The sequence below is a fragment of the Pinus tabuliformis genome, chromosome Q (assembly GCF_031772625.1).
Source record: "Pinus tabuliformis cultivar Carrire ecotype Pingquan chromosome Q, CPIR1, whole genome shotgun sequence".
NCBI lineage: Eukaryota > Viridiplantae > Streptophyta > Pinopsida > Pinales > Pinaceae > Pinus > Pinus tabuliformis.
This window is the reverse complement of record NC_142296.1, coordinates 1,245,577,948-1,245,650,036: the sequence shown is the minus strand read 5'-3', so window position 1 is coordinate 1,245,650,036 and position 72,089 is coordinate 1,245,577,948. Positions and strand designations below refer to the sequence as shown.

The following is a 72,089-nucleotide window of genomic DNA, read 5'->3' as shown; positions in this document are numbered from 1 at the left end:
AGCTCTTCCTTGGTTTGATGTGGAGGTATACATGATCTCCTACTTGGAATTCCTTGTGCAATCTCTACGGATCTGCATAAATCTTTTTCCTATCCTAGGCTACCTTAAATTTATACTTGATATTGAGCACTTCTTGGTCCATTTATTTTTGAATATTAGGTTCAATAACCACCCTATTCACTGGATCATCCTAGTTAATGGGAGTGTTAAATTTTCTTCCATAAAAAGCCTTAAAAGGGCTCATCTTCAGTGACTCTTGGTAAACATTTTTTATGCAAACTCAACTAATGAAAAAAACTCTTACCACCTCTTTGGATGTTGCATGACATACATCCTCAACATGTCCTCTATTCATTATTTTAGTTTTTCAATTAGGCTAAGGATGGTATTATATACTAAAATCTAGATGGATTCAAAACTAACAAATAATTCCTTCCAAAATTTGGAAGTGAACTTCTTATCCTGATTCAAAATTAGCTTCTTTGGTATTCCATGCAACATAAACATTTCTTTCATAACAATATGAGCTATATCGATGGCCTTGTGGATGGAATTTAGAGCTATAAAGGGAGTTGTGTTTCTTAACTTCTCCACTACCACCATTATAGCATCAATATTCTTATGGGTTCTTAGTAACATTGTGATGGCGTACATAGATATGAATTCCCACTTCCACTTAGAAATTGGGATTGGTTTCAGTAATCTCATTGGGTGTATGCATTCCAATTTAACTTGTTGGCATTCCAGTCACTTGGAAAATTCAACAACTTCATTCTTCACGCCCAGTAAATAATACATTTTCTTCATGGATGTTATGATTTCTGATAACCAGGATGACTTGAATAATTTATTTTATGAAACTCATCCATTATGAGGTTTTACAAGTTGTCTATAAAAAGCACATATCATCTATCCTTAAACTTCGACAAACCATCATTAGCGAGTGTGTAATTTTTGTTTCAATGATCCTTCTGGCTCTTGTTGCAAGAATTCCTTCACTTGATAGTAATGCTGTCATGTAGCAATTCCTCTTTGATCCTTTCTTTGATGTCAAATTTGTGATGGCTCACGGTTTCCAAGTGAGTTACTTGTAGAATTATATAAAGTGCATCTTCTACCTTTTTCTCCTTTCCCTTAATGTGATTTATCTCAAAATAAAACTCATTGATCAAAACCAACCATTTGGTTTGTATTTAATTTAACTTGGGATGATCAAACAAATAGATCATCCCTCCATAGTCTGAAATCAACAAAAACTTCCACCCAAGTAAGTAGTGCCTCCACTTTTTCAATGCGTGCACTATTACTGTAAGCTCTAAGTCATGAGTGGAATAATTCTTCTCATGTTCATTTCATTTCCTTGATTCATAAAAAAAAAATATGTCTCTCTTGCACCAAGACCCCACCTAGTCTTTCCTTGCAAGCATCTGTACAAACTAAGAAATCCTTCTCCAAATCAACTATTCTCAATATATGTGCACAAGTGAGTAATTACTTGCACTACTAAAAAATAACTCCTCACTTCTATGTGTTGGCATTATGATACAAGTGTTGTCCTTGATGGCAACTCACTCAGAGGTTGGTACAGGTGATGGCAACTTAATCAGAGGACAGATCTTAGTACAGCAGGCCAAGAAAGTTCATACACGTAGGTTCATTAAGCCCAAGTCGCGTATACAAGCAGGTTCACTATATACCAAGTCACGTATACGCAGGTTCGCTATGTACCAAGTCGCGTGTACACGCAGGTTGGCTTCAGTAAAAGAGCGTGTATGTGGAAAACTTATCTTTGGTCCGTGGCGGTTATTCCTTGGAAGTTGTGCCTATAGTTTTGGACCATGGTGTCTCGACGGACGTGTTGATCCCTAGTTTTGAAGCTGATGGTATTGTGTTACTATGGTTTTGGACCGTGGTATTGTAAAGGGCCTAAGGCTATATAAGGAGAAGATCATTAGGCAAGTGGAGGCATGCATTGTGTGTCTGACGAAGTGAGAAGATCCGGTATTGCTGTTTATCTATTCGGGATGCTTGGCAAGGGTCAGATCTAACAGTGAAGGCATAAGTAATTATTTCTAGATCTGCACGCGGGTTTCCTTAGGAGAAAGCACGTATACACGCGGTTTTGGTACAGTGAAGTAGCGTATGCATAATAAGATTTGATATTTCAGGTTGCTGTTGATTCTGGTGGTTGTTGCAGAGTTCTGGGCTCTAGTTTGGGTTCTGTGTTCTTGATGACAGGGTTTCAGTGATTCAGTATTGGGTTGTTTAATGAATTATGATGCAAGTATAAGTTGATGATTGTATTGCAGTAATGTTTGTTTTGTACTCTTGGATCCAGTCTAAAAATTGATGAAACGTGGTCCTTGAAGGAAAGAAGGTTGTAGGGTCAGCACCTACGTACTAATAAATGGATCGGCTAGTACAAGAGCTGAGGGGGTTGTAGCTCCCTTCCAGAAGTAGTTGGAAAATGAGAGAGGGTTGTAGCCCTCTGCAGGTTGTAGCCTGCGTACTGGTAAAGGACTGCACCAGTACATTGTAAAAGAAGTTTCTTATTAAAGAAGAAAGAGACGAATTGCAGCAGGTGGTTTTCACCCACATTGGGTTTCCACCTTATATCATGGTGTTCATGTGTGTGGCTCTTGTGTGATGTTCTGTTCTGTTATACGGCACCTATTTATTGTTAATATGCTTAATAATGTTCTGATGCATTTACTGAAGATTAAGCTAACTGAATTATAAGATCTCTGGATATACGCTAGTTGCATTAGACACAGTAGCGTGTACACGCGGGTTCACTTAATTGAAGTAGCGTATATGTTTATGAGTATGAAATTGGAAAGGTTTTACTGATCTGATAATACTGATTCACCCCCCCCCTCTCAGTATTATTTCCAACAATTGGTATCAGAGCAGGTCCTTCAGAGGAAGCTTGATCGCTTGAAGGAAAAGATCCATCAGAATGGCTAATCCAGAAAGAGAGGCACACATCAGGCCACCAGTCTTTGACGGGAACAATTTTACTCACTGGAAGATAAGAACCACTGCATATCTACAATCACCTGGAGCAGAAATTTGGGGAATCGTAGAAGGATGATACAAATTCCCATCAGCAACTCCTACAGATCCAGCAGAGAAAAAGCAAAATGAGCTCAATGCCAAAGATGTTACTGTCCTATTGAGTAGTTTGACACAATCAGAATTTATGAAGATCATGCATTTCAAATCAGCTAAGGAAATATGGGACAAAATCGTCACAAGCTACGAAGGAGATGATCAGGTAAAAAGAGCAAAGCTTCAAACTCTCAGAATCCGGTATGAAACTCTTAAGATGCATAGTAATGAAAGCATAGCTAATTATTTCCTGCATATGGATGAGATTGTGAATTGTATGAGGGATCTGGGTGAAGAATTTGAGGAATTTGTCTTAGTTGAAAAGGTTTTGAGATCTCTGTCTGCTAAATTTGATTCTAAAGTATCTGCCATAGAAGAAAAGGAGAATGTGCAGAAAATCACCATGTCACAGCTTCACGGGATCTTAACTGCTTTTGAAATGTGACAAGAGGTACCACCAGAAGCCGCATTCGAAGTGTCAGAGGAAGAAGATGAGGTAAATTTTGTCAAGAATCTTGAACGGGGAACTGGACGGTTCAAAGGTAAGCTACCTTTCAAATGTTTTCTATGTGGTAGAGTTGGTCACTATGCTGCTAGATGCCCTCATAACAAAGGAAAGATATCTGAAGAAGATGGTAGAAGCTATTATACCCATATTACAAGTTCATTCAATGATAGTGAAGATATTAGAAGTCTCATGGCACATGAAAAGAAGAATGCTTCATCCAATAATAGCAAAGATATTAGAAGTCTCATGGCACATGAAAAGAAGAATGCTTCATTCAATAATAGCAAAGATATTAAAAGTCTCATGGCACATGAAAAGAAGAATGCAGAAACTGAAGAAATTACCAAATTAAATGAACAATTGGAGACAGTAACTAGGGTAAGGGAGCAATTGCAGGATGTAGTAAAGGATTAGAGCATAACTATTCAAAGGCTTGAATCAAAGATCCTCTCTCTAAAAGAAGATCTTAAAAAATCAAGAGAACAGAACAGAGAAGCTCTTGAAGATCAAGAACATGAAGTGATCAAACTAAAGCGACAAGTGGAAGAAGGAAGAAAAGCTGAAGAAGACCTAAGGAATCAGTATCTGAAAAAGGAAGAACAACATCAAGTTGAGGTAAATATCTTGAAAGGTAAACTAGAAGAAAAGGATAAGCTTTTACGATTTCAAGATAGTACTAAAGTCTTGAATGATATTCTTAATAGCCAAAGGTCTCCTGCTATCAAAACTGATCTTGGTTTTAATAAATATGTTGAAGGTGAATCTAGTTCACAAGGTGAGGCAAGAAATTCTAAGGAGAAATCTAAAATGCTCAACAAGGAACAACCAAGGAAAGAAATTCCTCAAGGAAGATCCTTTAATCCTAACTATGGACGTGATAGACGATTATCTCCTCCACTGAATAATGTTGAATGTCATGTATGTCATAATCTTGGACATGTTGCAGCCAGATGTAGAAGTAGAATGGTTCAAGACCATTACAAAAGATCATTGCATCCCAGGTATTTCAGAGGATATTGCTTTGCCTGCAATGCATATGGACACAAAGCAATTGATTGTGATAGAAGGAACATGAAATATGTAAGATGTTATACATGCAACAAATATGGACATAAAGCAAGGGAATTCAGGAGCAGATTTCAAAATTCAAAACAAGAGGACCATACATCATCACAGTTCCAGAAGACAGAGACAGAAAAGTGTGGCATAACTCAGTCAGCTGACATAACAGACACAGGGGAATCTGAAAGTGATGAATTTCAGTATTCCTTGCATACGCTGATATAATGAAGACAAGTCGCGTATATATGCGAGTTACAGGCTGCAAAGTCGCGTATATGAAGAAAGGGCAGCAGAACAGACCCAGGTTCAGTCATGGTTGGCTCAGGCTCAGGGGGAGCAGAACAGACTCAGGAAATGGTTGGCTCACACTCAGGGGGAGCATATACCTCAAATAATTCATTGTTGGCATTATGGTTAGAAGTTGCTGATGAAACTAAATGATACATCTTGTTGTTTGATCAAAGGAATAGTATTGCAGACTGATGCTTATGGTACAGATCTGAATGGCTGGTCTTAGAACCTGCATCTGCTCAGGGGGAGCATGGATAGATTGGTACACTTTGGCATAAACAAAGGGGGAGCCAAATCAGAAACTTCAGCATATACTCAGGGGAAGTATGGACAACAGTATGGACAGCAGAAGGTATACCAAAGAAGAGAATATCTTGGTCCGCCCTTTGCCCTTGATGTCAAAGGGGGAGAATGACTTGGTGTGGTGGTTGCCATCAAGTCCAAAGGGGGATATTGTTGGCATTATGATACAAGTGTTGTCCTTGATGGCAACTCACTCAGAGGTTGGTACAGGTGATGGCAACTTAATCAGAGGACAGATCTTAGTACAGCAGGCCAAGAAAGTTCATACACGCAGGTTCATTAAGCCCAAGTCGCGTATACAAGCAGGTTCACTATATACCAAGTCGCGTATACGCAGGTTCGCTATATACCAAGTCGCGTGTACACGCAGGTTGGCTTCAGTAAAAGAGCGTGTATGTGGAAAACTTATCTTTGGTTCGTGGCGGTTATTCCTTGGAAGTTGTGCCTATAGTTTTGGACCATGGTGTCTCGACGGACGTGTTGATCCCTAGTTTTGAAGCTGATGGTATTGTGTTACTATGGTTTTGGACCGTGGTATTGTAAAGGGCCTAAGGCTATATAAGGAGAAGATCATTAGGCAAGTGGAGGCATGCATTGTGTGTCTGACGAAGTGAGAAGATCTGGTATTGCTGTTTATCTGTTCGGGACACTTGGCAAGGGTCGGATCTGACAGCGAAGGCATAAGTAATTATTTCTAGATCTGCATGCGGGTTTCCTTTGGAGAAAGCGCGTATACACGCGGTTTTGGTACAGTGAAGTAGCGTATGCATAATAAGATTTGATATTTCAGGTTGCTGTTGATTCTGGTGGTTGTTGCAGAGTTCTGGGCTCTGGTTTGGGTTCTGTGTTCTTGATGACAGGGTTTCAGTGATTCAGTATTGGGTTGTTTACTGAATTATGATGCAAGTATAAGTTGATGATTTTATTGCAGTAATGTTTGTTTTGTACTCTTGGATCCAGTTTGAAAATTGATGAAACGTGGTCCCTGAAGGAAAGAAGGTTGTAGGGTCAGCACCTACGTACTAATAAATGGATCGGCTAGTACAAGAGCTGAGGGGGTTGTAGCTCCCTTCCAGAAGTAGTTGGAAAACGAGAGAGGGTTGTAGCCCTCTGCAGGTTGTAGCCTGCGTACTGGTAAAGGACTGCACCAGTACATTGTAAAAGAAGTTTCTTATTAAAGAAGAAAGAGACGAATTGCAGCAGGTGGTTTTCACCCACATTGGGTTTCCACCTTATATCATGGTGTTCATGTGTGTGGCTCTTGTGTGATGTTCTGTTCTGTTATACTGCACCTGTTTACTGTTAATATGCTTAATAATGTTCTGATGCATTTACTGAAGATTAAGCTAACTGAATTATAAGATCTCTGGATATACGCTAGTTGCATTAGACACAGTAGCGTGTACACGCGGGTTCACTTAATTGAAGTAGCGTATATGTTTCTGAGTATGAAATTGGAAAGGTTTTACTGATCTGATAATACTGATTCACCCCCCCCCCCCCCTCTCAGTATTATTTCCAACACTATGTCCATTGGAGTTTTATTTCATTCCTCTACAAGGCTGTGATTTGATGCCTCATGTTTGAAAAATCTTGAATAGATTGTCGATAATATTTGACCAATCCCATGACACATCTAACTTTTGTGATATTTCAGGGAGTGGGACACTCCATGAAAACCTTCATATTTTCGGAATCCAGAGTCACTCCTTCCCTTGAAATGACATGTTAGAAGTATTGAACTTGTGATTGGAAGAAATCACATTTGTTGAGCTTGGCATAGAACTTGTGCTCTTTCAACAATTGTAATACTACTTTCAAATGATCTTCATGCTCTTCTCTTGTTTTCAAGTGGACCAAGATGTCATCCATGAAAACCAACAAAAACTTATCGAAACATGGGCTGAGGACATTTTTCATTTGACATATAAATGTGGTGAGTGAGCCCAAATGGCACCACCGCAAACTTGTAGTGTCCATATCTTGTCTTGAAGGCTATCTTTTCAATGTTTTCATCCTCAATATGAACCTGATGATAACCAAATCTCAAATATATTTTTAAGAACACTGCATCCACTTTTAGCTAATCAAACATGACATCAATTCTAGGAAGTGGGTACTTTTTCTTCACTATAGCTTTATTTATTGCTGGTAATCAATGCACAACCACAATGTGCCATCCTTCTTCTCTACAAACAACATTGGAGTTCCCCAAGTTGGCACACTAGGTTTGACATACCCTTGGTCCAACAATTTTTTCAACTATAATTTTAACTCCACTAGCTCTAGCATAGTCATGCGATATGGGGATTTTGAGATTGACATTGATATAGGAAGCAACTCAATGGATAAATCAATTTCTCTTATGGGTGGTAGTATCAATATTTCCTTCAGAAACACATGACTAAACTATTTGATCATCATGTGAACTTCCATTCTATCCTTGTTACTTTTTGGCTCGCTGGTCACTTAGATCACATATAGACACCCTTTTCTACTACACCTTTTTACTTGCAACAATAATATTTTCCTGATGGTAATGGGCTTCCTTATTCCCTAAAGCATCATTTCCTCACCTTCATTGATGGGTTATTCTAATATAATTTGGTTGTATGGGCCACTAGTCAATCCATGCTGATTAGAACATCATACAAGCCCAACGAAAAGTGATTGAGGCAATTGTAATGGACATGGAACTTATCTCTATGGGGCACAATTCCACTAAGTCCATCACCTGCCTTTTGGTTCCCAAGGCTAGTTGGACTAGCCATGATTTCTCATGAGTTTTCCTTTGTAGAGGAAATTTATCTATGACCTTTGGGTTTATATAACTGAAACTCGAACCCGGGTCAGTTAGAATTAAAATGGGTTGGTTAATTACCATATCTTCCATTTTGATTACTAAAGTTTGGTGGTATACTTTTCTATTGTCGATTACAACACAAATTCGAGGTACATTTTAAGCCACATTTTTCATCATTGCTACCTCTTGCACATTACACAACCCTTTATTATCATGTTGTGGTGAGGGAACTACTTCCACAAGTGATTTTCTCTAGATGTCTAACATTACAACGATCGTCTCTTGGACCCCTCAACCTCTTCTCTTGTTGGTTTAGTGGGCTGATATCTATTGGTAGTAGTGAATTTTTGTGGAAAATCACACTTGGAAGGAGCGGAGTGTAGAAATTACGATGTGGAATTGCAACTTCTCATGAAATTTTAGTCTAAATCATAAGACACAATCTTACTCTACTCCTCTCTAGAATTCAATTCACAATTTAGAACAAAATTTTTAGACATGCAATAAGAAATCACACATATTTAAATGATATTTTTTTGGGGGACAGAAAACTACCAAAAACCCCAATGCTTGCTTGTGTTAATATGATGAATAGAGATGTATTACAGTTTATTTTTCAATTGAGCACAACCTGCAAGTGCATAACCTATCTCTCTGCTCAGTGAGAATATCTGACCCAGACTTAGTCAAATTTTGCCTCTACTTGAGCCCCTATTACCTTGCACTATTCCTTTAGAAATTAGGCCTATTTAGGTATTTCTCCAAAATTATAGCACAATTCTAAGGATTGGTCACCTGACCATTACAATAAACTATACACTCCATCTAGTATATAATTAATTGTACATTGCCTTGTAATCTCCATCACAACTGGGGAACTCGAATTATCTGCATGCATGAGCTAATTTAGTTGCATGCATAAGTTAAATAAATGATCTATGAGTTAGACTATTTTCCCACTACTCAACTGACCATGCACTAGTTCTATTGGTTGTTGGAACTAGTTTAATTAAGTACAATTGAAACTAACTAAAATGGATTGCTATAAATTAGAAATCAACAAAGGCAAACTAAAATCCAACTCATTAACTCGAATTCCATTGAGCTAACTGAATTACAAGAGCCATGTCACCTCAATTAACTGCATCCAAGTTGTCTGCTAATGTGGAAATTCTAATTTTCCTTATTTGATCAAAGGAAAAATCAAATTGAGACTTTCTTGTTGCATTTTTCAACACTCCCTCTCGGAAAGAAATGGATTATCAACCATGCCTATGCTACACCTATGGAATATACTGCATGCAATGCTTCTCATTTTTGTTGCTGCTACTGTAACATCTGCAACTGAGAAACATCTAGAAACAACATTGAATCAAGTTTGTCTACAACTGTCTATTGGGAAAATTGTGTTGTCGTTGAATCTGCTACTGAGTCTCCTTCTCTGTTGTCAAAATTCCTCTGGACTCCTTAGTATTTGACTGACACTGATACTCCTTCTACTAAATATTTTGGGCCCCCATAGCAAGGTAATGATCCATGAGGAGAACACCTCAATGGACCCTAGGGAAAATTTTGAGAACCCCCCCAAATTTATATGTATAATAATTGGGTGAATCCTCATGATACATAGGAAAAATGGAAGGCGATTTTATCAATAATATAATATGTATATATAATGTTTTTGGTGAATCTCTCACCAGATTATATTATCTTATAAAATCATGGCAAATCTTTCACTAAATTATAAAATCTTGTAAGATCTTGGCAAATCTTTCATTGAATAATAAAACTTTGTAAAGTCTTGGTGAATCTTTTACTAAGTTATAAAACATTGTGAAGTCTTGGAGAATTTTTTGATAGAGCAAAAAACCATATATGGCAAGAGCCACATGGTGGCAAGGTCACTGCTTTCATTTTTTTTGCACATTGCCACCACATGGAACTTGTTTATAAAATTTTGAATTTATAAAAAATTTATTGACCATAGTTTTGAATTAATGATTGTTATTATAATTTTTTTAAGTTTTAAAAATTCAAACTGTTTATTCAAAACTAAAAATAGGAGGAGGAAAACTTTGATTCTATTGATTACGAATGCAAAAAAGGGAAAAAAAATGACTTTTGTGTTTCATGTAATATAATGTAATAGAATTGAGCACACAATCACATAATACTATTACATTTTCCTAAGTATAATATTAGTATAGACACCTTTATTTAAATTAGACAAATATATCTCTTCAGAGGAGAAGGCAAGTACTATCCATGCTGCTGGTAGGCCATTTTGTCTTTGCACCTCTAAAATAAACAAACTCTGTTTTACTGTTTTATCTTATATTCAAATCATACAAATTAAATTCTCAGAGAAGAAAAGTGCCATCCATCTTGTTGACAAGCCATTTTGTCTTTACAACTCTAAGATAAACAAGCTTTCTTTCACAGTTTTATCCTTAGCAAAAGAAATTGATCTAAATGCATCAAATGTTAATAAAAGATGAAACAACAAAAATAATTTTTCATGAAGTGAACTAGAACTATTTTAATTTTCTTGCACATTCTGGAGTTCTAAGTTAAAAAATCAATTATTTTGTCTTTATATCTCTTCGTGTACTCCATTCAACTTTAGTGTTAAAACTCCTTGTACTTTTAAAGTGAAAAATTTATTCATTAATGTAAATAAGGTAGTGTATGAATTAATACATTAACTATCACACAAGTTTAAGAAAAGGCTGCCTATGATCATGGAAGCAACTCAAACTACTTAAAGGAGGGCACTAACTATCAAACCAAAAATATGTGATCACTTGTAAACATGAATCCTAATCTTGCTCCATATGCTACACTCACTATAAATATTGTGATGAGAGATTCTCCATGGAGAATGATGCAATTCAAGAAAGGAAATCAAATAGCTCAACCAATTGCCTATTTGGCCAATTTTGAATTTGAAATGTTAAGAGAAAGAATTTGAACACCCCATGAAAACTCAACTAATTAGCATTCAAAGGGTCCCATGAGGAGTTCACAATGCACATATTCATTGTCATAAATTTCTCATCGATGGTCAAAATGGAGAGCTTTATTGTTGTTCTTTTGAAGTTTATATGAAAGTGAAGCAATAATATGTTCAAAACTAAAGTTTACCATCGATGTACATAAAATGTTTCAAATGAGTTATTTCAAATACTGATAGAAATTCAATCAACACAACAAGGGGAATAAAATAACTCAAACTTCAATAGCTCATTTCTATTCTGAATAAATATTGCATGTTAAGAGGGAGGAACCAAACATTGTCCCAAACTCTAATATCCATGTCTAGCTTGGGAATTTTGTTTCTTAGAATTACTCATTTAGTATTCTCAAGATGTTTAAGTCTGTTGGGAAATTTAAGATTGCAGATAAAGTGTTGTGACACTCATTAAACTCAGACTTGCCCCGACCAAGACTGATGTCCTGTATGATATTCACATATCAGAGAACAACATCATATCTATTACAATTCATAGAGTGCCAACAAAGTCAACATAAAGGGAAACAATTGAACCTCAACTTCCTGATTGAACAGGGGCCCAATACGCTATAGTTCACTTAAATGTTCATCAAAAAAATTAAAATCATGTCAACGTGGAAAAAAATAGTTGGGTTTAATGTCTTAAAAAGAAATGTAAAAATATTTTTAGAAATATGAATAGGATAACCTTGAGCCATGAAATAAATGAGAAATAAGTAGTCTACAATAGTTACAAAACAATGGGAAAAACCATAACCAAGACAAAAATCTTGTCATTCATTAGGAAAAACAATAACTATTGCAGGGAAGAAACCTAAAAAAGCATGTCCACCTCTAAATCACAATGCAACATTATCCCTCTAATGGCCCCACATTTTTCTCATTGACAATTTATGAGCTTAGTAACAGGACTATTTATTTTCCTACAGGATCAAGGCAAATGGAAGAAGAGGATGTTGATATGTTTGCTACCATAAATGCAGTAGCTAACAAATTAGACAAAAAAGCCCAAGCAACAAGATAATGAGGGAAATTATGTTCACTGCTAAGGGAAATGGAGAGATAAATTGGGAAAAGACACTAGTTCATGTTAGCCCTGGGAAAAATGGCTCTGAATATGAAGTTACTAGGAAATGGCCTATGAGAATGAAAGGCCACAAAAAAAAAATATCAGTTTTAGGAAACAAAGAAAAGGGAAATTTTGAACATAAAGAGCTAAACACATCAAATTGTTGTGGACTAGAGAGAATAATTCCTTATTCAATTGGCATGTATACAAACCATACATCGATCACATGGCTTGATAATGGATAAATTGGATTTTGAACCAAAAGGAGTAAAGAAACATGCACTTTTATGTAATGAGCATGCATCAATAGTTTGTTGTGGGAAGCTAGCTATCAATAGTTCATGCATCATTTGAAGTCACTTTCACATCAGACTTGGATGCATTGGCATAATATTTTGCTGTTGCAACAGAGGAATGATGATGGTGATTCTCTGTTTTCCCTGTGAGTCCAAAATGTACATCAATAACTTCTACTTCTTGTTTTGAGATGAAAGTGGAAGCCCGCAAACAATTTCACAATAAAAATAAGTTAGAACTAACATAACTCGAGGTAAAAAGAGATAGAAAGATGCATTTTCTCCTAAAACATATGGAAACTTCTTCAAACAACATACATTTGTTATTTTTGATGGTCGATTCTTCATTCCAATTGGTTTCTGCAAGAAATTCCAAGAATGTTATTAGATTCACAAAACCACCATCTCTGGGAGAAGAAAGTAAGGATCCTCTCATGAAACAATTACAAACATACTATTGAGCACATCTAGATGAGCAAGCTGCAGAGGAAGTCAGCAAACATGATGTCCAACCCATAAAAATGCCCCACCAGGCTAAAAGAGTTACAAGAATATATTTAATATTCATCAATAACACCCACATCGCTAGAAAACATGTAAAGGCAAATCGTATAAAAAAAATTAGCACCACTGATAGAATCCCTAATGATGGTCCGCTATAATTTGAATTTTGAAGCTTTATAGTTGTTACAAGTACTATATAACGGAGTTAACTTAAATAAATGATATCCTAAATATTAGTCGATGATGCTAATACGCTTCTTCAATGAGCATTGAAAAAACTTCTGGAGGTGAATTGTGCGCTATGTTTCCTGGTATACAAATGTATCATAACCTGCAACATAAGAAAATTCCAATCAGTTCTTGCCAATGAAAATGATAGATATAATTATTTACAAAGGAAATGAAGCTTGAATTAAAAATGAAATATTTGAATGATTTAATGTTAATGAAGTGTTTTTTTTTTTAGCTTTACAAATTGGAATGTTCCCTGAATAATTGTCAGAGAATCAAACCTCCAGTAGGAAGCACCTTTACGAAGTTAAAATGAAATATCTTAATGTAAATGAATTGTTTTTTTTTTTTTTAGCTTACAAATTGGAACGTTCCCAATTGTCAAAGAATCAAACCTTGGCTAGGAGGTTCCCTTACCAAGTGATAAGTTTACTAGGATTAAAAGGAAAGGTTCTGAGAGTTGCTAAGGTAATGGGTCCTGAAAGGTTTTAAATTCACCAAGGGATGTTCTTGAAAGATTAGCAAAAACTAGACTTGCATTTGGTTTTAGAAGTAAAAATAGGGAGACCTAAAATATGACATGTTGCAAGTAAAAATATGAAGGAATGGAGTTAAAATATACTATGATATTGGATTTGACAGATCTATATGACCTTTGATATTTTTAGGGGACGGGTGATGGAAAAACTGATATCTTGAGGACAGGGAATGTACATACAGTCAGTGAAAAATAAATAAAATCCTATAAGGCCTAATACTAGACACTAAACCAGATATCACAAACAAACCCATGATATATTTCCCTTTGGAACATTGAAGATGAACCAAAACTTGCAAACTTAATGGCTGAATTTTTTTGTCCTTTGGAGCATTGAAGATGAACCTTTTGTATGTGTAATTTTTGTACTTGGTCATTACTCTCAAGATGCCAAAAGTTGATAGATTGAGAATGAGATTCAAATACATGAGAACACACACTATCTATAGATCTTCTAATGGGTGAAAGTCTAGAAGGATTTCCTCCAATTAAATCAAACAACACCAACACATTTCTCGTAGGTTGTAGCCACGATTGAGGAAAATGGTACCTAAAACCATGAAAGATTTTGATGTTCAAATAACCTCAAATTCCTCCTACCAAATTAATCGTTGTTAAGAACTCATATAATCCACCCTCAATGTGACAAATTTGGAGGAGCGCACATCATTATTTATAAAATATAACATTGATTAAGTTTTTTTGCAAAAAATTACAGTTCACTCACCATCACTAAGAAGATTGGCCACAGTTTGTCGCACATTTTTGAGGTCAGTAAGTTCCTTCATAAGAACATCCATATGAGCAAACACCTTTCACAATATATGAAGGCCAGTACCATCCAATGCTTTCCCCATTTACCCAATATTTTCCTTTTCCCATGGTGCTTAAATCCAATCCTAATGGATCTTTTCCAACTGGTGCATAAAACACAACTTTCACAACAAATAAATTTAGAATTTGTACAAATAAGCTTCGGAAAAATATTTCTTACTCAACTTTTTCCATCCAAGTATAACTAGAAATATGTTGCTGATACCAAATCTAGTTCCCACACTTGATGACCATTACCTTATACCATGTTAGAGGCTATTTATAAGGAATCAATACTCCTTTCATCCAATCAACAATGTTATCTCTGTTGGGTGTAGCATATGTTTGACTAATGGACCAACATTTAATTTTCAATTTGGGAGTTCATGAACTTCGAGATGCAGCACTGGAAATGTTAAAAAAGGACTTCAATAACCTACCAAAAAAAAACCCTAATTTGTCCTGCAAACATCAATCATTATCCACTCCAATCCTACAACCAAAAGTATTGATTAAAAGTGAAACCATTAAACACTAAAATTGAAAAACCATTAACAACCTTCTAAGTTCTAGAAAACAATGCATAAATTCTCAATTCAATTCCTACACTAGATTTGACTATTTTATTAAAAGAAAAAGAACTTGATCAATTTGGACACCAACTGCTTCACTCATTAACTTATCAAGCAAACTAAGATTTCAAATTAGATAAATAATCAAAATCACCAAAATAACACATGTTTCAATGCAATCAATCCCACAAGAGTGCTTAAGGGAGTCACACAAGACATCAAAACATTCTTGTATAATCTCATTCTCTAGTTATTTTGATTTATGCACTCAGTTCCTGCACCAGGAGAGACAAAACAATTCTTGTACTCTGTTCTTGTACTGGAACGATTCTGTTCTTGCACTCTGTTCCTGTACCAGGAAAGATAGAACAATTCCTATACTTTGTTCTTGTACTAGAATGATTATGTTCCTACACTAGAATGAACTTGCTTCTGCACTCAACAATATTTTATTCCTTAACTAGCAAAAACATTATGATATCAAGCCTAAAATCAAAAGGTGTGAAAAGGAAACAATGATTCAAATGAAGATAAAAATTCCCAAACCACCACATGGTTCTTCAAAATATAAATTGCAAAATAAAATGGAAATTTTATCAAACCTCAATGCAAATGTCGAACTCATATGCTTGAATAGAGAAATCACCTTACAAATATGTTTTACTTATATTCCCCTATGAAATATTTAACATTGTGTCTCGAGTAAACCTTTATATATCCTAAATAAATTGATTTGGATAGAAAGGTTAAACTTGTAATTTTCGATCCGAATGATAATGATATTTGATTCCTGTACTTAAAAACTTTAAGTAGACAAGTGATTATCTAAGTCAGGAATACAATTTAGATATGACAATTTCCACAAAGAAATCAGTTCCCTTACACAGTCACAATATGCATTTATCAGGGCGAGGAGTTCTTCCCTTCTTACTACAAATAAATTAATTCTAAACAAGATCTATGTTAATCATTAAGTAAGGTCAAAACAAATGGAATCCTGTAAAACCTTTTATCCTTAACTAAAAGGAGATTTAAAGGAAAACCTCCCACACCACAATGCTTGTTGTGCTTTAAAAAAAATGAACATAAAGAAATGCTTTCAATGTAAAAGAAAGAAACACACTTCAACACACAAAACCTCATATCTAAGAACACAACTACAAAGAAAAATAAATACACAAGAGATCATTCAATCACTCACACACATCATTCATAAGAAACCCTCACACCACTCACTTCCTATAATTAATACACAATATAATAAAAATGGGAGAACGAGCTGGGTTGGCTATGCCCTAGCAACAAGCTCATTTCCCTTCAAGGAAAATGCTTAGTCTATGAGAGCAAGATTAACATTACAGGAAATAGACAAAATATATGCATAAACCTAGCATTGCTGCTTGTTATTAATGGAAATATCAGTCCTTATACATTTAGAGCTCGATAGTCCAGTTCCAAATTGATTCGAGGAAGGGGAAGACCCCCAACACTTAGCTTAGCAACATGAGAGCACAAAGAATGGCGTTCTAGCTAGGCTTGGAGCCATAACTCTATTTTTATAATATTTTTACATTACAAGTTTGGCTTTAGACAAGCCAATCCTTTGAAAAGAATATGGAGATTAAATCCCAACAATATGCCATGGATGGGAAATCTAGTTCAACCATGATCTAATTGAATAAACACAAATTTGATATGAATTTTGCAAATTTGGGCATATTTTGGAATTCTGGAAAAAACAATTTTTTTCATAAAACTACCTCAAAGAACCTCATGTAACTCTTAGACCATTGCGAATCTGGGAAATCTATTTGGAGGAAACCTAATTTGTCATGTTTTCAAAAATAACCTCTCTTTTATTTTTCTTATTCATCTCCATTTCCTCGTAAATCGTGCAGGAAGTTGATTGTTTAGCTATTTTTGCAAATCTAGGTAAGATCCTAAAATTCTGGAAAATAATCATTTTTTATAAATTGCCTTAAAGACCCTCATGTAACTTTTAAAACGATGTGAATCTTGAGAAATGGGTTTGGTTCTAGATAATTTGTTATACTGATAAAAACCCATTTGCTCGAATTTTTGAGATTCGCCTCCAGCTAGACACAAATCTAGGTCAAACTTGGTCGTTTGAAAACTGTGAGAATTTTGAGCAGATTTGTTGATTTTCTTCTAGAGACCCACATGTGTGACCTGGGTGCAATACAACTCATGGGAAGGCATTAGAACATCAATTTGTACAATAACCTTCCTCGGTTTTCCCTGGAAGTGTGTCGAGATGTCAAATCTCCAAATTAGTTGCTCTCTAGTGTAGGAATCTTTCTCTTTAGTGCAGGAATAGGTCAATAAAAGATAAGTGCACCTCTGACTGTAAAAAAGGATCCAAGATAATTCCAGATGCATGTTTATACTATTAGCTAGAATTTTCCTCCGTGGAAAGCTTAAATGATGAAGTAGCCCACATATGCCTAGTGCAAGATCCCTATGCAATGCAGAAACAAGAAAATCTATATTAACAATATTTTAATGAGCATTAATCCTAGAAATGCATATAACAAAGGTAAAAATACAAATCAATCATAAATCTTCGCTATTGCATTAAAATAATGTAGAAAGAGTTCATAAACTGGTAAAACAAGGGAATAAGTAGGGCATCTTATGAATCAAATGGTGCATTAAGTACAACAATTTCAGGGCCTAACAATCTCCACTGGTGTTGGGATCCATTGATTCACCTTTCAATCCAATTTGCATGCATAAAGTATAAAGAATAAAATAACCTATATCAGACATGATGAAAGAAAAGATGAGATTATTCTTTAGAGAATTTATGATAGATATTTAGATTCAATACATTAATTATCTATTATTTTACAGTTCTAAAGTCTAGTAAGTCATACCCAAGGCCATTGAAATAATTTTCATTTGCTTAGATATAAAAAAAGTAGGACCTAGTTACTGCAAAATCTCAATGAGAGAACAAGAAAGCACATTTCCCTTGTTCATTGTTTTAAAAAGTAGTAAGAAGAAACCATATATTGCTATAACTTTGGTCAGTTACCTATTATTGCCAAATTATTATGACCCTAAACATTAAAAAAAAATTTCACCTTTGACCACTGAACTTTGTTGTATGTATAATTCTCCTAAAATCTCATTTCAAAATGTGAAAACCCTGTAAACAAACTATGATTGTTAGGAGAAAAGGAGACATAAGTTTGACAACGAAAGATCATAGTACTAGAAACAAAAAATGACAAAGGGAATGGCATGACATTGAAAAAAAACAGATTCTCATTAAAATAATTTTTTTCTCAGTTTTCCAAGTAATTGTTCATTTTGTCTTGAATCATCGTATTTTTATCCATGTATATCTAAAATAACGATATGCTTGTATTGTAGTTCATAAAAATACCATCTACAATATAAGAAAATAATAGAAAGAGGAAAGCTTCAAGTTAAAATGACCCTAACCTGATATGACCACCTTTGTAAGGACAAATCCTGTGTTCCATCCTTGAAACCACTCAGGGTTATTGGACCTAAAAATCCTACATTTTCCATCTCAAAATGGGGCCCAATATTCTTTACCACAAACAAAGAAAATTTTGAGTAACTTCAGAGGAAAAGTGTAACAACAAAATTGTATACCATCAATTTGTTGGTTTCTCTATTAAACAACAAACATGTAAAACCTAACTATAAAATAATTAAACTTTAAGCTACAACTTATAGACATAGGGATTTGTCAGTTGTTTGAAATCTACCCAACAAAAAAATAAAAGGAATGGAACATAAAAAACAACTTAAAAGGTTTTGAAGCCAACTTGTAGACCAATAGTCATACTCAAGAGAGAAATTTTGTTTGTTCCAACATTTAACATGACACGAGATGAAAAAATCACTTTCGGTTCCTCCCACCTTCCATACACTCTCCCTGAAAGCCTATAAGAAAAATTTAAATCCAATTTGTAGAACCCTGGAAGAAGTATAACTCTTAGTTCTCTATACTCTTGATTTGTTCTAGGAAAAAGCATCACTATCATAAACTAGAATTTCCAGTTATTTGATGGTATGAACCTTGACACAACATGTCGAAAAGTGTATAATTATAGATAAAGTTTAATGCTAAATAAGCAAATACCTGCAAGATCACCATTGATGAATACATGCAATGCATCACCTACTGACTGTACAGTAAGGAATGGGAGACCACCCTTCCTTTATAAAGGGCTCATCTTCATCAATTTCCACACTACTCAAGACATGATTTAATTAGTGTCTAGGAATGCATGAACCCATGAATGCATGCCTATGAATTAAAACTTTACATTTAAATCAAATCCAAAGGAATTGAGCATCATCATATACCCTTCCTATCAATTTTATGTAGGAAGCATGTTGAAAACCACAACATCGATACAGTTGAAATGAGGATAAATAACATATATTTTAGACAAACTATAAAATAGTATAATTACATGGGAATGCGGCAACAAATTTATGAATACAATGATTCATGATAGTACTCTTCTTCACCCAATTATGATTTACGAATATTTTTTTATTTTATTTTGAGTTTCACACACATTAAATGCATGGGCTAGCACAAGTATGATAAATGAGCAAGATATAATTCAAAACATCAGATACAAACATCAATCTTAACAAAGAAGGTAGTAACCCCGAATAATCAAAAGTAGCAATCTTAACATACAATTTTAAAGTTCAAATTTAAAAAGATACAAAATTCAAATCTAAGCATGCTCTTTCACAAGGAAAATCCACTATTTTTTTCAACTCTGACCACACTAATTGGCATCAGTCAAGGAAAAAATTCAATGAGAAAATAGGATAAGGAAAGTATGGTGTCTCACCTTGTTATGTACCACAAGTAATCAATATCATCTCTTGTAATTTTTATCTGCTCTAGCAAATCCACTGCAGTGATGGAATTCTCTTCAAAGAGGCAATATTTTAATCAATAGAATCCCAACCAAACCCTCCAATAAGTTCCATTTTCATTTGTGATGTTTGTATGTCAACCTATTGCAACAAGATAATCATTTTTAAGTAGATTCTATAGTAACACTTGCATGTATATTTGGTAAAATAGAGGCCAAACACACCTCAATATCGAAGGTAGAAAAACAATGCATTGAACTAGAAAGCTTAATGTTAGACACCAACATAAAATGTTGAATTAGAAAATAGAATAATTTCCACAGAATTTATCACCCATAATACCCAATCTATTAATAATTTAATATAATATCGAGCATGTGACATGCTACAATATACATACATGCAAGCCATGTATCAACAAAACCATAAAAAAAACAATGGATATTTTGTTTTTAATTATCAACTGCTCTCCGAGATATCAGATACATGTTCTTTTGTTTACTATCAGTTAGATATTGCGTAACTTGATTAATTGTTTGGTGCATATAAGTAGTTATTCTAAACCGAGTCTAGATTCTATACTTACATTTTGCTAGTTTATGCTCAAATTAGAATAAAAAAATTGCAACAAAAATGATCAACATCCATATAAGTTTGTGCATAAACTTTAACTAGTTGCATGAGAAAAATCACAACTCTAATAACTCAAGGTTATCATATTTGTAGTACTAAAAACCACATTTCTACAATCAAGGAGAATACTAATAGACGATGGAGCTATTTTATAGCGTTGACCATTAAATATGAGTCTTCCAACATTATTTGAATCATAATTGATAAGAAATGCAGCTAGACAATTTCCAGCTCCTGCATAATATACATAATCTTGAATAGGCAACATGTAAGTAATTTTTGTTCTGCGTAGCATCCCTTAAGAAAGTATGAGAAAATGTTCTATTTTATGTCTACCAGAGTGTGTAGAAGAAAATATTAATTGTAGAACTTTAATAATGAGTGTGCTTCACTGGTTCGATTTTAAAGGGGATCACTTTGATATCTATAATTATTAAAAATTGCATGGGCATTTAACATTTGTTACCTTCGAAGGTTTTGAACTGTAGCCAAACCTAGTGAAATTACTTTTATTATTTGAGGTACCCTTCAAACTTATTAATCAAGGCCTTAATTATACTGTTACCTTGTTTCTTCCTGGGAACTTAGGTAAGTTATGAGAGTTTGTTTATAATGTTATGTTTAACTAGTAAATAACATAGTTTATCTCCATAAATCATCCATGGTCTCTTCCCTACTGCGGGGATTAAAGTGGAGCACTTGGATGTTGCATGTTTTCATGGATGCTTAGTATCTCACTGCAAAAGGTTTAAGATGTAGTGAAATCTGTGCAATTCCTTTTGTCAGTAGACACACACGATACATGACTTAGTTAACAAGGCTTAGTTTTAAAAATTAGGCCATTTTGTAAATCTTCAAATTATTCTATCATTAAGATTTTTTTTCTATGAAAAACCCTTTATAGATTGATATAATATGATATTTTCCCCTACAATTGTGATTATGACACTAAGGAAGGTATGAAAATCCTTTTATTCATTGAAAAATGGTAATGATTATTACCTTACTATGATTGTAGATGTGATGCTTACATGAAGGAATTGAAACAACTTACTGTCCATTAGGCTCCTAATATTCTTATAATTGCACTAAAATTATTTCAGGTTCTATTTGCCATCATAACTTAATCCATGTTTGCACATTGTCCTAATGTTATCTTCATTCATACAGTTCATGACATTTTTATGGACTTTACTCTTTAGTTCTTACAAGAATATTTTATGAAGATGCAGATTGGGAGGTTTGGCAAGTTGAACAAGAGGTTACCATTCCTTGAAACACTGGATTTGTCAACTTACGTGAGTGGAAAGGGAAATGATTATCATATATACAATATTTATGTTGTTGTTGTGCATGTCAATATGCTAAATTCCTCCTTTTTGGGGCATTATGTTTGTTATGTAAAGGACCTACATGGATCATGGTATAGAATAGATGACTTGAAAGTAAGTAAAACTTTTATGATCAACCACATATCCTAGGAAGTTTATAGTTTTCATCCATTGTGTACCTTAATGGAAAAAAGTTATCTTTCCTTGCTGTAGTTTGAGACTTGAGTTAGTACTTATGGAACTATTTTGTTTATAGGTTAAGAGAGTTGATCTAGAGGACCTATTGTCTGAAAGAACTTATATGGTCCTGTACAGTAGGTGAGTCTATCCATGTTGTTTCATAATATATGCAAGAAGGGATATTGAAATTGAATTCCTGCATGGTAATGTTACAAATATTTTATTTTCAGAAAAAATGACATTTTACTTCTATATTGGTCTAATATTTTCCTTGCTTTCCACACAAAAAATGCCATATGATTTGGTGCTTTTGGAATCTGATTTTTTAACTTATTATTGAATTCTTGAAGATTGTTTTTCAGATTTGATTTTATTGCATAGCACATTATTGGCATAGATGATCCTACTTTGTTTTCTTTATTACCTTGTATAAATTTATGAAATTTGTCTAATTTTAAAGTTTTGATTATCTATTCTTCTTTAAGATTATAACTTTATACCCCTTGTGACAGAGTATCTGTTCGACCCTCCTTTGCTATTTCTAATAACTCAAAAAGTGTCAAAATATGATTATAATCACATTACATCTCTTGTTCACAATCAATATCATTTTACATCCTGTAGGAGAGATGGATATCTATCCAGTCCCTTTGAAGTGGTGAAACCCCTCAGGAGCAACCGTGGTAATGAACAAGAAGCTACCATTGAAGATATTGAAGTTTTTGGCAACCTTACAAGCAGTGATGAGCTAAGAAATATGCAGGAGTTAGATTTAGCTATAGGATCTTTGAGTAGTTGTGACGTGGATATGGTGCCTATAGATGTGACATATGAAGTATCAGGATTGTTAGCTAGTAATTCAAGTTGTTCAGAAGAGTCATAAACAAAATCTGAAGAAATGCGACTAAATATAGTTCATTCTCCCCTTTCTCAAACCAAGCCACTGAACACATTCTTGAATAGGAGTTCTTCTTGCCCTTATCTTGTTGTAATGAAGAAAATATTTTCTATGAACAATATAAATGAAAGAGCCATCTCATTTGATCCATTGGCAGAATTGGTTTTCTTCCTTGATAATAGGTTTGATAATGGAGATTGCAGTTGCTCAGACTCAAAGCATTCATATTTAGATACCTCAAGGACCAATGATTTGACTGAAAGTGATACAAGTAGGATTTATACCATTCAAAATTGTGATTTAGATGTAGTTGGCTCAGAAAGGATGGATTGTGGCTATTAAGTAGCACAACTCTCAACTGAAATTTCCAGTGATAACTTTCATGATTTTCTTAATGATTATGCTATAAATGGAATTGTGGATAATTCTTCACAAAGTGTTCCACATACTATGAATATATCACAATTTTCTTATGACAATGGTGAAGCTTCTTTGAATTCATCTGTTCATGCTTACCTGCCTACAATTAGAGACAAAAATAAACATGGAACTATTCTGAACTACAGGAATTCATGTGGTTAGGCTATAAATATTGACAATATTTCTGAAGCTGATATGATGGAGAAAGACAATGATGTGAGGGATGAACCTCATAAACATGTAGGTTCTTCTTCCAAGTAAGTGATTAGGAATGATTCTCATCTTGGCATGCATTGTTTCTTAGTCATCAACTAGAAGACCAAAAATTCTCAACAAGGATAAATAATTTGTTGATTCCCAGTTTAATTTGACATTAGCATCATATAATGATGTAATGTTGTGTGAATCAACTAGAGATGCTAAGGGATTTCCTATTGAGGATGGCATGGTGGAGGAACTTGCATATTATACATTAGAATAATGGTCATTTTCAAGCCAACACTTAAAGGAACACATTGATACATGTCAAAATGATTAGAATGGATGTCTGGAAAATTCACAGGGTGCAATGTTAGAAATTTCTGCTTCTACTAATGAAATTTTTGTTAGTCCACTAGATTCTACCAAAATTGTCACTACTTGTAGTAATGGTAAACCAATCAGTACGTGAGAAAACAAAGTTGTAAAACCAAAGACTATATTTACTCCAGGATTTTCGAATATACCTTCAAGTTTGTCTCCTAGGACTAGTTCTATTTCATATCAAGATGGTAAAAATAATTCATTTATATCAAGTGGAGAATGTTCCTCACACAAATATTCTTATTTGCATGGTGATGGTGCCAAGTTGGTGACTTAAAATTCTTCTTAGTTTGATGTGGACTCTAGAATTCATTTAGATGTTTCTTCACATGAAAATTCTTATACCCCGGTAGATGGGTCAAAAGTGGTGACTCTTGTCTTTACTAAGTTTTTCATGGGTCCTAGAGATGAGACAATAACATATATTTCATGTGAATTAGCCCAGAGGCAAACAAGAAACACAAATCCCTTATTTATTCCTGGATTCTAGATAGGAGAACCAGGTCACAACGTGTAACCTAGTCTAAGGCTTCACAGAATAATGATTATAGTGCAAATGGATTTACAGTAATGCAAAAAAAACACAGTGGGAGATGGGATCTCCTGTGTTGGTCAATTTTATGCAGATGATTGCAAGCCAATATTAGGTCAATTCCCTTTCCATGTAAATATATAACTTGATAGATTGCCTAAGGATGAAATTCAACTCCTGAAAAAGCTTCTCTCAATTTTGCAATACTGTGAGACAAATTCAAGTGAAAATTGTAGAAAATATATCACATCTAAGATATAACATACCATATTCATCTATGGGTGCATCATAGTCATAAGAGGTTGCAATGAAAGGCCATTCTGTTGTACGGCCAAAACTTGTTCCTCCATGGTACTCTAATAGAAACAAATCAAAATCATACATAATTTAGTTAAAACTTCCGTATATGAATGTCACATGCTAGTTTGATCCAATTTTTAATGTGCAAATCCTACCATGTAGTAGTTTACAAAAGGCCCACTCATCCCTAAAAAGTGAGCACCTACAAAGGTTAGATCTTCCACCGGTCTATGACGAGATACACCTCCAAATTTAGTATACATAGAAAACTAGAGACAATGTTTTAGATAACTATAAATGCAAATTACATTTACCACTGGCTATAAACATTATTGTATATCTACATTTTTCAATTTGTTGCAAAAAATATTTACTACAGAGGTTAGAATCTTCATGGTGTCATTTTCTCTTAGCATGCATTTCAAAATTAATTTGAATTTGAACTAATGGGATTTGTTATTCCATCAGCTGAAATAAAGTTCAAAATAATCTCAGTATCAAGTACTCCATGCTTTTGTCCACATTGTTGGTTTGTAAGGCTTGTTAGGTACATTGTCACAATATAAACCATTGCCAATGTTTATCTATTACAAAATTAAACAAGAAATAAGGTAAAAAATGAAAACTTAGATATCACTACATGGATTATTACAAGAAAAAGAAAAATAGAATGCAGGACCCTGAAAATCCCACAATCTATTACATGGTAGCTATTCCTCTTTCAATACACTAAAAAGTAGAAAATGACAGACATCTTATTAAAATAAACTACATGTGATCAGTTCTTCCCCTAAAATAGTTAATAGAACATATATTGCAGCACCAACAATTAGTCAAAGAACTCTTTAGACAGAGTGAATATGCAAAGCAAGCTAATTATTGATTTAATTAGTGAAACATTTCCATACAATAATACAATTTGACAAGTTCATCCAGAGACATTGGCCAGAAAGTGCCCAGATGAAGATATTATGATATAAACATATAAGTGAGTATTTATAACATAACTTACCACAGGGTTTGCTGCATCATCTTGTTTTCACATAACCCACAATACACCATTATCCATTCCCACAACCATCTGAGCAACCCAATTCATATATTTCACTCCAATAGAGCCATACTCCATTTCCTCAAGTTCATAATCATTTTCTACCAATAAGAACACTTTTTCCTTGGTCATAATATTAAAAATTCAAACCATGAGCATATACAAAGTTCAAACTATCCATGCCGGATCACTCCTTTCAACAAATTTAATGAATCAAGCAAATGACTACCAATCAAAATTTAACACATTTTACTAGGAGGGATCAAAGTATACTTGGGTCATAATAATTGGTCCACCTTGTGATTCAAACAATCCTTCAATTTTCATAATGTCGACAATATTTTTTTGTGAAACCTTCCATTGCATTTTGTAGGAAACCCAAACAGACATTCATAAAATGTAACAAAAATTATATGTGATTTGAAAGTATGTGACTCACTGATACTCATAGTTTAGAGGACATTACTAATCACAATGTTTCATCTCATTAAAATTAAAATTAGAATTTAAAGAAAATAGAAGAGTATTCATAGAGGTCAACCTTGAAAAGCTCATTATTTTTTCTGAAACTGATGCCAGGAACATAATTTAACCAAGTTGGAAAGCTTCTGTAGATATATCAAAAGATTCATGTCCAATTTTATTAACACCTGGCAGATATTAAGTGGAGAAGACATTGAAAAAAATCATTTAAAAGGAAATATACCTAAAATTCCATTCTGCATAGACATAAGGGCCAATGCGAAGATGAACCTAAAGTCTTGTCTTGGGGGAAAGCTTCATAAACTTCACAAGATCTAATATTCCATCAAAATTGTACTACAGTAGCAAGTTACAATAACAGAAGCAAGAGGTATAATTAGAAAACAACAAAAGATATATAAAAAGGATTTATACCTTCAAAACCTACATCAAACTCTTAATCACATCCCATAGAAATTTCTATCAACTTTAACCCAAAAATAAAGTGCCATATCATCAACCCACCACACTACTAAGATTTAGTCTGATTAGATTGTGAAAAGTAGCTTTTCAAGGATTATATACACTTTAGTTGCATCATTGATAATAAGTATATATGAACAACTAAAGAGCTGTACAAGACAATCATGCCTTGAAATATCCAAATGTCCAAATACAGATGTAAGAAATGCAAAGCCTTACTGCTTGCATATACAATGTCAAACTAGATTTCAATTTATACAGTGTTCATTTATGAACCTTTTTCCTAACAGAATGAATGAGATACAAATTTTATAACAGTTATTGAGAAACTTAAAGTCCAACTAGTAGCCATTATGACTATGAAAGCATTGGATAAACATCACAAATATGAATGCTGCAATCAGCCTTAGCCTTCAAAAATTATGATTTGAACACGACAATAGGAGTTTCAATCCAACTATTTCATCAGTGGTATATAAATTTTAAGTTTGAGAACAATTTCTAACCCTTACCTGAGAACATGAACTCTTTACATAACAATTTTCTACAATCATATGATGGGAATTGTAAGATTCAATGAAAAAGGAGAATGCTCTTAGACCATTGTCGGAAACTGTTCTCCTACAAACAAGAAACAAACTAAAATGTGACTACTATTAAACTGTTAAAAATATCTCATTAGTAGTCCACCAGGACATCATTACTGGAATTTGCTTTACCATAATAGTTTGTAAAAAGTGTACCACTAGATAATACATTTCAAGAATGCCCAAGTTCATCATGAAAGACCTTAAATTGCAAGGCAATGGATCAATGCGATTACCATTCCATTGCTATAATAAGAAAGAAATATCAGAAATGGCCTACCAAAAAAATCATTAATGAAATCTGCCTTACCATAACAGTCAATGGAAATTAGGTTGCCAAATTCTACCTTAACATTTTAGGAATAACCAACCTAGTCACAAGAGGTCTTACAATACAAATCAATGGCTTAATGTGATTACCATTTCACTGTCATGTTGAAAATATATCAGTAATAGCCTTCCGACACATTATTATTGAAATCTGCATTACCATAACAATTCATGGAAAGCGGGCCACGAGATACCTATGAATCAAGGCCTTACATTGCAAGGATATGGCTCAATGTGATTATCATTTCACTGTTATGCTAAGGAAATATCTTAGTAATAGTCTCCCAACACATTATTACTGAAATCCACCTTCCCATTATAGTCCATGGAAAGTGGGTCACTAGATACTACCTTAGCATATCAAGAATTCACAAATGTATCAAAAGAGGTTTTACATTTCTCGGTGATGGTTCATTCATATTCTCAAACACATAAGTATGTATGATGTCCAACCCTCCATCCTTCGCCTTCTTGACGAGATCTGACCACATCTACAATACCCAATGAATTTACACAATTATGTACTCAAACTGCAATTGAATTTTTTTATTTATAGGCCAATTAAGCAAAAGCCAAATCCAAAGAGTTAAATTAGCAGAAAAGGGCATCCCAACATAACCCAAAACAAATTTCCACAACAGAGGCTTTTCACGAAGGGAAAAGTAACAGTTTCTAGATACAGTTATGTTAAAATCTAGGGTGAATTCAACCATGACCTTGATCTCCAGGAATGGTAGAGGGTGAAATATCCCCTAATTAGTGTCATTCCTAGAAATCAGGGGCGATTGGAAGCAAATCCATCTTGAAACAAAGAAAATCGATGTTGGAAAGAAATTTGTACAGGCAAAAACACATTTTCACAAAAATATAATATTTATTTATTTTTTAATTAATTTTTGGGCTAAATATAGAAAAGGGACCTGTAATATAAAAAATTTTCCCCTCTAAAATATAAAACCCCTTAAATTTCGCCTATGGGCTAAGATTCTCCCCTAAAATTGTCTATTTCTACAACTATATGATGACATGACTTTCTCTATTAAATATATACATACCTCTTCCTTCATGTGGTCATCTAGACTTCCTTTAGGAAACATCCTTTCCTTGATTGAAGATGAAGGTACTTCAACCAAATTGACATGATTTACTCCTTTGTCACCATACCATCATTCTTCTAAATAATGGATCCCACACAAGGTGGAATGTCAAAAATTAATGAGACACTTGCTTCTTCCATGTAGAGGTGAACCTTCTCATAAAATTTCTAGTGGAGGATCTCGATGATCCTCACTTTGCAAATGGTCCTTTCTAATAATGATGTTGATGAACTTTATTTATATTCTATCTTGGTACATGAATTTCTTCCAACCATATATACTTCTACTTCGGTTGTCCTTATATGTTTTCAATCAAGATACCATCTCTATCATGATGACTGCTACAACCATATATAATTTCTACTTCATCTATCCTTCCATGCTTCTATGATGATGTCATATCTATCTTGATATAATGCATCCTATCATACTTGTGATGCTTTCTATTCTCTTCTATAACTGAAAAGAACTAAGTGAAGGAGACTATCTCAAACATACTAGAGATATTTCAATTCCTCCTTCTTTATCTTCTTTCCATGCACTTCTACTTCTTCGATGATACAAGCTTCATTTCTTTCCATTCTCTTCTTGTTGTCCTTCTTGAGTTTGGGACAATTCCTTTTATAGTGTCACCATATTTGTTACACTCATAGCATTGTATCTTTTATATATCGATCTTCTTCTTTTTCCTATGATCAAACTTTCCAAACTTTCTTTTTCTCTTGGCCATGGCCGCATATGCTTGAACTTGTTCATTTAATCCAACATGACTCTTTGCCTTCAATATAGTTTCTTCAATCTTACATAATGACCAAATTTCACTGAATGGAGTGGCTTCTTTCTTTCCATATATACTTGATATAAAGTTTCCCCATTCATTAGGTAGTGCATTGAGCACAACAATGGTCATTTCTTTATCGAACATTGTTTCCCCTAGCTCTTGTAGTTGATCTCTTATTTATGATACAATCATAAGGTATGAGGCTATCCATTCTTCATTCGATACCTTCATTTTACATAATTTGGTTCTCAATGATATAAATTATCCTACAGTACTTACATAGAACAGTTCTATCAATTTTTCATAGATATCCTTTGATTTCTCCAACTTTGCTACACAACAAATGAGGGAATTCTTGATTGATTTTATGAGGAGTCTTTGAGCCCTTATTTCCCCTTTCATATACTTCGATAATTCTTGAGTTTCCTCTTGAGATGGTTTGGAGATTGAACACTTTATGTATTCATTAAATTCATTCTCTATGAGGATCAAGTCTATCCTCTTCTTCCATGCAAGGAAATTTTATGACCCAACTAGTTTGTTGATTTCCTTGCAGAATGAAGTCATTCTGATAGAAGTTTCAAACATAAATATAAAGAGACTTATTTTTCAAGTGAAAATACTCCTTGATGATGATATCTTCAACTTGATGCCTTCTTGATGAAGGTATCTTCCTTCAAGTATGTTTGAAGTGTGATCCTTTTTTCAAAGATACGAAGATCACCTTGATTTCTTTAATGATGCTGGAAAAGATTCTGCTTTCTTTCTTTGGATATAGAAATGTAGAATATGGAGACTTCAAGATGCTTCAAATGTGTAGTATTTTGTTCTTTGAGAAGATGTAGGGTCCTTGAGGTATTCTTATTCTTGTGATGATGCGATCCTTATGATGCAATGGGCACTTCTCCTTGATTCTATTTGTATTTTTTATGTCCTTGATTGCTTCTTAGTCCGTCTTGAATTCCTTGAATATCCTCGATGATATCTTGTGCTTGGTCCTTATGTGTACTTCTTCAATTGGATGATATTTAAGCTGCTTCTTCATCTTGATGTTGTCAACTTAGCTTTGATACCATGTTGAGAAATATAGGGGTAGCTAGATTAGGTGATTTCTCTTTTTTTGGTAACTTCTTGTGATGTATTTTTACTTAACCTGATTAAATTATTCTTTCACTTTATTATTATTAGTGTTTTCTATCATCAAAAAAATACCAAAAAATGAAGATCAATGAGACAATAGGACACAAAATGTAGGCTACTAGCTAGGGCCAAAACCTCTCCTATTGAGAGTAAAAGCCAAAAGAATTATTCTCTTCTTATAGAATCTTCAAATGACGAATTCCAAGACCTAAGAACCTTGAAAAAGACCCCTCTACTTCCAAGTCAAACTTACTTCTTGATGATATTTCCTTACACAAATTACAACAACAAACTCTAACCTTTCCAGTAACATCTTCTACCCCAACAACTTTTCTAGTAGCTTCGACCCCAACAACATTTCCAACAACTTCAACTTGCCTAGAAACTTCCATCAATTTTGACTTTCCCAAAAAATTCCAATAATTTTGACTTACCCAACAACTTACAACAACTTCGACTTGCCCAACAACTTCCAGTAGCTTCAACTTTCCCAAGAACTTTTAGTAACTTTGACTTGCCTAAGAACTTTTGAAACCCTAAAACAAGAGAGAGAGGTCTAAAACTTCGATCTTGCTTCTTTTCTTCTTATCCTTGATTTTTGTCCTTTTCCTCTGGTCTTACTTCCTCTTTATTTTGGAGGTCAAACTTTATTTTGTTATATTTCCAAATGAGGTTGAGTTATTTCTTATATATAGGCTTTCCAAGGGTACTAATTGCCTCCATGAGGTTGACTTGTTGTAGCTCATTGAGAAGGTCTTGGAGGGTATTTTATGACAAATATTTTTTTTTTACATAACACAAGATGCCAAAAGGGGTCTTACATGTATGACAATGACTCTTTTGACTTCATAATTCTATGAAAAACCTAGAAGCACTCAATGGGTGCTTGACCTACAAATAAATTTACCTTGAGCATGAAACCCATGCATTAACAATCACAATAATAAAATTTTTTGTATCTTTTCATCAAATACATAAAACCATGATTACAATAGTCATTATGAAGACCAAACCGAGTTACATATTTCAACAAGGCCCGCTTCTTGGATGAGACTTTGTCTTTCATCTATATTACTAGTTTAATTATGTTCTATTTTCCTTTTGGATGATAATCAATATTTTTTTTTTTTGTTTGGATTAGAAAATAGTTTCTTGAGATTGTGTTTACCTTCTTAGAAGTCTGATAGAATTTCCTGTTTGAATCATTATTGTTGTTTCCTATTATTAATTATAGTTTCATTATTGTTGTTTCTTTGGTTAAAATTGTTGTTTCTTAGGACACAACCATTCTTTTGAATAAGTATTGGGTTGCTTGATAATCAACTAAATAAGTTAAAATAACATATGGATGGTTTCTATGTGATCTCTTGATTATAGTCTTTGAATTATGTGTTATGCATTAGATTTCCATTTCTGAGCAATAGGTCCTTTTAGTACTATATTAGTCTTGGTTAGTGGTAGTTCTCTTGCATAGACATTGTATAATATCTTGGAATAAAAAGATGAATCCCTGGATGATAAATTAGTGTTTGGTAATTTACTTGTTTATTCAAACAATTGAATATCCAAAAATTTTGGCATTGTTGTTGGGGAGGCTGTCAAAAGAGTGTTGCCGTACTAATGAATGGTTGTAGATGCATACCTCATTCCATGAAGGTTGGATATTAAAAATGGAAGGTAAGAACTTGCACACACACCTTAACTAAGACTTTTTGTGGTGTCTACCCTTGAAGAAAGTTTCAGGTCTTTTAATGCATGGTTAGGAAAGCAACTAGAGGTAAGAATAAAAAAGAGACAAACAAAAACTCTTCTCCCACGAGCAGTGGAAACCATGGTTGAGTTTGCCTTGGATATTTGACCTTCATAGATGAAACCATTCATAAAGGAGAGTCTCAAGCTTTAGTAGGGCCTTGATCAATATCCAAAAATGGATCTACTATTATTTCCATTCATGTAGCAAGATCTTACACTGCAGTGAAAACTGAGATTCATGATAGAATCTTGGGATCTAAAGAAAGTTTTCAAGCCTTGTCTCACAACCATCCCAATATTTTTACAAGAGAGAGGGGCACTCTTGTAACATAAAATAGGGAGGAGGTAAATGAGTAACCTAAAATTTCAAACTCCTGAGAAAGAACCTCTTGTAACACCCATATTAAAGGAAGGAATTTGGATTATTGACTTAAATAGTGTCGTAAGGCCCAGACAAGATCCAAATTCCCACTATCATACTGATCCTTTTTAGTTGATACCTCATGATTTTGGAATTCCAAAGGGATATTGGTATAATTTTTACCAAATGGAAGGGTAGGGGAATATATCAGTTACACAAACATGGATAATAGAGTTTCCTATTTTTGATCCACAAACAAATGCACCCATGAAAGCTATACCACTCCAAGGTATTCCCAACTTTTATGGCTTAGCCTCAGAAGGCCAAAATGTATTCTTATTTGAATTTGATGTTTTGTGTTGAGGATATTATTACACCACTCATCTATAGAAACTAAATTTGTTTCCCTCTACCTTAAAAGGAGTAGCTTTATGATGGTTTATGGGATTGGGAGGTGATAATATCAGTTCTTGGGATGGGATGAAGGAAATATTCTTAAAGAAATACTAGGATTATGGTCAATATAAAGACTTGAAATAAGAAATATTTAAAATGAAATAGAAAGAGGATGAAACTTTAGAGGAATATATAGAGAGATTTAAGTATAATCTGTAAAGGTCACCATACATTACTCTTCCTAAAGAAGTATTAAAAACTACTCTCATTAGAGGTATGCAAGATTAATGGATAGAAACACTTAACTTAATGGGAAGTGAGATATTTATAAATAATAATAGGATGACATTGTGAAACTGTGTATCAGGTGCTCTTGCAGAAGCAAAAGAACCAAGCATGGGATACAAGACTCCCTAAGAAGAGCTATTAAGACCACATGTAGAAGAGTCATGAGAGAAGAACTCAGTAATCTATTAGATATATTTAAAATTGATATCTTGAGTACTCTGAATACATAAATTGATGTTTTTAAGATAAAACAAAAACAAGTAGGACAAGAATAGGTAATGGAAAATTTTTATCCATGTTTTTGTCATAAACATGGCCGCAAGGAGTGTCCGTTGGATGCAATCGAAGTATGTGCTATTTGTGCGAAGGGCCATTCAACGAAGTGATATCCAAACCTTCTGAGATTAAAGGCTATTTTTAAGGAAGTTAGAGAAGAGCTTGAACTGACCTACCTCATGGCTCAATGATGACAATGGAAAACTTTCCCTTTAGGTTTGCCTCAAGATCCTTCTATGTTTTTCTCTGGTCAACAACAATACCTTGGACCAATTTTGAAAAATCAATAGTGTTATCTCACATATTGACAAAATAAGCAATATACTACACCATTTTGGCCAAATCAACCATACCTTGGATCCACATGGAAAAACCAACAATACTTTGGACCACTTGGGCAAAGCTCACAAAATATATAGTATCCTTCCTAATGGATGAATCAAACTGCTCAAGGGCTAGTATGACCTAAAAATTGGCAACTCCCTTCAGGTTCTACTAATAAACCATTAGGAGCATTACCTCAGTCACAACCACTATCATCACAACCACAAATTTTGTTACCTTCAAATAATTTTCCACCATTACATCCATAATTACCTGCATAACCAAATCCCAAACCAAGCCATAGTCTTGTACAACTTGTGGAAATAATATATACTCCTGATAATTGCGTGCCCTATTTATAATGTAATGAAATTAAATTGAGACTAGGACGAAAAATTTCCACGGGGAATCCTTCAACATATTATGAGCAATTAGAAAATGAAAAAACATAATAAAGAGAAGAATGAACCTGAGAAATATTAAACAACTACAACTGGTGGTGGTACAAAATTATCAACTGAATCCATCAAAAATCAAGAAATAACTAAAGTTATAGCTGCTGCTCCCCCATTTCCAAGAAAATTGACCATATTCAAGCAACCGATATATCCTAAATTTGATTTGATAGTGGAATTACAAAATCTTTGTGTTAAAAATTCCTCTTTTATAAGTTGTCAAATACGTGCCTATTTATGAAAAAACCTTTAAGGAATTATGCATTAAAAACCTTGGAAGGAAACCAAAGGAACAACCCACTATTCATGTGATTGGGAAGTTGTTTGACTTGATCTTAAGGAAACAAATCCCTACAAAATATAATGATCCTGGAAATCCTGTAATCACCATTCAGGTGTGATGCATTAGTTTCCCAAATACTCTAGTGGATCTGGGATCTGCTATCAATATTGTAACATTAAAAGCCTCTATTTTCCTTGGATTCATGAACCAATACGAACACATAATATGATAGAATTAGCTGATAGATCTATAATCAAACCAAAAGGAATCATTGGGGATATTATTGCCTCAACAGACACTTGGGAATACCCAACTAACTTGCTAGTTTTCAATGTTAAAGATAAATTGGAAGGAAACCCACTTATATTAGTCAGAAATTAGATTTCCACTGTTGATGCATATATCAAGTGTCGAATTGGGAACATGAAAATTTCCAAGGGAACAAACCTTAAGAGTCTCACTCTTTATCCACCTGCTAAACCAAGTATGGAATTTGGTCATCAAACATGATTTTCTCCTAATCATGAAGAATAAAAACTATGACCTGTCCTCACTATTGAACAATACATCAATAGATTTATTAGTCAACCATATGTCGTAGATCACCCAACATGCCAAAAATTGGAACTTGTCTTGGGTAATGAAGCCCAAGGTTATCCTATGGAGGAATCCACTAGTGACTATATTCCCACCATAATAGTTCACAACAATGTTCCAATTGAAATAGAGCTTGGAAAATCATTAAATATTAATGCCAATCTTTAACTAGTTCCCAACAAGAATGGTTGACGAAAGTTCTCCAAAAGCATAAACAAGCTTTCACTTGGGATTACAAAAATATGAATGGTATTGACCCTAAAATTTGCACACGTCAAATTTATATAGAAAAGGATGTCCATCCTGTTCTTCAAGTATAAAAGAAACTAAACCTACACCTTAGGGAGGTTGTTAAATAAGAACTCTAGAAAATGCTTGACACCAATTTTATATACCCTATATCAAATAATCAATGGGTTTTTCCATTGGTTGTTTTCCCTAAGAAGAATGGAAAATGGCATATCTGCGTAGATTATAGGGAATTAAACAAGGCCATAAATAAAGACTACTTCCCTCTCTCGTTTATTGATCAAGTGCTTGACACTCTTGTTGGGAAGATGTATTTTTCTTTCCTGGACAAATTTAATAAATATAATTAGATTCAAATCACCCCAAAAGGGAAAGACAAAACTATGCTTACTTTCCCTTGGGGAACATTGACATACTGTGTTATTTCATTCAACCTTTGCAACACATCTCCAACTTTTCAAATATCAATGCTAAGTATATTTTCTGATTTGATTAATGAAGGACTTGAACTCTACATGGATGATTTTATGCCTTATGGTGATGAATTTAACGAAGCATTGAGTAATCTAGAAAAAATCTTCATTAGGTGCATGGCCACTAGATTGCGCCTTAAAAATGAAAAGTGTTAAATTTTGATGACAAAATGCATCATTATAGAACATTTTATCTTTTCTGCAGGCATCTAGGTGGACCCAACAAAGATTGAGGTAATTTTTAAACTTCCTGTTCCCTAGACACAAAAATAGTTACATAGTTTTCTTGGTTATGACAATTATTATCATCAATTTATAGCTCACTTTTCAAATATTGTAGCACCATTATATGTATTAATGGGACATGTGGAATTTGATTGGACTAATAAATGCAATCATGCTTTTACAGAATTACGAAATTATTATCAAAAACACCAGTACTATGAGGTCTTAATTGGGAATTTCCATTCAACATATCTTCAGATGCGTCTGACATGACTATAGGAAAAGTGTTGGGACAAGAAGAAGAAAAGAATCCCAATGTAATATACTACATTAGCAAAAACTTGACACCTGAAGAGCTAAATTATATTGTGACCGAAACAAAATCTTTACCTGTTGTTTATGTTGTTAATAAATTGCATCACTATATTATGGGTTATCTTATCTTTTTATATACTGATCATTCTGCAATTAAATATATAGCTAATAAACAAATTACTAATGGTAGAGTGATTCATTGGCGACTTTTGTTGTAGGAATTCCATATTACAATTAAGGCTCAACTAGGTAAAGAGAATCTTGTTGTTGATTTCCTATCTAGGATTCCACCTGTAATTGATTCCTATCCTATGGAAGACAAGTTTCGAGATGAAAATTTCTTTGTAGTGTCTATTAAAACATCGTGGTATGAAGATGGTGCAAACTACTTAGCATTAAGAAAATTTTCGTCACACCTCTCATCTCGAGAGAAGAAACATATTATCCAGCAAAGTGATCAATTTTCATAGATATATGGTTTCCTTTTCCATACTAGAGTAGACTTTCATACTCACAGATGTATTATGAAAGATGAGGTTTATGATATCCTTAGAGACTTCCATGATGACCCCTGCGAAGGCCACTTTGTTTATAGCATTACTGGGCATAAAGTGTTGCACATGGGCTACTTTTGGCCAAAAATATTTAAGGATGCCAAAAAATATGTACAGTGTTGTGACAAATGCCAAAGAATGGGCCATCCCATTTAGTATGATGGAATTCTTCTTCAGACACAACTTACGTTGGAGCCATTTGAAAGGTGGGATATGGATTTTGTAGGACCCATTATTCCCCCTTTGAACTATAAATCCTACATTCTAGTCTGTACATATTAAGTGACGAAATGGGTAGAAGTAATAGATGTTTCAAGAACCACAAAGGAGGTAGTTGTCAATTTCATATTTGAGATCTTTGTTTGATATTGTCTACCTAGGGAACTCATCACTAATGGAGGGTCCCAGTTTATAGCTCAAAATATTTTTGCAACCCTACAAAAATATCATATTAAACATAGGTTTACTTCATCATATATGCAAATGGTCAAGTTGAGAGCACAAGTAAAGTGTTAGAAAATATATTAACTAAGACAGTGGCTTCTAATCACCAAGATTTGGCATCTAAACTTTTTGAATCCTTATGGCCTTATCATATGATCTAGCATAACACCATTGGCTTCTCACGTTACTAGCTTGTTTATGGTAAGAATCTAATTTTTTTCGATTGAATTCGAAATCAAGACTCTTAAAATTGCCCATGAAGTAGGCATGATCTTACAGAAGCACAAAAACAACACTTTAAATAGCTTGATGAGTTGGATGAAATACGCCTTGCTGCTCTTCAGCAAATGTCAATAATCTAGTAGCAAAGGGCCAAATGGCATGATCATCTTATTAAAAGGAAAACCTTCCAGAAAGGTGATTGGGCATTGTTATACAATTCCAGGTTTCAGGATTTCTCAAGGAAATTTTAAATGAGATGGTTGGGCCCCTATGATGTTAGTGAAGTGTATGAAAATGGCATTGTGCATCTCACTACCATTGATGGATTTGACATTTCTTTTATTTCTAATGGTCATCGATTATGCATTTACCATCAACCAGTTTTGAATCGGTCTTTCTTCCATGAAGTTACAAATGAATTCAATTTGTAGATCATAGCCGGGCAAGGGAATATCCCCACGTTTGCGACTGGGTAAAATTTTTCCTTTTGAATTTTTCCTTAATAATGTATATATAATAGGATTTTCTATTTGATTGGATTTGTTTTTTTTGTTTGATATGTATATTTTTACTTTTATTTCTTTTAATAATTTGTTCTATCTCGAGTCCTAAAATGCCAATTCTCCAAATCCCGATTGTATTTACCTAAGATAAAGTTGTTGTTACTCAAGTTGCAATTGCTGTAACCTTAACTTGCAATAATTACTGCTACTACCTAAGTCACAATCGTCCCTATCTAACTTGCAGTTGTTGATTCATGATTGCTACCTAAGTCATGGTCACTATTACTTAAGTCATGATTGTTGTTACTCTGGTCACAACTATTGCTACTTCGGCTTATTTTCATGGTTTTTTCCCCTTCTATTTGATTTGAAACTTATAGGTCTTCCCGATATTTGTCCCTTTGGTTTGAATGGGAATACTTTTGACATTTTTGGGTCCTCTTTGAAATGATGATGGGACAACCAGTTTATCCTAGTTTATCTATAAACGAAATGTTATTTCTAAAGGATGATCCTACAAAGATGATTTCATTATGTTAACTTTCAACTTTCTTAATTTCATAAGTTCCCGATCATGTAAATTTATCGTGATTATGATAAAATTTTATTTAATTATTTCTGTCACTCTCTAATGCATTATTTTGCAACCCTAATCTTAATATAGAAAAATATATGTACCAATAGTCATTTTAAAGTTATTAGCCTTTCAGAAGAAAGAATAGCCAAGTTGAAAATAGTTACTAAAATACTTTTTGTGCCATCCCTAACTCTTAAGGAATTGATTTTCCACCCTATCTATTAAGCATTCTTTTTTGGTTAACGGTAATTCTAGTTGAATTTTAAACTCAAAAACTAAACTAGAGGATAAGAGGTCTCATCAGAAGTCGGCCTACCATGATCATAGGTCCTAATGAAGTGACATTACTACTACTGGTCACCAAGCCAGGGTAATGGCCTTCTGTCGTCAGCTAAAGGACAAGAGGTCTCATCATGAATCAACTTGTCCACTTTTGTTAGCTCCTGTGAATGGCATTGTTATTAACTAGTTACCAAGCCATAACGATGACCTTCAGTGGACATCTAAGTGGTCTTTAGCAAATATATAATTATTCCTAATATATGGGATAGTGGCATCTCAATGGGTTAAAAATGCATCCCTGTTGAGGCTATAAACACATGCTAGCAGTAGTGACCATTCCTATGGTATAGAAGTTAATTCAATAGTATGATCTACTTTGTTACCTTGTGTTCTCAAAACTGATTGCAAACAAAAGCTTACTTTTGTATATATAAATTTTTCTATAATATATGGTTTGTGGGGTAAACTTTAATCAGTTCTTAAAAGATGAGGGTTATGGTTTACTGGTTTAATTTTTACATGTTAGGGGCAAATCTTTTAGGATATTTGAGATTTGACATTTTGTATCATATAATATATCATTGCTTATTTTATAAGTTTCATATCTTTAACCAAAGATAGCTCCATTGCCAAATCACTCACCAGTTTTTGGTAACTTAATAACACTCCTATTATTTTGGGGTGGAACAAAGAGGCCCTCATCTAAATTCTTCAAAAGTTCCCTTTTATTACCACATTGTTGATATCGATTAGGATGACTAATAAATTGACGCTTCCTCATCTTTGCAATTATCCACCTGTGATTTTTAATTTTGATCATTTTTCTCTTCATAAATGAATATTAGGTGGATTAATCATTGTATAGATCTCGAAATCATTTTTAGTGGCAATTCCTCTACAATTTTATGTGGCAACATCATTATGAAGTAAGGCCATACCATTCAATCATTCAAAATAACCAACCAATTGACCCCTCACTGATTAATGATGTGACTCTTGCCTGAGTATGACCTTTAATTTCATTGCGGGAGAAAGAGTGCAATGAATGAATATTTATGCATGTCAAACTATTATTCATATGTTGTTATACTATGCTAAAATTATATGTTGTAACTTTGGTTGTGAATGATAGAAACTTAGTAAGGCTAACTCTATTTTTCAAAGTTTGTAATTATTCTCCTCTTGAGTAATTGACAACGTTGCAAAAATGAGAGGATAGCCTGTTTGGCATGAACCAAGCCATCTGCGAACTACAAACATAACACGTAACATTTTGAACCATGCAGGATGGTTGGATTACTTCAAAAGGATTTAGGAGTTTGACTGAGAAATAACACTTTGTCAAATTCATGCTTATGATGGCCTTGTGATGGAAGTATGAGTTAATTGGATGGGGTGTAGATATTGATTCCCCATGAATTGGTGCCCCCTATTTTTCTATCAATCTGATTATGAACTATCTCAACAAAGTGCATGTCAAGTTTTTCAAGAAATTAGGGACAAGTGTGGACTTAGACACAAAGGAAAAGAAACTTATGAAGCTTATTCTCTTACTTCCCTACATGTCAACTATTTATTTGCATATAGATAGTTATTGCATGAGGACATTCAATCAAGTCAGTTGGGAGGTGATGTTGGGTCTCAGAATTGTCATACTTCTTCCATTTAATTCTTATTTTCTATGATGGTTCCTTACCCTTTTGTTCTAAATTCATGACCTAATGTTTGATAAAGTTTGGGTTTTCATAGATTTAGTTCACTCAATTGATTGTGCTTTAATGAAGGATATTTTATCTCTAGAAAGAGATAATAATTTGTTGGGAGAAGTCTTATTATGAACAAATTACGAGGATGAACAGAGGATGCTTGAAGGAGATTTAGAAATATTTCAAGTTAGGCTGTTCTCAATTAAGGAGTTGATTGAGAGACATGATTCTCCATTTATTGACTTCAATATATTAAATCTACATTAATTAGAAAGGTAATCATGAGAATCTTCGATTTTCAAGTCATCCCTTATCAACATTATTTTATATTGCAATCTCATTTTTGTAATATAAAAATAGAGGATTTGCTACAAGAAAGATGATAAAGAATTATAATTTGAGATAGACAATAATCTTAGAGTGATTATAATTGTATTTTCAAATATTGGAATGATCTGAATTGTTTCAAAGGCAATTTGCTCTTTTTGGTTGGGATTGCTTCCTAGATGATACCCTCTCTTTCATTTGTATTACTAGTTTAATTGCATTATGTATTTCTTTTGCAACATAATTGGTATTTCCGTGTTTGGATCAACGAATACTTTCTTGAGATTTTGTTTACCTTCCCAAATGTACGATAGAATTTCCTGCATTAATCTTTACTGTTGTTTTCTAATATTAATTATAGTTTCATTATTGTCGTTTCTTGGTTACAATTTTAATTTATTAGGACACAACCATTCTTTTGAGGAAGTATTGGGTTTCTTTATAATCAAATGAATAAGTTCAAATAAGGTTTGAATGGTTTCTATGTTGTTTCTTGATAATAGTCTTTGAATTATGCGTTATGCATTAGATTTCCATTTCTAAGAAATAGGTCATTTTATTACCATCATTAGTCTTGGTCAATGGTAGTTCTCTTTCATATACATTGTAGACTATCTTGGAAATTGGAATAAAAAGATGAATCCCTGGTTTATAGAATAATGTTTGGTAATTTAGCTATTTATTCAAACAATTGATAGTCCCAACAACTAGTAATCAATTCAAGCACTGGAAACTCAGGTTTCAATTAAGAATAATATCTATTCATGAGTATGTAGACTCTCTTAACATTGACTCAACCGTATTGGCACTCCTTACCTATGTAGGGGCGGCCTTTGAAGTCAAAGCTTGGTTCATTTATATATATATATATATATCTATATATATATATATATATATATATATATATATATATATATATATATATATATATAATTTGATGTAGTCTAAATATGTGTAGTAATTCAATCTATGATGCATTTTCGAAAAATAGAAAAGGGAAAAAACGTTTTTACAAACTACCTCATACCAAAATAGAAAAGAAAAAGTCATCAAAGAAAACCATAATATGGAAGCCCTAAAACAGAAACATGGAATCTTGGGGACATTTACAAAACACCACAAATCACTCAAATAAGTTATATTTCTAACCTATTTAACCATATCAAGAGCTGCATTGACATTTCTATGCCTAATAACTAAAATTTCAAAATCCACATTTTGAGGCTGAAAAGTTCGAAAACTCCACTAAATACCATATCACCCAAAATGTTCATGCAAAAATAGCATAATTCATATATGATATTGTGATTCTCTCATAGCTCAAAGATAAGGTCTAACCTTTTTAACATTACCTTGATATTGTATTAATGCCCAAAATCCTTGATATTTCTCAAATATTCCAATTTTTGAACTCTACCTAAAGCCAAAAATATCAAATAATTCAAATTAAGAAAATAAATCAATCCTTGTGACTAGCATTGAAACTCCAGAACTTTAAAATTTATACCAAAGTAATTGAAATAAATATTTTTCATACCATATTTAAAACATCAACTATTATTGCATATTGCATGTTTTTAATGGATTTAAGAAGAACATTACTCTCCAACACCCTCGTTTTCCCATCACGTCCTATAATAAATTGGATTAAACAACTAATATGTCAATTAAAAAAGAAACACATAAGTAACTTTTATAACTTTTCCTCCAAGGAAATAAAATAAAATCAATTATGCACAAACCTGTCCAGCACCATCTATGGTGAAGGGGTTCACAGGAAGGCTTGGATTTGTGTAGTATTTGTATTAAAATAAATAGAAAGAGTGGTTCGTAGAAGTTCTAACTAAAATAAGGATATAAACATAGATTTACCTATTTTAAAAAAGTCTTATTACTCAATCCAAAATAACTACTTAATACTCATAAAAGCCAACTACTAGAAAAAAAACAACTAAATTCATCATTTTTTAAGGAAAAAAACTAAAATAGATATGTAAGAATGCAACATTTAGAAATTTCATATATTTCCTGTTTATGTACCCCAACCTAAAGTCAATTTCATCTTGGTAAATAAGATTATCATCTCCCCAAGAGTGTAAGGAAAAAATAACCTTTACTAAGGGTTGGCCTTCACATAAACGTCAAAATGAGGTTGACAAATTGATACCAAGCTAAACATCAAATGACCCACCAGAATAGGCTATCATTAGAAGGTAAAAATAAGCCTTATTATGGAACCCCCAATTACTTTGTAGGTCATCGCAATAGTATTCAAAACTTTCTCCTCCAAACACACTCAACTGCAGGAGACCACAAAATCTCTCTGATGTCAAATAATAGAAAATTGGAAATCATGTTGTCATAGGTTGTCCTCATCCTTGCATTCCAATGCAACCCAAGGGTTGTAGAGGTTAAAGTTCAAAACAATATTGAAGAAAATCCACACAATTAGCTAGTTATACATTTAATATAATACAATATATTTCCAATCAAAACTTGCAATAATTTAATAATCATTCAAGGAAAAATATGAGCTTCACAATTATGGTTTTAGATTTTGTTGTAGGTTGGGATCCATCTAAGTTTTAGAATATTTTATGAGGTTTGAATTCTCTATTCATACCTGGATCCTATACTAGATTCTATCATATTTTTACAAATTTTCTCTCTCATAGGTCCATAATTCCCTCATCCAAGTCCCAATCTTTTTTTTATACAAGGGAAAGTCTTTATCCAAACTATAACTATCTCACTATGTTGACCAACTTCGAGATCAAACATCATACTCAGTCTTTACCCCCACAAAACCCCACCATATATCATATGTTGATTTCTTGCAAGATATTTAACCAAGTTTCAAACATTCAAACTACAAAATGCACAAGAGCCTCACAACTAGTTCAATTGAATAGCATACAAGATATTAAGGAAGATTACGAGGGTTTTATCATTGATAGGTATATTTTTTTCTTCTAGTGGTCCCATGTTAAATTGCTTCACAATACACACCACTACAAAACCACCTCAAACATGAAACAAACCAAATTAAAGGAAAAATATTTTTAATTATGTAGGATAGTCAAGTGACTAGGATGGTATCACATCAAATTAGGTGTTAGTGTGAAATTTCTGGGAAGGTGTACCAAAAACACTTCACTTAATTCACTAGGTGACACGTGACGCTAACAACAATTTGTGGCTTCTTTTGCTTCATATCTGTGATAAAAATTGGAAAAATTGCAACAAAACAACATATACGATCCAAAACAACAAACAACAACAATATATATATATATATATATCCAATGCAATAACCCAAATGGAAAGACTTTCAAATGAATAAATATTTTATTGATAACACCTGGTAAAGGATATCTACAAAAAAGGTTTGCCAATCCCCCTCTTTGGGATGGGTCCTTTGATTTCCTTGATGCTTCAGTAATCGATTCTCTCTCTCAAATGTGGAAAACCTAGATTAATGTGGAGAACTCAAATGGGAGATCAAGTAAAAAGAGATGATAATGGTGACTATGTTAATGATCATGGTGAAGAATGAATGGAAAACCCTCCTATTTATATCAAAGTATTGAGTTAATCTCGAAAATGGAGAATAATAAAATAATATTGACCAAATCAAGATCTAATCGCTAGGAATACTTTATTATAATTTTTGGAGAGGGAAAAAGTATTCAAAATGGTCAAATATCTTTATTTAGAAATAATTAACAAATAAAATGATCTATTAATTATTCTTGAGGATTAAGAATGGTGTGAAATTGAAATGATTATTAAATAGTAGTTACCAATTATTCCAATAATGGAAATAAGGAAAAATAAATAAATAATTATTTATAATTATTCCTAGGAGATTTAGTCAAATGTGACAAGGAATAATTATGAAACAATGATTAAATAATTATTCCTAGAGAAAATTAAATAAATAATGATTTGTTCAATTATTTTCACGGGGTTTTTAATTTTAATCAGAAAATAATTTAATAAAAATGGTTTTCTAAAGTATTTCCCATGGTGAAAGTGATTTTACCATGGTTAAATTAATCCTACATGGTGTATTTTGATCCACCTTGTTATAAATGGCTAGGTGATCATTTGTTGGTGATAACAGATTTCCCCTCAACGTATGAGTGTGTTGTAGCAGCTACATCCAACCTCCAAAATTTTGGCTCGCATGAAAATTTCGGAGCCTTTTGTGGATCTTGTGATCGATCGTTTCTTGGTCACTTATTGGTAAGCTGATGATCTCAAGCCCCCCTCCTTGATCTTAAGAGTTGTTCACATTCTCATCTTTATGCAACATTTCCATCTTTGGGCATAAGGATTCGTTTGTCATGCAAAGGGAAGTTTGTTCTACTTCAATGGGAAATCTTTGCGTGTATGGGTTGTTCTCATTACATAGACATGTTTACACTCACTTCATGCACTCTTGTCACAAAGGTTGATGCACCAAGCATAGTATGTCTTTTATATTCTGGATGGTCTATGTTGTATCACTAAGTGTTCAAGTGTGTGATCATAGTCAAGTTCTATCACTGTTTACATTAGTTTCACTGATCTCACACTTAGCTAGTTTCTTGAGCAACCTAGCCTCATCCAGCTTTCTGGAACTTCACACTTTGCTTTTGCAATCCTCAAGATTTTTCCCTTGCATGATGGGTCTATGAAATGTGTAGAGACCTCGAACTCCCTTGGCATCCAAAACTGTGCAGTGGTTTCCTCCAGTGTCCTTCCCCAGCGGGAACTCACTATCTTTAGAAATTGTGCAGTATTGTCCCGTCGCTGCCCAGTCTGCCTTGCATTCAGAAACTACACATATTTTTCCTCCCAGGACTCCATACCATAGCAATGTCTTGCATCTCAAAACTACATAGTGTTTTCCAAGCTATCCAATCTGTCTTGCATCTAGAAACTGCACAGATGGGCCTCCCAAGATCTCATCCTGACAACAGTCACTACTTTTTGAAACTGCACAGATCTATCTCTTAGTGACTACAGAAAATGATGAGATGCTGGATCACTCTCAAGTAGTTGATAATAATGACCAAGAAACTGAGTAATGACAAAATATTGGGACCCTATGCAAACTCCGTCGAATGTATAATCATCTCAAGGGTAAATATGGTAAGTAAAGTACATCCTTTTGAAGTATATCCCTTAGTGTAGATTAAAGTACTGCTTATCATTGTTATATCATTCTATCTTCAATAACATGCATGTTCGTAAGCACTAAAAGTCATTCCATGTGTTCCCTCTACGTGTCTTGCTTCCTTTTCGCTTGTTGGACCAATTGTCGTCATTTGGCATGTTGATTTCTATATCATGCTTGTGATCTTGTTTTGGAAATTTTAAAGGTTTTTATTTGTGTGCATGAGCTGTTTTCATTTTGTGAACATAATTCATACTCACACATTAAGTTGTAAGCACTGTCACACAAGTGTCATCACGGTCGTTCAAAGATCTATCTCATAGTGTCACACTTGTTTCTCTTAAAATTTAGATAGTTCTATTAACCACATGTTTTCCTTGTTGATTTGATGTGTCTTATCATTGAGTCATGCTAAGTGTGTGATCATAGTGTCATGTATGCACAAGTTCACTTGCTCCCACACTTAGCCATTTTTCTTGAAAATCTGTCGATTGGACAACTCTCCTTCAACCAAACCCTGATTGAGCTGCATTGTGCAGTCTCAGCTCTCAATGACCCTACTCTGCTACCCAAAACTATGTAAAGCTTGAGGATGTCCTTCAGGGCAGTCCGCACTGTGTAATCCTGGAAGTGTGCAAGTTCACTATCTCCCAGAACTGTGTAGAAGTTGTCCTCAAGTCCAATCCAATCTACGCTTTCCAAAAGATCACTCATCAAGCCTCCCTCTGGTCGATTGGAACCTGAACTTCATTATGATCTCAGGCTACATTGCTCTCCAAAAATGCGTAGAGATGCCTAGCTGCTTGGCTGACACTGCCTCCAGAAACTGCACAGACATGTGAGTCAGGCTTTTGCCGCTTGACACTGCACTTTTCAAAGAAATTGCACAGATTTGATTGGGAGGCCCCCGTTTGGCTTGCTCTGCCCTGCCTCTGAAAATTACGCAATTTTGACCGAAACTCTCCTTGCTACCTCATTTTGTACTCATCCCAAAAACTAGGCAGTTGTGTCACGAAGGCCCTTGCTGCCTATCCCGCATTGTCCCTCAAAATTTTGGAGTTGTGACCAGGAGCTTCTTGTAGCTCGATCCTGCCGTGCTTTGGAAAACTACACAGAATTTCCTGCCAATGCTTCCTACTGCCTGGTCTGTTCTTCTTAGAGAAATTGTCCAAATTCCTAGATAGACCCTAAATGACCTACCTAATCCTGTTATAGATCTATTTAGGCACATCAAACCCCAACATTCAGATCAGTGTTTTAGGGCTCATCAAACCCTAATTTCAATTGCTTCATGCCCTAAACAATTCACCCCTTTGAATGCCTCCTTCCCAGAAAGTTTCATGACTTGAAGACATCTAAAAATAACCTCTAGAGGGACTAGTGTGGGTAAGCCCTTATCAAGGTGCGCTGTAGAGCAGTTAAGTTCACTGCCAGGGTGCTCTACAGAGCACTTAGGCTTCCTTTCACCTGCGCTGGGCAAGAATGAGCGAAATTCACATAGGGTTTGGGGAATATTCTTATATTTTCGAGTCATCTAAAAGTTTCCTTGACTTATCAACTCCTATGAGCTCAAAAATGGATGAGGAATGAGTTAAGGTGCATCCTATCCTCTCATCCCTTCCTCCATGGAACTAATTCTAAGTATGAAAGGTCATCCAATGCCACCATTAATGAAAAACCTCCTTCATCTTCCTATAAATTGATCACTCATCTAATTGATCAGGGGCTGGAATATTTTGAATTGTAAGGAGATAATTCTCCTATGAGATTTGGATTTGAAGCAAGTATTGTGATGCTACAAGTTTGTCATGCTTTTGATGTGATGTGGATGGGATCCAAGCTGGAGGAATGGCTTTGAATCAGACACAAATGGTTGTAATTCCTTCTTCTATCTAATAAAGTGTTTGAACCTTTTTCTCATATGTTTGTATTGTTTCATAATGCTTATGCGTGTGAATTGTATCTAATTCGTTTAAATTATATTCAATAGATTGTATGCTTTGATCAATTTTTGTCTTTTGTTGTGTTCACAGGGTACTTCTCAAGCGGATTAAGTATGGGAGGGAGTGACGGAATCGATACAAGCAAGACGAGAGGAAAGCAGAACTACATGTAGGCCTTCTATCTTCCCATCTTATCTATTGCTTATAGGAAAAGTCTACAACACTTTAAATTGTTGTTCTAGATACAACTACTTATCTAGGGAATTAGTATTTATCCGTATATGCTAAATTCTCCAAAACAAATTGGCAACTCCACTAGGGAACTATCACCTTTCCTAGTAGCTTATTCAGCTCCTAGGACATTCTTGTAGACCCTACTTGTGTTCATTGACTTTATTTCAGCTCTTTTGCATTGAATTTTGGTCAAAAATTGAGGTTAGATGATTCTTGAGTGGCCTCTCAGAAATCAACGCAAGCTTGGTCAGGGGACAGTGCTCTCGAAAGCACCCTTGAGTGAGAGACAATGCTCTAGAGTGCAGTTAGGCCCTCTTTGACCTGCACTAATCAACCTTAGGTCAAATTCCCACCTTTGGAAAGTGTTTTTGCCAACTTTTCTCTGTTTCTTTGCTTGCTGATTGATTAATGAATGTCATGTCTCAAAGAACAAATTTTTATCTCCTTTGCCAGCCCTACTTTGATTGGATTGATTCATGTTTCTTAAATGTTTTATTTTTCATTATTGGTATATAGTCAAAGTTAGAATATAGTTGATTAATCTTTGTTCGAAATAAAGTGTCGTAAAGTCTTCTTTTCCTTCGAAAGAGAAATGTCATCAAATTCTTCGTTCTCATTAAAGATTGATTGATTGTATGTGCATATTTACTTTTCGTTCATCATAAAATTAAGGGATTTGAAAAGAAAAACTTGCATCGTTCATATTGTAGTTTGTGAATGCTTGAAAGGAGTAGTTAGGGAAATTGCATTAGATGTGCTCTTTGCTCTTTGTCAAAAATCTGATTGCTCTATCCCTACTAGCTAAGGACTTTCATTATTAAATTGAATGGAAAGAATGCTTATCATATTAGTTGCATTTTAGGAATTGCAAAAATACATCATGTGGTGAACCTTGAAAGGAAAATTCTAAAGAAGATCAAATTAAAATTTATCTGAATTTACCTAATGGAGCATTGTCACCTAATGAAAAACATTTAGAGGTCTAGGTTAGAGACGTGTTTTGGCATTGTAAAACAAAGTAGCTGTTGCTAACTTGTTTTCAATACATCTTGAGTGTGATACCTCATTCCACATACATGAGTATATCGTAGCTCATCCACGTACCTTCAGGTATATAGGGCAGTGTTACAATACATAAAGTATATGGGAATGCTCTCATTGTGCATTTTTGCATTAGACAACGCTTATACGGATTGGGCCTCCAAGTACTTTTAGGTAGATATGGGAGGAAAACACTAGGTTGCTATCCATCCTTGGGTAACTGAGTTAGCCACTTTGTACACTGTGATACACCGAACACAACATTCGGGGAGATTGCCTACCTGTACTTCTTGGTCTGCCAGGAGGTATTATGTAGTTCACAGTTGCTTGGTAAACCTTTTTCCTAGATTATCCCTTTTTTGTTTTGTTATCGTGCTTTGATTAAAATAAATTTAATTGACCACGGATAACCTCCTCCATGCTCACTCCTTAGTTGATCTTAGGTTGGAATATATGGCGACAAATCCAGAGTCCACTGATCAAGGAATTCATTTTGATGGGAATCTTAGTCCTTTTCCTCCTTTTGGAAACATTGGTGCTCCATATATGGCTACATTTTCCCTTTCGGGATTTACCATTGGCTTACTAGTATGCTTGTTTTCAACCTCCTTGGTTCAAAATGTCGTAATTTCTCCGCAATCGAGTACCCCTCCAACTGGACAAAATCAACCTCCAGTTGATCCTAAAGTTGACCCTTTGCCTTCTTACTCGGTTGTTTCTTCCTCCCCTTATTCCTATTCGCCTGGTGAAAGTATTGGTAGTAGTAACTAGGTGGCTAAGAAGAAGAAGAAAGGGAAGAAGAAGAAGAAGAAGCAAATTCAACAGAGGGTCAACCAAGCAACCATTTCTTTGAATGTAACATCTGATGAGAAATTGTCCGTCAAGTCTGCCAAAGTTCGATATCCATGCAGACTCTGTACAAGAGACCATCTTCTTCGAAATTGTCTTGATATTCCTTAGATATTAGAAGAATGGTCTTCTCGTTCACATCATCCCATGTCATCAACTTCTGGAGATCATGTTGGTGACACACCATCATCTAGTGGTAGCAAAGTTCATGGAAAGAAGGGTAAAGTCAAGTTTCCCTATAGGTTATGTGAAGGGAATCACCCCATTCACCTTTGTCCCTATCTGGATGAAGCCAAAAAAGTGTTGGATAATCGTCCTGCTTCACCGCAACGACTTCCATATGGTTACAGGAAACTATCCCTAAATCCTTCACTAGTTTATGAATTGACTGACAAAAATCAATCGTCGGTCAATCCCACTCTCTCTGAAAGTAAATCCTATGAGTCTGTGCCCGACCCAAATCAATAGGTCGAGGTAATGTTTGAACCCATTTCACCTTCAGTTAATTGTACCTTTCCCGAAGAGAGTGAATATGATACCACTTAGGTTCTTTTTGTTTCTTCAGATTCAAATGAGCTTGGGGGAAATCCTCCTATTACATCAATATAGGAGGAAAATCCTCCCATTCTTACAGTACCCCCTCCAAGTAGTCTAGTCACTTCCTTTGATTGGAATTGACTGGTAGGATTCCGTCTTCCTTCTTATGTGCCTTTCCAGATCATAGTACAACTTTGTAATATGATTGTATCAGGCACTATTATAGATGAAGGTGCATCAGTGTGTATCCTTTCCTCAACTGCTTGGCAAGCGCTCCATTCACTGCCACTTGTGCTTATTACCCAAAATCTGTTGGCTTTTAATAGAGGAACTAGTCAACCGTTAGGGATCCTCCCTTAGTTACCTATTACTTTGGGAGGAAAAATCATTTATCTGAATGTGATGGTAGTCCCAAGCCCTTTAGATTACAACTTACTTCTAGGGCATGACTATGTTTATGACACGGGAGCTATTGTTTCCGCACTCTTTCGAGTGATTTGTTTCCTGCATGAAGGCAAAATTGTCACTGTTGACTAGCTTTCATTTCTCGGTCCAAATATGGCTTCCAATTAACCATCTTCCCTAAATTGTCCTTTTGTACCAATGGTATCATCCCTGCCATGGGTTAATTATGTGGAAACCAGTTGCATGCCTACGTCAACTGACGATCAATTCAGTGATGTTTTACATTATGTACTAGGGGCATTGGAACCAGATCTCTCTTTCCAAAGCATTTTTCTCCCATCAGACGACAACCTCTTGGAAGTCATGACCTCTTATGAGTCGTGAACAAGGATATGAGGACAGCTCATCTTGTGTCAACCTCATTAAAAAATGAAACAAAGGGTATGAGGATAGTTATTTTACTGTGTCAACCTCATTTAAAAAAAGAAACAACTCCCATGAGGACAGTTCCTTGTCTTGTGTCAACCTCGTTAAAAAATTGAAACAAAGGGTATGAAGATAATTCTTTTACTGTGTCAACCTCATTAAAAAAATGAAATAGCTCCCATGAGGATAGTTCCTTGTCTTGTGAACCTCGTTAAAAAAATGAAATAGGCCCATGAGGATAGTTCTTTTACTAGGTGAACCTCATTGAAAAATGAAACAGGCCCATGAGGATAGTTCCTTGTCTTGTGTTGACCTCATTAAAAAAAAGAAACAAGGAGTATGAGCATAGTTCCTTGTCTTGTGTCAAGCTCGTTAAAAAATGAAACAAGGAATTTGAGCATAGTTCCTTGTATTGTGTCAAGCTCTTTTAAAAATGAAACTAAGGGTACGAGCAGAGTTCCTTGTCTTGTGTCAAGCTCGTTAAAAAAATGAAACAAGGCCCCTTGGCTTAAATTTCCAATTCAAGTCTTTGATTAGATCTCGTAAAATCCCAGTCAAGTCTTTCACTTGATCTCGTCAACAAACCTTCATTCCATCCACCTGATAGCCATGAGTAGTCTACTTAGGTGAATGTAATGAAGCTTGGGGGGCACGCACCTAGTGGTAAAGTTAAGTTTCCCTGTAGGTTATGTGAAGGGAATCACCCCATTCACCTTTGTCCCTATCTAGATGAAGCCAAAAAGGTGTTGGATAACCGTCCTGCTTCACCACAATGACTTCCATCTGGTTATAGGAGACTCTCCTTTTCATCATGCTAGGGGCATGTAAACCAATTTGAAGCATAATTTTTCGTTTCAAGCTTGTGTAAAAATGGAACTGAATCCAAGCATAGTTTTTCATTTCAAGCTTGTGTAAAAATGAAACTGAACCCAAGCATAGTTTTTCATTTCAAGCTTGTGTAAACATCAAACTGAATCCAAGCATAGTTTTTCATTTCAAGCTTGTGTAAACATGAAATTGAATCCAAGAATAGTTCCCTATGGTTCAAGCTTGTGTAAAAATGAACCCATTTCCATTTTTAACCCTCGTGATTTCCATTCTATCAGCCTCTTTCATCAGATGAGCCTTGGTTATTTTCATCCCATCGCCACCATCCCTTTGGCTGATCATACGCTTTCACTTGGTTGTTTTATCCTTTTTTGAGGAATATTTGCAATGAGTGGTCTTATTAGCCAGCCTCTTCACATAAATCAACATGTTTTAAGAAGTTACAACATCATCGAAACTAGTTGCTATCCCAGACACCACTCGTTCTTCAAAATGGAGAAATGGAGTCCTCTAAGATCTTTTCAGACTCTCTAAATATGAAAAGATTTTCGAGTTCTTGTTCTTTCCTCCTTGTTAACGGATTAGAAATTGTATCTCTCTTGTATTATTTTACCCTTTTTCAGGCTTGAGACATTAATTTACGAAAAAGAACTTGTGGAGTTTTCTTTTTGTTCCTTTTCAAACTCTATAAACATGAAAAGGATCAAGTTATCTTTGTTGTTAAACTCGTTAAAACATCAAATAGCGACAAACTTTTCCATCTAGACAAGACCAAGTTTCACCTCTGCTAGACTCGTTAAAACATCAAATAGCGATGGATTTGCTCGAAGGATGAAATTATACAACAAGCATATGTTATCCTCCTCAAGCTTGATAAAAATAAAGAGGTACTGGTCAGCAATGACTGGGGAAAATGGGAAAAGGGGAAAACCATTTTATGGTAGCAGGTTGCATTTGAACATGACACTTTCACTCCATCACCGTGACTATTTGGGTTGGGTTATATGCTTGATGGTTATCATACCTATGGTCTATCACACCATCCATCACTTTATTTTTGGGTCAATGCTGCCAATTCATTCAGACTGTTTGGGTTGGGTTATCTGCTTGTTGGTTATCATACCTATGGTCTATCACACCATCCATTACCTTGGTTTTGGGTCAATGCTGCCAATTCATTCAGTGTCGCCAATATGTTCAATAAAATTCATCTTTTGAAATACCATAAACCTTCATTTTCATGACCGCCATTCCTGAACCTTGTGTCATCAGTCAAATTCCATCTCTAAAATCACTACACTCGTTTCGTGTCATTGATGTGGGATACATCAAGTCCCTCCTATGACGAGTCGCTTCTTGTCGACTTCAGCTCATTATCCAAGAAGTTGACTTAGAAACACCCATTTAGTACCTTGAAGCTTGCATGCATCAATGGCAGGTTTTGTTGGAAATAATACTGAGAGGGGGGGGGGGGTGAATCAGTGTTATCAAATTCTTCTCAATATACCTTCCAGATTTATAGTTTAATTTATTCTTCAGATGTTGACCATTAATTTGTATGTTAGTACCATATAATAAAGAACATGAATGAGAAAAACAGTCAGTCACACCAAAGAACACCAGATATAAGGTGGAAACCCAATGTGGGTGAAAACCACCTGCTGCAATATGTCTCTATCTTCTTTCAATTAGAAACTTCTTTTTACAAAGATTCTGTATTGGTGCAGTCCTTTACTAGTACGCAGGCTGTAACCTGCAGAGAGCTACAACCCTCTCTCGTTTTCCAGACTCTCTTGGAAGGGAGCTACAACCCCCTTAGCTCATGTACTAGCTGAGCTACTAGTACGTAGGTGCTCACCTACTGAAGGCTTCAACCTTCTCTTTTCTTCCAGGGACCATGTTTCATAAATTTTCAAACTGGATCCAAGAATCTCAATCAAACATCAAATAGATCTGCAATCAATCAACTTCCCTGTGCAAATATTGAATGAATAACTTCTCAGAACACAGTTTCAGTAATTAGATATCAATTCAGAACCCTGAACAAAATAGTGATAGACAGAAGCAGCTAAAACATATTTCAAGAGAAAAGTCTGCAACTTCACCAATAGTAACCTGCAGATGTCTGCACTTTCTCTGTTAGTGTCCTGCGTACCACCGCACCTGCGCTGTCTGTGCTTTGTGCACCCCCGCACCTGCACTGTCGACTGCTCCGCGCACCTCCGCACCTGCACTGTCAGCTTCTCCGCGCACCTCCGCACCTGGGGCGTCTTCTAGTCTGCGCACATTCGCACCTGAACTGTCGGCTTCTTCGTGCACCTCCGCACCTGGGGCGTCTTCTGATCTGCGCACCTTCGCACATGAACTGTCGGCTTCTCCGCGCACCTCCGCACCTGGGGCGTCTTCTGATCTGCGCACCTTTGCACCTGAACTGTGTCTGGCTTATGGACCTTCGGATAAAGACAGTTTATCAGACCTCAGATATACCCTCGACTGTCAGATTCACAGATCTAATCATGTGCCAACGAGATCACGACCCCTCAGTTGATCTGTCTTCTTATGCTTAGGTTCAACTATAACTCACCAACCGATTACCAGTATTTCAGATCTTGTTCGTCTTAAGATATTCAACACATGAGTGCCTAGCCAAATGATCTCCTTTCCTTTTTATACACAAGCCCTTACTCAAACCATGGACCAAAACCATAAAAACCCAATACAAGGGATCCAAAACCTTGGTTCAATATTTTAGATGCAAAACCACGGACCAAAACCATAGGATCAACAGCATCGGACTAAATACCATGGATCAACCATAAAATTTCCCACGTGCGCGCGTTTCTCTGCATGAAAGTGAGTGAATTTGACGTCCGCACCTTTTGTTCGGAGAACCTACGAGTATGTATGCACCTCTTGTTCGGAGAACCTGCGGGCCTATAGCTTTTGCTCGGCGCACCTGCGGGTATCTCATTTTTTAACATTTTGAGAGCCTGAACTGATTTACCACTTGAGTGAGTTTCCATCAAGGACAACACTTATGCCATAGCGCCACATCTGTGTCATAATGCCAATAATCTCCCCCTTTGGACTTGATGGCAACCCCAAGATCCTCAAAGTCATTCTCCCCCTTTGTCATCAAGGGCAAAGGGTTATGCTCCCCCTGAGAACAGGCTGAAAACTCTGCTCTCCTGTGCTGATCGTACTCTCCCTGGCTGTAGGCCAGATCTACAAAAGAAATTTTCTTCAAGAAGAACCATAATCCACCATATATCATAAATGACCTTCCTATCACCAAAAGACTCTATACATACATTCATCACCCAACAAAGTGGGGATCATCCACCCAACCAAGTGGGGTTACTTTAGAAATTTACATATGACAACCAAGTACATTATATCATTCATCCCAGGCATAGAGGGGAAACCAAAATAGGCCGTTACATGACCTTGACAAAAGAAATATAAGACATAGAGACAAAACATTAGCAACATTATTCAGATTAGCATCCATGTTCTCCTTCTGTACTTGCTCCTCCAAGATCTTCTACAATAATGCCAACAATGCATTGTTAGAAGAATATATGCTCCCCCTGAACCTGTGCCAGTTGGTCTTTGACCAATCCATGGACCAACGAATGTACGCGTATACCCCATATGAAACGCGCATACAACCAACAATCTCTGAAACAGACAAGATTCAATAGCAAGATGATGCATCAACTACCCCCAGCTTTTGCCTGAGGTATTCAAAGGTCTCTCTGTATATCAACAACTTGTTCCTTATAGGGAAAATACTCCAACTTGACCTTTTGTTCAAGCACTTGTTCTCGAAGAAAATGATATTTGATAGGTATATGCTTGGTCTTTGAATGCATGACTGGGTTCTTTGAAATGCTGATAGCACTTGTATTATCACATAAGATGGAGATAGGTGGAGTACAAGTGATTTGAAAATCCTGCAAAGTTTGCATCATCCAAAAAGTTGTGTGCAACAAGATGCAGCAGCCACATACTCTGCTTCGGCTGTAGATAATGCTATTGAACTATGTTTCTTGCTGAAACAAGATACTAATCTGGAACCCATGAAGAATGCAACACCACTAGTGATTTTTCTGTCATCCACGCTTCCGGCCCAATCTGCATCTATATAAGCATGAAGTGTGAGATCTGTATCTCTAGGATACCATAAGCCATAGTTTTTAGTTCCTTGAAGATACTTGAAGATTCTCTTAATTTCCTAAAGATGAATTTCCTTTGGATTTGCCTGAAATCTTCCAACTATTCCCACTGCATGCATGATGTCTGGTCGGGTACATGTCAAATAAAGCAGACTTCCAATCATGGATCTATAGGTTGGTTGATGCACTGTTGTTAATTCATCATTTGCACTGAGGCTGCATCCTGTAACCATAGGGGTACATACTGGTTTCGAATTTTCCATGCCATATGTGGAGCGATAAAAGTCTGGTCGGGTACCTGTCAAATAAAGCAGACTTCCAATCATGGATCTATAGGTTGGTTGATGCACTGTTGTTGATTCAACATTTGCACTGAGGCTGCATCCTGTAACCATAGGGGTACATACTGGTTTCGAATCTTCCATGCCATATGTGGAGCAATAAAAAGGTGTCTTTTTAACTCCTAATTACCTTCACATTAATTATCAACCCAGGGATTACTTTTTATTTCAAGAGTGTACTCAGTCTGAGGCGGCTATTTACTCAAGAGTAATGTTTTGTACTATAGTGCTTAAAATGCAAAAGTAAATGAAAGCTGGAAACAAAATTTAATTGGAACAACAAGAAACTGAAATGTTCTAAACTAAATCATTCACTCAAACAACCATCAATCGAGGATACAGTAGCAATAACTCATTCCTCTGGATATTGATGCAATTGAAATCAAAACGGAACAAGACAATCAATCTGGGAACGAGGAAGCAATAACCAATGTTCTCTACAGTTGACAGTCCTGCTTTAAAGCAATCAAAAGGAAATCGAAATTGAACTAAAGATGCCATTGAAAGTAAACTAGGAAAACTCTTTAAAAGCAAAATGTAATTAAAGGAATCTGAACAACAAACTCTAATTAATGGAAATCAACAACAAAATACCTTGAAGCCTAAATCATTCATTCGGAAAAATAAGCAATGTATCAGTCAAGGGTTCGACAAAAATAGCCCATCCCTTTGGAAACTGATGGAAAGGAAATTAGAGCATGGACCACGGGTCTGGAAGCTAGGCAGTAAATGCCAAGGCTCACTACAGCCACAGATCGTCTCTCACACCAAAATAAAGATAATGCGAATAACAGGAAATGGAACAGCAGATTAAATATGAATGTACAACAGTCCAAATCAAGCACGCAACACACTTATCATTAAAAGGGACAGTAATCCGAGCTTCGATACAATATGCATGAATCATAACTATAAAGTAACAACAAGTATAATGGAACAGCAATCCCGAATAAACAACAGTCACAATTTAAGAATACATCATACAGTTGTACCGATTTAGGAACATACAGTGCGGTTAATCAGTAATCGAATGTCAATCTGTAAGGAACATCAATGTTATATCAATTATCAAAAGGAACAACAATGCGATACAAAGTTAAAATGATAACATAGCATTCCTGTTGCAGATAACGATAGTATCCAATCAAGTATATCTAATAGCGCTGATATGTAAAACAATAAAGTGTGTCGAATTACTGAACAGAGTAAAAGAAAGAGATCAAACCACAAATGAAGCATAAATATTTAATACAGCAGCAGCGTACTCCACCAGAGGCTGGGCCCTCAGCCGCCAGCGGATGCTGCTGGGTTACTTCAGGATCAAAGATGGAATGGCAACTAGATTTATATTAAAATATCAAAGCAGAGTTACAGTGGGTTACAACAAGAAGTCTCTCAATCTCTCAACCATTATCCATTCTCTCTGCCATCCTCAATTCTGAATCTCTAATTCATTCTCAATTCCATCATTTGAATCCCTCCCATCTCTGATCTCTGTTTTCATTTAAATAGAGAGAGATCAGAGAGAAGTTACAATAAAGATAACTACAACATGATTTCTATTTCAAAATTGGATTGTTTCCAACCAATTGATAAACAAGAAGATATATTTCCATCCAGATTTCAATAAGAGCAAGACGAATTTGGCTTTGCAGCTGAGATTTGGAGGACGGCCGCAATAACAAATCTGAGAAAATCCTGCTCAAAGAACCTTGTGTTTCTCTCAGTACAAGCCGAATTTGGGCAAACCGTTCTTATATAAAGTTAATTGGGTCCGTTCTGGACAAAACCCTTGTTCCAGATTTTCCAGATTCTGCTTCATTTTCTCAGAATCTCAACTGCAAAACCGTCACTTCTTATTCCAGCGAATTTCTAAGTTGGCACTTTTAATGATCAAATCTTCAATCTGGAAATTATCTTGGAGGCTAAAAATGGTGAATAATGTTACAATTGATTTATTAAAACTATCATTGATAAAATCATGCATAATCATCAATTTATTAGAAATAAAGGAGAATAAATAATATTCATTCATAGAAGCATAAATCATCATAAAATGGATTTATATAATAAATTATGACAAATGACGTGATGAAGAATGGTAGAAATGGGTGGAATAAGTGTTCACAAGTGATAATAATAATGGCATATTAATGACCCAACATACCCCCACACTCAATATGTTGCATGTCCTCATGCAACGAAAACTGAATATATTGCATGTCCTCATGCAACCCAAAGACAAAAACCCATGTGTTAACCAAGCAATAAAAAATATGTTCATCTCAGCTCATGAAATGGATAGAACAAATGAATTCTTCCTTAATTAATGAATATTCACTTTTAGTAATCTTGATGAAGGCATAACAATTTTTACATTGAAATTCAACGATATGTATATATGAAGTTGCAACAAAATATGATATAAGTAACAACAAACTTCATTAACCATTTTCTCAAAAAATACAAACCAGATTTTGTTGAAATGTTGCAAGTAAATTTACAATATATGAACGCCTCTATGATCCAAAAATCAGATCGTTTTGATGCACGGATCATGAGATATAAACAAAATGGTTGTAGGTGAGAGTGCATGATTTCCGAAATTTTATGAACTAATTTATCTTGAAATTGTCTGGATTTGTATTAATGATACGTCTGTGTTTTCCAAAAATAAAAAAAATTGAGTTCATATTATGGAAATCAATTTTTGCAATGTGTAAAAATGAAATTGTATGCCATAAATGAGGAAGAAAGTAGAAAAAATCCATCATGCGTAGCAATTCCTCCCCCTCTCTGAAGAATTAGCATGTCCTCATGCAATGCTAGAAGACAAATAGAGGTGGTTGCTATCAGCTATTGAATTCTATGCCTGGTGTAAAACAACATGGAATAAGGGAGGTGTTGAGAAGGAATAAGAATAGCAATGGATGATAAAGAATATGAATGACATGGTCATAAGAAAGAAATGAATGAAAGTAACACTCCCCCAAACTGAAAGATGATATGCCGCTGAAAAAGGGAAAGTGGTAAAGATGTGGAATGAAGGATGATAAATAATGCTCAAAATGGATTTCATTAAATTCTCCTAAATTCGTAATAAATCAGAAAATTATGCGATTTTACCTCAAGTTTTACCTCCAAAAATGTGGAATGACATATATGGACTGGCATTTGTTGAAGCTGATGTAGTCAGAGTTGGTGCTGAAAGTGATGCAAAAGGTGGAATCCAGGTAAGCACATCATGTCTGAAGAATTGTTCACGTTCGCGAGCCTCTTCTGTTAAGTGCAATAGTGTGGTCATGATGAAAATAGAGTTTCCCCCCATACTTGTTGTTCTCCTGTAAACAAATCACTATTTTTCATACAATGTTCTTAAATCCATAGTGTTAGTTTTGAATATCAACAGATAAGACGCATGCAAAAATTTCAATCAGAAAAACTTATGTATACATGCAATACTAATATTTTGTCAAATCAACAAGTTATTGCAGAGTGTAGTAATCATGTCACATGCAATCCCATAATGCATACATTCCCTCCTCGAATTGGAAAATGGATTCCACGACCATAAAGCACATAAAGGTGTTGTGCTGATGGCAAGGCAAGGGAATGAAAAATATAGCAGTAAATGAAGCAGAGTACACATATCAATGACAGGACGACGAGAGTTATGGTTATAATGAGAGCAGAGTGTGTAAAGATAGTTATGAATAAGAGATAGGACGCTTTGAATTGATGATAATTGATGAAAAAGAGAAAAAGAACAAAAATATGCCAATAAGATGCTTTACTAATAGTATGCTAGCTGAAAATGATGCGATTGATCATAAAACAATTTCTCATGCATAAAGGTTCAAAACAGGGAAAAAGTTAAGGAAATAACTTCTTTGATAATAAGAAAAGGGTATTATAATAATAATTAACGATAAGATATAACTTCAATACCATAAGTAGAGTCGCTGCTGCCAGCAGGCGTCCATAGCCTTGGAAGGGTTTCTTTTTAACCCATATGAGCCAGGATCCTCAATTTATAAATGGAGAGTTACAGTGCTGTTCTACAGAGGAGATCAGTGTGCTGGCGTGGTAACCAGATAATCACACTGCCATTCACTGGGATGTAGCAAAAGTGATCAGGCCGGCTCGTGATGAGTCCTCCCGTTCCAAGGATAATTTGGCTATCCAATGGATCATAACCCTGGTGTGGTGGCCATAATGGGAATGACACTTTCTTACAACTTTATGAGTAGGGATGGTGGAAGAAGTTGAACACGCCAATAGAAAAAAAATACCCATAATCTCATTTATTACAGATAGATAAGATTATAACCAGGGAGGATGGAACCAACATGGTATTAAGATGATTAATCAGTATCATGTATAGCAGAAAACAATGCAGTAAAGTAATATATAAATAATTGTGTCCCTTTTGAAAAAAATCTATCATCAAGGAGTTGTCCTGTTAAAGATCATAACGTTAATGATATTAACTCACTTCAAAAGAATCCATAATTCTTGTCATCATAAAAGAAGTGTACTTCATGCCATAAAATGGAATCAGTTAAAATGTGGTTGAGATGAATTAGGAAGAATCCCATGAGAGGAAGGAAGGGTTGCTATCGAAAATAATCCCAAAGTGTTGCTCTTTTGAATGAATAGCAAAAACACTCAAAAAAAATGTTGTTCTTTGTAGGGAACAACAAAGGAAATGCACACCAAAAAACAAAAATACACACGAAAAAGTGTGAAAACACAAATGCTGTTCCTCTGGAAAAAAGAACAGCAGAAACGCAAGTGCCGTTCCTTTGGAGAAGGAACAACAAAAATGACAAGTGTCGTTCCTTTGGAAAAGGAACAGCAAAAATGCAAGTGCCGTCCCTTTGGAAAAGGAATAGCAAAAATTAAAAGTGTCGTTCCTTTGGAAAAGGAACAACAAAACGCAAGTGCCGTTCCTTTGGAAAAGGAACATCAAAAATGAAAAGTGTCATTGCTTTGGAAAAGGAACAGCAAAAACGCAAGTGTTGTTCCTTTGAAAAAGGAACAGCAAAAACGCAAGTGCCGTTCCTTTGGAAAAGGAACAGCAAAAATGAAAAGTGTCGTTCCTTTGGAAAATGAACAACAAAAACGCAAGTGCCGTTGCTTTGGAAAAGCAACAACAAAAACGCAAGTGCCGTTCCTTTGGAAAATGAACAACAAAAATGAAAAGTGCAGAAGTGTTATTCCATTCGGAAAGGAACAACAAAACGTGAAAAAGGAACAACAAAATGAACCGTGGAAAAAGAACGGCAAAATGAACTGTGGAAAAGGAACGGCAAAATAAACTGCTGCCCCAAAAGGTGTTGTTCCTTTGGAAAAGGAACAGCAAAATGAAAGTGAAAAAGGAATGACTGACACAAAAGGTGCTGTTCTTTTGAAAAAAAGAACAGCAAAATGAAAATGATGTCCCTTTAGAAAAGGAACAACAGAAACAATAAAAGTGCACACAAATGCTGTTCCTTCAGAAAAGGAATAGCAAAATGCACAAGCATAAAATGAAAGCACACAAAGAATGAATTCGCTGTTCACTGTATTGATGCAGAGGATGAGTTACACTTTGAATGAAGCAACACCTAAAACACAAAATATAAGAGAAATTAGAAAAGAAACAACATTTTATTTAAAAACAATATGTAAATAAATTAAGTTACAACAGCTATGATATTATGTAAAAAAAATGATCTTTTTGAAAAATGTTTTGGCAACAACGACATGACATGAATCTTCAAATGGAAACCAATTCTTCATTTCTTCTATTATGAATCCATTGGGTAATGAGTTGGTTGAAATTTCTTTGTTTCTTAAAATTTATTTCAAAAATCACTCGTCCATAAATCGACCTTCTTTATTTTCCCAAGACCTGCAAAAAACGAGTGTCTACCTGCAATAAAACATTAAATCATGGAGAAAGAGAGGTGATCGGGCTCCCCTAATCCAAGAATTATGCAAAAAACAACAAGTAGTTACTCTGTATAACAAATCCATTGAGAAAATAATAAAGTAAAATTTATCTGTCACTTGCGGGAGAGCAGTGGCCAATTATGCTAACCTGCAGTGTTTTAATCAGAACTTCTTTGTTTTTCGTCAAAATTGAGTGATTCCAAAGAAAAATGAGAGCTAATTCAAAGGATTATCTCTAGTAGCAACATGTTTTAAAAATTCAATGCTATGATATGTCAAATTTGTTTAGAACAACCTGCATAATAGAGTCATTTTCGACTACCCAATCTAGACCAACAATTGATATGTCGAGCATAGATTCTTCGTTTGATGTCGGATTCAAATGATTGAAATTCAAAATGGAATTAGATTCATTTATTTATCTCCAATAGAAATAGGTTTTGAATAAAAGAAGAATTGATGGGTCAAATATTGTAAGGAACAGCGAGAAAGACATAGTTTTAAGGGTGTTCATTTACGATAGACAGTCAGTATTTTGATCATAACTTCCCCATACGATATCAAAAATGAGTGATTCCAATTGAATTGTAAACTAGATTCATAGGGGAATGTACCATAATAATAGGTTTTAAAAATTCAAACATTTATGCCTCCAAAAACTGACTGTCCCAACTCTGTTCCTGAGCTGCCTACTAGACACCCTGTCAATGTTTTGTTTCTAAATTTTTCGTTTCAAATCCAAATTGAGTGGTTAAAATTGGGTTAGAAAGTATACATCAAGGGCCACCTAGGGTAGAAGCAAGTTTTTAAAATATTCACTTTTGGTCCCTCAAAACATGACTGTCCCGACTGTTTTTCCAGAAATATCATCAAGCCCGAAAGCCAAAAAAATGATATTCAACCATTTTTTCATATTGATGATAAAAATGAATATAAGTGTTTGTAGAACTATTATTTCCATTATAATTCATCTACATACACAAATGGATTAAAAAAATTATCACCGATGTTTATTTCCATATCATGTTGCAACAAAAAACAACTAGCTTTACAAAAATAAAAATAAAAAAAAAATGTGTTTGTTTTATTTGTTTATTTATTTTATTTTCTCCACTATCCTACTCTTCTTTGAGAATCGAATATGTTTATGTATAAGAGTATTTCCAGTGGAACCATTTTATAATCAAGGCTTTACGTATGCACATACCCAAATTTGAAAAATGCATGTTGATAAAAATTAGGGTATGAGAAGCCAACTTCCCTTGAAAAGATGGTATCAAAAATTGTTGAAGTATGGAGTGATGATGCAAACACGTGATGGAGTGAAACCAATCTTCAATATATCCGTTACTTTCTTGATTTCCCATCATACCATGAAGTTCTTGAGCTTTTAAAATGGTTTGTTGGTGCAACCTACAAGAAACCTCATTTTCTTCCATAGCTTCTACAATTTTTGAATTTGAAACATTCTGAATCTCATTGTAAGTTTTCTCTAATGGCACATGTGAGATAGAATGGGTGGGAAGGTTGGGTAAATTTGGCAGTCCAACACTGTAAGCATGTTGTACTGGTTTATTGTGGTGAGGGTGTGGAATTAGTTGAGCAGGAAATTCAAAAGTAGAAATGTTGGGCAGTTTCTTACCATAACAGAAGATGTTCTTCATGTGTTCCTTCGAAGCTCCTTCTTCCAATGTTCCTGTCAATTAGTTAGTGAAATGGGTGGTGCTTACATCACCACTTGAGTGAAATCATGTGATTTATTTTTCAAAATTTCTATTTTTTCCCTAGTCATTCACACAAAAATTCAAACATCTATTTCTACCCAACAAAAATTAACAAATCTGCCGGAAAGCGGGCGGGGGAGCAGGGTTGTTACATGCTCCGTACGCAGGTTCTTACCTTCCATTTTTAATACCCAATTCTCTCCTAGCAGGCACTCATCAGATTCACACTACTCTTTAGAAATGGCTACACTCTCCCTGGCAACGATGCCAAAATGTAGAGCGATAAAAAGGTGTCTTTTTAACTCCTAATTACCTTCACATTAATTATCAACCCAGGGACGACTTTTTATTTCAAGAGTGTACTCAGTCTGAGGTGGCTATTTACTTAAGAGTAATGTTTTGTAGTATAGTGCTTAAAATGCAAAAGTAAATGAAAGCTGGAAACAAAATCTAATTGGAACAACAAGAAACTGAAATGTTCTAAACTAAATCATTCACTCAAACAACCATCAATTGAGGATACAGTAGAAATAACTCATTCCTCTGGATATTGATGCAATTGAAATCAAACCGGAACAAGACAATTAATCTGGGAATGAGGAAGCAATAACCAATGTTCTCTACAGTTGACAGTCCTGCTTTAAAGCAATCAAAAGGAAATCGAAATTGAATTAAAGCTGCCATTGAAAGTAAACTAGGAAAACTCTTTAAAAGCAAACTGTAATTAAAGGAATCTGAACAACAAACTCTAACTAATGGAAATCAACAACAAAATACTTTGAAGCCTAAATCATTCATTCGGAAAAATAAGCAATGTATCAGTCAAGGGTTCAACAACAATAGCCCATCCCTTTGGAAACTGATGGAAAGGAAATTAGAGCATGGACCACGGGTCTGGGAGCTAGGCAGTAAATGCCAAGGCTCACTACAGCCACAGATCGTCTCTCACACCAAAATAAAGATAATGCGAATAACAAGAAATGGAACAGCAGATTAAATATGAATGCACAACAATCCAAATCAAGCACACAACACACTTATTATTAAAAGGGACAGTAATCCGAGCTTCGATACAATATGCATGAATCATAACTATAAAGTAACAGCAAGTATAATGGAACAACAATCCCGAATAAACAACAGTCACAATTTAAGAATACATTATACAGTTGTACCGATTTAGGAACATACAACGCGGTTAATCTGTAATCAAATGTCAATCTATAAGGAACAACAATGTTATATCAATTATCAAAAGGAACAACAATGCGATACAAAGTTAAAATGATAACATAACATTCCTGTTGCAGATAACGTTAGTATCCAATCAAGTATATCTAATAGCGCTGATATGTAAAACAGTAAAGTGCGTCGGATTACTGAACAGAGTAAAAAAAATAGATCAAACCACACATGAAGCATAAAGATATAATACAGCTTTAGCGGATGCTGCTGGGTTACTTCAGCATCAAAGATGGAATGGCAACTAGATTTATATTAAAATATCAAAGTAGAGTTACAGTGGGTTACAACAAGAAGTCTCTCAATCTCTCAGCCATTATCCATTCTCTCTGCCATCCTCAATTCTGAATCTCTAATTCATCCTCAATTCCATCATTTGAATCCCTCCCATCTCTGATCTCTGTTTTCATTTAAATAGAGAGAGATCAGAGAGAAGTTACAATAAAGGTGACTACAACATGATTTCTATTAAAAAATTGGATTGTTTTCAACCAATTGATAAACAAGAAGATATATTTCCATCCAGCTTTCAATAAGAGCAAGACGAATTTGGCTTTGCAGCTGAGATTTGGAGGACGGCCGCAACAACAAATCAGAGAAAATCGTGCTCAAAGAACCCTGCGTTTCGCTCGCTACAAGCCAAATTTGGGCAAACCGTTCTTTCGTAAAGTTAATTGGGTCCGTTCTGGACAAAACTCATGTTCCAGATTTTCTAGATTCTGCTTCATTTGCTCAGAATCTCAACTGCAAAACCGTCACTTCTTATTCCAGCGAATTTCTGAGTTGGCACATTTAATGATCAAATCTTCAATCTGGAAATGATATTGGAGACTAAAATTTTTGAATAATGTTACAACTGATTTATTAAAACTATCATTGATAAAATCATGCATAATCATCAATTTATTAGAAATAAAGGAGAATAAATAATATTCATTCATAGAAGCATAAATCATCATAAAATGGATTTATATAATAAATTATGACAAATGACGTGATGAAGAATGGTAGAAATGGGTGGAACAAGTGTTCACAACTGATAATAATAATGGCATATTAACGACCCAACATACCCCCACACTCAATATGTTGCATGTCCTCATGCAATGAAAACTGAATATATTGCATGTCCTCATGTAACCCAAAGACAAAAACCCATGTGTTAACCAAGCAATAAAAAATATGTTCATCTTAGCTCATGAAATAGATAGAACAAATGAATTCTTCCTTAATTAATGAATATTCACTTTTAGTAATCTTGATGAAGGTATAACAATTTTTACATTGACATTCAACTATATGTATATATGAAGTTGCAACAAAATATGATATAAGTAACAACAAACTTCATTAACCATTTTCTCAAAAACTACAAACCAGATTTTGTTGAAATGTTGCAAGTAAATTTACAATATATGAATGCCTCTATGATCCAAAAATCAGATCGTTTTGATGCACGGATCATGAGATATAAACAAAATGGTTGTAGGTGAGAGTGCATGATTTCCGAAATTTTATGAACTAATTTATCTTGAAATTGTCTGGATTTGTATTAACGATACGTCTGTGTTTTCCAAAAATCACAAGAATTGAGTTCATATTATGGAAATCAATTTTTGCAATGTGTAAAAATGAAATTGTATGCCGTAAATGAGGAAGAAAGTAGAAAAAATCCATCATGCGTAGCAATTCCTCCCCCTCTCTGAAGAATTAGCATGTCCTCATGCAATGCTAGAAGACAAATAGAGGTGGTTGCTACCAGCTATTGAATTCTATGCCTGGTGTAAAACAACATGGAATAAGGGAGGTGTTGAGAAGGAATAAGAATAGCAATTGATGATAAAGAATATGAATGACATGGTTATAAGAAAGAAATGAATGAAAGCAACACTCCCCCAAACTGAAAGATGATATGCCGTTGAAAAAGGGAAAGTGGTAAAGATGTGGAATGAAGGATGATAAATAATGCTCAAAATGGATTTCATTAAATTCTCCTAAATTCGTAATAAATCAGAAAATTATGCGATTTTACCTCAAGTTTTACCTCCAAAAATGTGGAATGACATATATGGACTGGCATTTGTTGAAGCTGATGTAGGCAGAGTTGGTGCTGAAAGTGATGCAAAAGGTGGAATCCAGGTAAGCACATCATGTCTGAAGAATTGTTCATGTTCGTGAGCCTCTTCTGTTAAGTGCAATAGTGTGGTCATGATGCAAATAGAGTTTCCCCCCATACTTGTTGTTCTCCTGTAAAAAAATCACTATTTTGCATACAATGTTCTTAAATCCATAGTGTTAGTTTTGAATAACAATAGATAAGACGCATGCAAAAATTTCAATCAGAAAAACTTATGTATACATGCAATACTAATATTTTTTCAAATCAACAAGTTATCGCAGAGTGCAGTAATCATGTCACATGCAATCCCATAATGCATACATTCCCTCCTCCAATTGGAAAAGGGATTCCATGACCAAAAAGAACATAAAGGTGTTGTGCTGATGGCAAGGCAAGGGAATGAACAATATAGTAGTAAATGAAGCAGAGTACACATATCATTGATAGGACGTCGAGAGTTATGGTTATAATGAGATCAGAGTGTGTAAAGATAATTATGAATAAGAGATAGGACGCTTTGAATTGATGATAATTGATGAAAAAGAGAAAAAGAACAACAATATGCCAATAAGATCCTTTACTAATAGTATGCTAGTTGAAAATGATGCAATTGATCATTAAACAATTTCTCATGCATAAAGGTTCAAAACAGGGAAAACGTTAAGAAAATAACTTCTCTGATAATAACAAAAGGGTATTATAATAATAATTGACGATAAGATATAACTTCAATACCATAAGCAGAGCCGCTGTTGCCAGCAGGCGTCCATAGCCTCGGCAGGGTTGCCTTTTAACCCATATGAGCCAGGATCCTCAATTTATAAATGGAGAGTTACAGTGCTGTCCTACAGAAGAGATCAATGTGCTGGCGTGGTAACCAGATAATCACACTGCCATTCACTGGGATGTAGCAAAAGTGATCAGGCCGGCTCGTGATGAGACATCCTGTTCCAAGGATAATTTGGCTATCCAATGGATCACAACCCTGATGTGGTGGCCATAATAGGAATGTCACTTTCTTACAACCTTATGACATTGGTAGGCTGGCTCGTAATGAGACCGCCTATCCTTCATCTGCGAACAAAATTTTGTTGTTATTACACATTTTTATGATAAAAAGAGGGAGGCTCAGTACTCCTTAAGAGCAGGGATGGTGGAAGAAGTTGAACATGCCAATAGAAAAAAAAAAATATACCCATAATCTCATTTATTACAAACAGAGAAGATTATAACCAGGGAGGATGGAACCAGCATGGTATTAAGATGATCAATCAGTATCATGTACAACAGAAGACAATGCAGTAAAGTAATATATATATATAATTGTCCCTTTCGAAAAAAATCTATCATCAAGGAGCTGTCCTGTTAAAGATCATAACGTGAATGATATTAACTCACTTCAAAAGAATCCATAATTCTTGTCCTCATAAAAGTAGTGTACTTCATGCCATAAAATGGAATTAGTTAAAATGTGGTTGAGGTGAATTAGGAATAATCCCATGAGAGGAAGGAAGGGTTGCTATCGAAAATAATCCCAAAGTGTTGCTCTTTTGAATGAACAGCAAAAACACTCAAAAACAATGTTGTTCTTTGTAGGGAACAACAAAGGAAATGCACACCAAAAAACAAAAATACACACGAAAAAGTGTGAAAACACAAATGCTGTTCCTTTGGAAAAAGGAACAGCAGAAACGCAAGTGCCGTTCCTTTGGAAAAGAAACAAAAAAAATGACAAGTGTCGTTCCTTTGGAAAAGGAACAACAAAAACGCAAGTGCTGTCCTGTCAGGCGGAAAGAGTCGATTGTGCAGACACAACCAACCTCCCTAGGAGCCTAAGACTCTCTAGTGACAAACAAGACAAACAAGAACAATCCTTCTCTAAACATGCATTTACTATATAAGAAATCAAGTGTTTAGATCCTACCTGTAGTCCCACGTTGTTGTAGCAGTCCAGCCTCGCTGATCCGGATGAGCTCCTCCTTCACTTTGAAACCTGCATCCACTAACAATCAAACGATTAAATAGCACTTGATAATCTCATAGAATAAAACATATTTAACACATAGACCAAGGAGTACATGAAACAACTCATAAATAACAAGTTATTGAGAAGAATGGACTCATTTGCATTAATAGGTAACAAAAGGAACAAATACAACCTGAGCCTTGGTGTTGTGCAAGTCCCTCCCAGGGTCCATCAAGAGTTCTCCTTTACTTTGACAAAGCTCACCCACTTCCAAATAGAACAAGCAAAGATGGCAATCTCTCCTCACAAGCTTCTAAATGGGAGTCCTAATTCCTGCAGCATCTACCCTTAGAAATGTATAGCTTCCAACCTCCCCTCCTTCTGGCCCAATGCCTGTATTTATAGTGCTCAAGAGGAAGTTAATCAGGTCCACCATCAATGGGATAATCCCCTCTTTGGATGGGATAGCTCCCTTATTGATGGGATAAGTTCCTCTTTGGTAGGGGTACATGAACCATCTGGAGGCGCTCAATACACGTCGAGCAACCTTCTAGAATGCTCTAGAAATGACCACAAGTAACTTTTTAAAGATGAAACTTGCGCATTTTGACCTTTACAGGGGGACGCACCTGCCCCTTTATATACAGAGCGTCCAAAGACGCAGCTTTTGTGAACATTGGGTGCGTACCCGTAGGTAAGGTTGAGAGAACCTGCGTACCCAGAGATAAATACATTTTATAAAGACTTTCTCTCTTTTTGGAGTTTGACATGGAGAGTAGAGGCATAAGACTTGCCTAAGAGGATAGCATGACTGTTGATAGAGCCATACTAACTGTAAATAGTCATGGTGACATTTTTTGGTGTAACAGATTGCCCCCTAAAGTGCGAAGCTTGTAATAGATTAGGGTTTTGTATTATCTAGGAAGGGTGAAGCGCTTTATCATTTCAAGGATTATCTCGTGGAGAGCCTGGTCAGAACTTTCAATTTTCAACACAAAATACATGTATAAGATTATATCATCACTGAGGTAGGCATTCCCATACTCAGATCAAAACTTTAACTAACAGACTAACTACTCTGATACAGGAATGATCTTGTAGTACATCATAATCATAGACTTTTGTAGACACAATATGGGCGCAGCCATCTGTTTATGATTAGTCTACTTAGATAATGAATACAAAACTCTTCGCAGCCAGGATGGTGGAAACTAGATCCAGGGTCTTCATTTCTGCTTCCCGAATTAGTACGATTCTAGCCATGCGAATAAATGAGTTGATGTCGAACATGGTAGAAACCACTTGATTATCAGTCGATGATGTAAACTGTTAACAAGTGTGAGAGAGACCACCAGTAATGTCAATGGTTCTCAAAGTACCCAGTACAATCCATGAGATGTGAATGAATGAGTTGATGTCGAACATTTCACGGAATCCTTCGATCGAAAGTCAATGATGTAAACTGACGTCAAAGGCGAGAAACCTGCCATTGATGCATGCAGACTTCAAGGTACTGACGATTTCTAAGTCATCTCTCTAGATAATGTGTTGATGTCGATAGAAAGCGACCCGTTGCAGGCAAGCCCACAACACGAAATCATTGTTCAAGTTGAAGAAATGTTGCTGTAAGGACTAACTCAGGGATGGTCAAATGGATGACAAGTATTTTGCAGATGAAAGTTTTGCTTGAAGACGTCTTGAACACATAACGACACGACAGATG

The 72,089-nt window shown here is 34.9% G+C and overlaps 1 pseudogene; it reads right to left on the bottom strand.

Annotated features, from left to right (window-relative positions):
• Positions 1-13,948: 13,948 nt before the first annotated feature.
• LOC149224328 (beta-galactosidase-like) lies at positions 13,949-55,830 on the bottom strand (annotated as a pseudogene).
• Between the last annotated feature and the right edge of the window lie 16,259 nt (positions 55,831-72,089).